Below are 68,689 nucleotides of genomic sequence, written 5' to 3'. Positions count from 1 at the left end.
CTGCTTTAGAAACGTTTCCCCGTGCAGGGAGTCCCGCCTCCCCAAAGTGGAAACAGGAGACTTGTTTTCCGGCTCTGCTGGGGGGTGTGACCTAGGGCCACAGGGTGGGGCTATTGGGCCACAGGTGGGAAGTGGAATTTTTCCCTGAGAGCACCTCACAGTAGGCTCAGTGGGACCTGAGCCTGTCTTATATTCATACCTGCTGTCTGCTCTCCGCCAAGGCGTTGTTTCAGGCCTTGGATCATGTCAGTGAACGGAACAAATACCCCTGCCCTAAACATTCTAGTGGGAGAAACAGGCAAGAAACAACAGACAGAATAAGTAATTTCTTTGAAAAGTTAGAAGCTGAAAACTGATGGAGTTGGAAAGGAAAGCAGAGTAAAGTGATTAGGGAAGACAGGATGATGAGCAGAAGGGTTCTCCATTTTTAAATAGATCATGAGAATATGAGATTTGAGCAAACATTTAAAGAGCTTAAAAGAGCATTCCAGGCAGATGGAACAGCCAGGTACCAAGACCTGGAGGCAGGAAAGGATCTGCTGTGTTTAAGGAACAGCAACGGAGGCAGAGGTGGCTGGAGCAGAGTGAGTGAGCCAGGGAATGGGAGCACAAAGACTGAGTGAGTGGCAGGTGGGGGCGGCAGGTGAGATTGCATGAGACCTGGAAGACTGTTTTTGACTTTGACTCAAAGCCACTGGAGAGTTTTGAACAGGTGGCAATCCAACACACATTTTACCGGATCACTATGACTGCTGAATTGATTGTAGAAGGAGAGAGACCAGTTGGAGAGGTTTTTTGCAATAATCCAGGCAAGAGAATATGGTAGCTTGCCACAGGGGGATAACAATAAAGGTATAAGAGGCAGCTGGATTCCAGGTGTATTTTCAAGGTAGAACCAGCAGATTCCGCTGATGTGTTTGATGTGTGTATGGTGTGATAGATGGACAAGAGACAGGAATGACTGCAAATTTTGGTCAAACACCCAGAGGAATGGAGTTTCCACCAAATGAGAGCGGAAAGGCCACGAGCAGGGCAGGTTGGGTGGGAAATGTCAGAAGTTCAATTTTAGACCTATGAGAGATGTATGTGTATGACACCAAGTAGAGATGTGAGTAGGCAACTGAATACATGAGGATGCAGTTTTAAAAAAAGGTCTGCTCCGGAGATACAAGTTTGGGGATTTTCAGCCTATAGGTGCCATGAGACTGGATGGGATCACCGAGGACAGTGTGGGGGAGAGGAAGGAAGAGGAACAGGGCTGAGCCCTTGGCTCCTCCAACACTAAGACGGAGGAAGAAGAGGAGGAACCTGTCAGGGACCCTGAGAAGGAACGAGTGAGGCAGGAGGAAAGGGACAGGGCCGTCTGGAAGGCAAGTGGGCAAAGGCTATGGGAGCGAGCGATGACCTATCACCCACGCTGCTCACTGGCCAAGTCGGGTGAGGACTGGAAACTGACCACTCACTGTAGCCATGAGGGTCATTGGTGAACCTAACAGTGGGGTTTGGGGGAGTGGAGAAGAAGCAAAACCAGACCACATTGGGCAGCTAAGAAAACAGGAGAAGAGCTGGAGGAGTATAGATAACGCATTCGACTAGTTTTGCTAAAAAAGGGAGCAAAGGATGGAGGTAGTATGTTGGTAGGCCGTGTGGAATCCAGAGAATGAATTTTTTTAGGTGGGACAAGTAGCAGCATTTTTTTATGTTGATGAGAATGTATCAGGAAAGACACAAAAACTGATGAAGCAGAAAAAAGAGTATGAACGCAGGAGCAGTGCCCTTGAATGGGGGGATGAAGGCAGTACACACGTGGAAGAATTAGCTTCCGATAAGAGCGTGAATAATGTCTCCATGGTTACACGTGGGAAGGCAGCATACAGACATTTCTGCAGTAACATGATAAATGCGCTCCTGAAAAATTTTTGCTCTCAAATGTAGGCACTGAAAATAACCATTTACGGGAAAAAATAAAGTTGGGGCCAGCCATTCCAAAACCATCAAACTTTGTAACCTGCGCACAAACAAAAACACCAATTAACATAGTTTTTTTTGACATAGATATAATAAATGAATACATCAGTAAATAAAGAATTTCACCTTTGCAAGAAAAGGGCAAAGACAGCTCGATAGAATCTGAAAGAAGGAAGGGTAGAAGCTGTTGAGCTTTGTCCTATAAGCCCTTCCAAGACAGAATCTGTGGCCACCCTGAACCAAGAAGAGGCCAGTGTGGCCAACGGGCAGCATATAAAGTACCTTGTTCTCCTGCAATGACTCATTTAGATTATTCCACTACTGCCCTTTGCATTCAGCTGCTCTTGTCTGCCGGCATGAAATATTAACGTGCTGGGGAAAATCGCTTGTGAACCCACCCAATCCCCACAAGATAGTGACGTCATCTGCCGACTGAGCCCTAATAGTGGCGCTAATGCCCGTCACCCACACGTGCGTTGTACAACAGACCCCTAGTGGGAGACGCCAGAGGGTGGGCAGATGTGGTGGAGGCAGGCCGAGGAAGCCCTCTGCTGACTGCCTCCGTTTTCCATGAGAAAGTGTGTGGGAACTCCTCCAGTTCTGAGACTGGAGACGCAGACTACTTGTGTCCCACTGGAACAGTCACGAGTCCCCACTGTGGAGGAGGTCTGTGCCATCCTGGTGTCTTCCTCTGTCCCCAGCCCCCCTTGCTCAGTGGCTTCACGGACAAAGTGGCCCGGGTTTCAGGCGTAGAGAGAGTGCATTGGCCCAGTAAGGACTTCTGAGCAGTGCCAGTTAACTTTCAGCAGGAGTAACTAACTCGGAGACTTGTTGTCTTGCCACACCCAGGAGGGGATTATAGTGAAGGCCCTTCCCATGTGGAGAGGGCAACAATTTATCCTCACTGGAAAAAGCTTTCAGGATTGGATTCTCCAGGCCAGCAGCACCTTTACCAAATTGCATTATCCACTGTCATTTATTTCCATGCAACCATGCCTCCCACCAGAGTTGACGTACAGTGATGTGAGACAATAGACAGACCTGTAGGATTTCTAGTCTTACCATGTACCCCATCACCGGAAACAGAAGGCCTTATGGGACGGTGGAACAGCCCTTTAAACACTCCATTGTGCCAGCAGACAGGGAATTCCTCCCTACAGGATGCTGGGTGTACTATGAACCAGTGACCGATAGATGGCGTGCTTTCTCCCAAATTCAGAATGAAGTGAGAGCCGTGAGCGTGGGAGGGGTACCTGTTACCAGATCCTATCACCAGATCACCTCTAATGAAGTGGGTACCATAATGGAATCCACTTTCCGAAAGGGTGGCAGCCGAAGCATCTGACCTTAGGGGGCAGCAGGAGCAGAGGGCAGCACTCAGGGCCCAATGTCAATGGTGCAAGCTGCGGAGTGGGTGCCCAGTAGAGGCTGCGTTGGGTCCCTGGGGCAATAGCCCCATCACAGGGTTTGGAAGGTGCTCCTGGTTGGATGGCCACCCAAACTAATTTTCTGGCCCTCTTGAACATCTTACTATATTTGCAAATAACCCCCTTTATGGCTGAACTACCTGGTGGCCATTCTGTTGGTTGTACCTGGGCACCCTGTCCCACAAAGCAAGGGCACAAAATGCACTTCTTTCGCGCAGGCCTGCGTTTTACACTTTCCCTGTGGCCTTATTTCCCAGGTGTCAATTTTATGTTCTTTGCTGCACACCCCCTCCCCAAAGTACTTTTAATGTTTTGGCCCTTGGAGACTTTGAACAATATAGTTTTTTCCCCCATCAAGTGTCTAAGCCTTACTTACATTTTTAGGAGGAAAAAATATATGTGGGGGTGGATATCTTTGTGTACGTAACCAAGAGGCAGCGAAGGGCAGGTAGGAAAATGTGTTTCCTCATTGACTTCGATGACCGTGGAGGTCATAAGGGGCAGTGGTAAGAATTATCTTAGATACCTCGCAGGATCAAATCATGGTTTCAGTTTCTGCTGGAATCACTTTATTATCAAAGACATGAGACAAAAAAAAAAACCTTGTGGAGAATTTTCCAAAATTTGAAGATGTCTCATAGTTGGAGTACTTTACAATAATACGTTCCTTTGGCACAGAGTGTGGCATATAAGAACAGTGAACATGCCTCAAACTAAACTAAATGGGCTCTGTCAGAAGGGAGCAAATGCCTGCAGACCTAAGGACAGTGAGTCAAAGGGACACTTAGAAGGAAGCCATGCAAGAGACGGCCGTCAGGGGAGACACCTCCTGTCCACATAACCTAGAAAGGTAAGTCTCGTCAGGGATTCAAAATACATTGATTTTAAAGAGGAATCCCTCCCTTGGATTCTAGATAAATGAGATTGTTCAAGGAGCTATGCAGCAAGCCTTTGGGCTGAAACCATAAAATCAGGTGAAGTGCAAGTTCTTCCCGGAAGCTATCCTGATACCTGAGAAATCTCAGGTTAGTAATTTTAAAAAAAAATTTTAAAGATTTTATTCACTTATTGAGAAAGGGGAAGGGAGGGGAAAAGAAAAGGAGAGAAACATCAGTGTGAGAGAGACACATCAATCCATTGCTCTCACACACACCCCAACCCGTGACCAAACTTGCAACCCAGGCATACGTCTGGACCAGGAATTGAACCAGTGACATTTCTTCACCTTGAGGAACCATGCCCAGCCCACTGAACCACACAGGTCAGGGCTCAGGTGAGTATTCTTATACGTATTACACAAACACTATTTTACCCTGGTATTTGTAGCCTTTTCAGTTCTCTCATTCTTCCGCTCATTCATTCACTCCTTCACTCATTCGGCCATCAAGCATTTACTGAGTGCTTGCTATGCATCAGGCTTTGGGGCTGCTCCTTGGTAATCTGGTCTCATGGGAAATGCTGCCAGGACAGCTTTCTAGAAAGAGAGGAAGCCAGGGGTGGGAGGGTGCCAGCCAGAAGTCCACGTTTCTGAGAGACGGGATCATTTCCGGCCTCTGGAAATCAAGAGCTGAAACCACTCTAAGGGAGCTTGACTGAGGAAGAGGGACAGAACCCAGAAAAATATTTGAGAGTAAAAACTAAGGAACTTGTTGGGAATTTAAAGAAAAACTGAGAACTTACCCAGGTACATGGAGACCTCAACTTTAAATCAGATGAGCTCATTTAAGAGAATCAGGAGACTGGAAGTATAATTTTGCCATTGGAATGACACAGTCATTTAATAGTGTCAGTTTTCATCAAGTTCCTTCAGCAAGAACTGCTTCCCCAAGGGTGTGACAAATGAGAGCAATTACTCTGGGTCCCCTTCCTGTCTGGCCCCCTGTCTCATACACATTATTTCTACTATTTAGTGGTCATCCCTCTAGCTGCCCTTTTGTGACTCCCGCCCTTGAGATGTCTGCACTGTGTGAGATTGAGTTCACCTTGGAAGAGTGTCCATTTTCACCATATATTCTGTCAATGGGGCCTGTGGGCCCCAAATGCCCAGTACCGGCCTTAGTATTAGCAAGGGAACCAAGGGAAAGGAATTCACTGGGCCAGACGTTTTTGATTATTGTCTTTCTGTTTGTCGTATCACTGTCCTGCTGAAAACCTTCCAATAACTTTCTATTTTACTCAAAATAAAACTCGAAGTCTTGATCTGGCCCTCTATCACCGTCTAGGTTCATCTCTGACACCCTCCCTTTCGTTCCACCCCTTCGCTGGCCCTGGAATATGCAGAGCTCAGTCCCATCTCAGGCCTCTGTCCTCCCTGCTCGACATTTTTCCACGTCTGCATTGCTCGGGCTCTCTGTGCAGATGCGCCCGAATTGGCCAGGCCTCCCTGGTCTCCCTTTCTAGGTGAGCCACGCCCGCGCCCTTCCCACCCTTCTCTCCGAGTGCTCTTCATTTCTCTTTACAGCCCCTATCACCACCCAGTTCTTTGCTTATTGTCTATCTTTTTGCATTGCAATGGTAGCTCTTGGGGGGACTGGCTTTGTTGGTTTGCTCACAATTACCCCCTGCACTGAAGAAGTCTATGTCTGGCTCATGCTAGGTGCTCAGTGCAGATCAGATAAACAAAGGACCGAATGCAGGTTACTGCTCACGGTCACCTGCCAACCAAGTGAACAGGGTCAGAACAGGCTCAGGATGCTAGAGCGAGTCCCCTCGCACTTTGACCAAATCCATGGATTCCAGTGTCACAGAGGGAAAAAGAAAACATTTTCAACCATTACTCCCTGAAGGAAGATTTTCTCTTCCTTTTTCCCGGGGTGACATTGGAATGCCCGGAGTTGTGCAGCACAGAACCAGTTGCTCAGTCGTTACTAAGTAAAAGTGTGACATTTCCTGTGACCCCGTTCCTGACTATGCAGGAACTAAATCACATCTTAACCCATTGTGGTCTTCACTTATCTGGCTTCCTGCAGTAATTATGTGTTGTGTTGTGACAAGTTTGTGACAAGGGAGTCCACGAGTCCCACTCCACGTGGCTCCACGTGGCTCTCCGCCTAAGCTGCCTCTCCCCAGCTCGCCCTCTTTCTTCTCACACCTTCACTTCAATCTCTTGAAAACCATTCCCCATTCCTGCAAACACCCTTTAAATTGTTACTTTATTTGGAAAATGCTTTGCTTAAGAACTGGCTCATTCTTTAAATCAATGCTGCACTGATCACCTGTTTTATCTCCCCCACTTTACCTTTCACAGTCAGTTTAGTTTCAATTCCCAAGTCCATCTGATGTGAGAAACACACTGGCATGGTGGTGATTTACAGCAGTCACAACAGAGGCATACAGAGCAGAGGCTGCAGGAATACAGATGCCTACTCAGGTCTGTCAGCCTCCAACTCGAGTTAGCTCACTTGCTGGGGAGATGGACACCTTGCTAGAGACGGGCCGAGAGACCCTGGGTTAATGCGCAGCCTCGGCATCCTCCATTGTCCACAGGGATGACAATCAGAACCTTCACAGACCTCCCCATCCTGAGCTTTTGTTTTGTTTTGGTCTTAACCCACTGCATAGCAACCCACCTCTCGGAGAAAAAATATGAAACGAAGTACTCTCCTCGATGCATAATTAAAAAACCAGGAAGATGCCCTTGATCGACTCAACATCAGATAGCTTTATTACATTGTTTGTGTGATTTACCTGCTACGTTTTACAAGTGAGTTCACGTTCAATTTGGAGAAAGAAAACAGTTTATGGAGATGTGCAAAGTATTTGTGGACTCCTTAAATGGAAGGTGGTTGCCCACGCCCCCGGAAAACACATCAGCTTGTGGACAGCCCCAGAGGTCGAGAAGAGATGGATGACTTTCACAGCCACACATCCAGACGGTCACAGAATGAGGACTAAAATTCATGAGTCTCTGAGTTCTTGTCCTCTCTCTAACCACAAAGTTATCTAGTCTCTTTTTCTGAGTAATTGCTTTCATCTAATAATTTTTTTAAAAGCCATAGGGAATGCTCTTACAGGACAAAGGAGGACCTACCCACTTAAATATTAATCTTTGAACCACCCTGGTGACATGGGAATTTGTTCAAACGCTCTGGTGGGGGAGTGCCAAGAAGTTAATTAAAATTGCTGTCATACCTTTAGGCTACTGCGAGTTCAGGGTCTCCTGAAGGCCAGTCTCGTAAGGAGAGGTTCTGTGCGGATAAAAATAGGTCTGGCATTCTTTACAGAATCACAAAGGACAGTGTGTTCTCTGGTTTAGAAATATAGCAGCTCGATTAAAAACTGCAGAGTGGTAACTTCCAAGGGGAAGAATGAAAAGCGAAGAGGAATGTGAACCTACCCAGATGTACAAAATTCTGAGAAATAAGCTCAGTATTGTTTTAAAATGCACCATTGGCATTTCTCCTGGGTGTCAGGTAAGTGATCCATGTCTTTAACCTGAGAAAGTGGACAGAGTATCAACTTGGGAGTAAACAAAGGCCAGAATCAAAACCTTGGCTCTGCCACTCAGTTCCTTAGAGAGGTTCACTTAACCGCTATGAGCCTCAGTTCTCCGTCCATAAAGCAGGGGTACTCGTGAAGAGCATGGCTTGGAGCAGACACAGAGGAGAGCCCAAGTCAGTGCCTTTGGTTTCCCATCAATGGAGAGGACTTAAGAATCAGAGCTTTCTTTTCCACTTATTTATATCTAACCTTTCCAAGAACGAAGGAGACCCGGGAATTGACAGGGAAGGGACTCGAGCATCACCCTCTTAGAATCAAGTGCTTTAGGAGAGAGAGGGGGTGCGTGTGTGTTTGTTTTGCGCACCCAGTAGGATCTAGAACTAACAAATGCAAAACCAAGGCTCAGGGAGTGATGAAAAGCTCAAAAATGATTGCAGGTCTCTAGATTTCTTTTGCATTCTGTGTCTAACAGCTTCAACAGGTGTGATAAGTAATGTGATGTGAATTACCTATGAGGAATGAAGCCACAGCTGAGTGAGGTTTAGTTCAGGCCAAGTTTCCAGAACAAGTATTTGTGTGCGCCTCACAGTCAACCTGACAGGCAAAGCCTTAGGAATAAAAATAAAAGGTGTTTTATGATTCAAGAACTAAAGGTCATGAGCTTAACATCTGGCTGCGATTGTGCAGGCCCTATCGTGTTCTGGGAGCACAATGAGTCCCAGCCTCCTCTTGTCAGGATCTATCAAAGCCCCCATGATCCCTTGCTATAGCAAGGCTTCTGTAGACTCACCAGAATTCCCAGAGGTTGTCACCCCACATCTGTGCAGATAGTGAGGGGATGTACCTCTAGGGTCCTGAGTAGATTTAGAACATCCCCTGATGAGCTTGAGAGTACAGTTCCTGCATCCCCAGAAGCCACACTCACCATGGTGGCCTCATCAGAGCCTTGGCCATCCAAGGTCAGCAGGTCATGAAGGGAGTGGTCTGTGCATTTTGTGGATGCTGACAATGCCAGCCCTAAAGCATGCTGGGGTTTAAAGGAGAGCGGGCCAGTAGTCCAGCCAGTGGGATTTAAGCTGGGGTGGCCAGTGTGTGACATCTGCCCTTCCCACTCACTCACAATCACTATGTTCTTTCCCCGCGCCTGGGCTGAAGTCTTCCCAGTCTCCAGTAACTGACCAAGTTCACATTCAAACTGAATCCTATTTGCCATCCCCAGTAGAGGCAGCGTCTGGAGAATGACTAGAAACCAAAGAGGGGGAGTCAGCAGTTGGAAAATTAGAGAGAAGGAGCACTGGGGTTATTGGCCATATTCTCAGTGACAGCTTTTCAATCTTGGGCTCCACTCAGTAAAGCATAAATGCTATCCTATGTGACACTGGACTTACCATGAAACTTAGTGAGATTTTTTTTCATTTTTTAGGTTACTTTATCCCCTCTTTTCTACAAGAACCACAATTGCCTTAGTAAATAACCTAACTCTAAAAATTGCTTAGTTGTCATCCTTAATAATAGCCCTTCCCTTCCCCCATCTCTCCATCTAATTTATCAGCAGGTCTTGTCAATTCCATCTCAAAAATATATCCGCCCACTTCTCTCCAGCTTCCTCTCCCCCTTCTCGGTCCAGGCACAGTCGTGTTGCCTGGATTCCTGTAACATCCTCTTTCTAACTGGTTTCCTCGCCTCCTCTCTTGGCTCCCTCCAGTCCATTCTCTATCCAGTCCAACCCTGACATCCTTAAAGGGGAAATCAGGCCACGTGACTGTTCTTTCTTCCTTAAAGACTTTCTTCCCTAGACACTTTCCCTGCTTTCCATCGCCAGAACAAAACCCCACTTTCCCACGGCCGTCAGCAAGCTGGCTGTCTTGTCCATCTCACCTGCTCCGCTGCCCCTGCTCTCTCCACTCTGGCCCCTCAGTCTCCTCAGTTCCTGTTGGCAGAGGGACCCCAGGAGAGGGCCTGAGGGAGACCCACAAGCAGCCCGAGTCCTTACACACAGCAGGAAGTATTTCACAATACTTAGACGCTGATGGGAAAAAATAGGCAATAAAAACAGAAAATGATTTTATTTGATAGCCAACCAATTAGTTTTCCTCCATGGAAGCCTCAATAAGGCACGAGCTAACAGATTTTAGAGCAGTTGACTATGGAGAGGAACTATATTGGCTAGCCATGTTCCCAGTATGCAATGGGGCACCCTGAGCATCTTTAAGCCTTGGTGATTGCCCTGCAGCGAGAACGTCCTCTCTTTCTGGTCAAAGGACAAGGCCCGGAGAAATTCAAATAATTCAGTTTTAATACGTTCTTGGTCAGCAGAGCTATTTGCATTTAAAGGAAGTCATTTTTGAAGCAGCCCTTTCGGAATTTCAGTTAGAGATTTAAAATATACTTGAACATAAATGGGAAAGCTTTCAGTCGAGGTGTAAACCCACACTGGGGTTACTAACTTAATGCTGTGCAAGCCGCCAAATAAATACTCCGTGGTGCTCAGTTCACAGCACATTTCAAGTGAGATCTGGGTTAGTTTGGGCTATAGCCCCTTTAATTATTCTAATGAGGCTCACTTGCTCACCAAGCCGTATTCACATTCCGTTTAGCCTATTTTACTACTGCATATTTTTTATGAGCTCCCTAAAATTGGTGCTCAGAGAGTGAGTTCTGTCCAAGGAAGTTGAATTTATCTTTGTGACTCTGAACTCACCTATTTGTCCCACAGCGTTATGAGCACCCACTGTTTTCCAGGGCCAAGCACTGGGGACAATACATGAAAACAACAGAGCTTCCACCTTACGAGGCTCTTTGATCCAGTTAGGGGTGAAGGGGTGACTCGGATGCAGTGTAACCAGTCAGGAAAGGGGTTAAAGCCGTGTGGCATGTTCAAGGCAGGCTTCCAGGAGGGTTGTGTTGTCGCTGAGTCACAAAGGAAAGTCAGGATGAGCCAGGTGGAGGAGGAGGGGAGGGCCCCAGCAGAGGAGACAGCCGGAGCAGAGCCCTGGGGGCAGTGACGGAGCAGTGACTGGGCAGCATCAGCACCCCACCGCCTTCCATTGGGTCATGGACTTTGACCTTGTAGCCTCCTGAGTCTTCAGGATCCCAGGTTCCTCTTCATCTTTAGCTCAGACGGCTGAGGCTTTCCTGTGCAGCATATCGTTGTCACTCTTGGATGTAAGTTTCAAATGGGAAGCCTCTCAAAGGCAACAGCAACAACTACAAGTTAATGTACTTTTTATGTTGCTGGAGATAAATTCAAATCAGAATGATATGAAGTAAAATGTACAGCCAGTGTGATTCAAATGAAACGTATTTTAATAGCTATATCAAATTACTTTAATCCTGGATTTATAAAAACATTAAGAGCTTGAAAGAGTGTCTAATTTTTTACTTGTGCTTTAGTACATTTTATTAGAATAAGCTTCACAAGGGCACAAACTCTGGTCTGTTTTGTTTCTTTGATGTTTCCCAAGCGCCTACAATTGTGTGGGGCACACAGTAGGCATTCAGTAAATATTTGTTGAAAGATGGAGAAATGGCATTCTATGTAAGTTTCCCACATCTTGGACTCTTGACTACCAAGGGTCCACAGTGCTCCAAAGAAGGAGGGTAGGGCGGCCTAGCAGGTGGAGGCAATACTTCTAACATGGCAAACAAAATAAAAACCAGGTTGTTACAATCATGGGCCTGTGGAGCCTATTGTAAAATTCTCTTTTTTTGTAAATGCTGTCATATATGGCAGATGGACATGATTTTTAGTGTGCAATCCCAGCTGTTGTGCAAATTCACTTTCTATTCAAAGCTCTGTCTTGTAGGACTGGGGGCATTTGCCCTCGTTTATTATTCAGAACACAGACACGGGGTGTGCCAATGTCCCTGGGCCTCCCAAGGGTCAGACTAGCTGTCACTGAGAAGCTCTGTATTCCAAGGCCTGGTCCCTCCCAGCCCACTGGTCTGCTACTCCAGGTTGGGACATGAGAGCCACTGTACCAAAAGCCCCAGGGTCCCTGGATGCCCCATACAGCCATCCTCTGAGGTCCTGATGTCACCAGAATGGGACCGGGCCTGAAGTGGGTCTGCCTTGGGCCGACCTATAGTGTATGGGTTCTTTGTGCAGGAAAGACTTCACAACATAAGTCCCGGTGATTTTGAGGGTACATTTATTAAAACTGGGGACAGGGAAACAAAGGAAGGGCTTAGGATAAAAAAAAAAAGCAGCAGGAGAGATCCTAGGTGGGACTGCTTTGGCTGCCTAAAAATGTCAGAGAGGGGACCTTGGAGACACGTTCAGGGGCTAAGCCCCAAGACAAGGTGCCACTCACTGCGTGCTCCTTCCCTGGTTGCAAGCNACCACGTTGTTACAATCATGGGCCTGTGGAGCCTATTGTAAAATTCTCTTTTTTTGTAAATGCTGTCATATATGGCAGATGGACATGATTTTTAGTGTGCAATCCCAGCTGTTGTGTAAATTCACTTTCTATTCAAAGCTCTGTCTTGTAGGACTGGGGGCATTTGCCCTCGTTTATTATTCAGAACACAGACACGGGTGTGCCAATGTCCCTGGGCCTCCCAAGGGTCAGACTAGCTGTCACTGAGAAGCTCTGTATTCCAAGGCCTGGTCCCTCCCAGCCCACTGGTCTGCTACTCCAGGTTGGGACATGAGAGCCACTGTACCAAAAGCCCCAGGGTCCCTGGATGCCCCATACAGCCATCCTCTGAGGTCCTAATGTCACCAGAATGGGACCGGGCCTGAAGTGGGTCTGCCTTGGGCCGACCTATAGTGTATGGGTTCTTTGTGCAGGAAAGACTTCACAACATAAGTCCTGGTGATTTTGAGGGTACATTTATTAAAACTGGGGACAGGGAAACAAAGGAAGGGCTTAGGATAAAAAAAAAAGCAGCAGGAGAGATCCTAGGTGGGCCTGCTTTGGCTGCCTAAAAATGTCAGAGAGGGGACCTTGGAGACACGTTCAGGGGCTAAGCCCCAAGACAAGCTGCCACTCACTGCGTGCTCCTTCCCTGGTTGCAAGCCTGGCAGGGGTGGGGGCTGGGGGGTGGGGGGGGCTCAGTTTAGGAGAAAGGCCATGCAAAGAAAGAGAAGGTGCGGGCACGCTCCAGAGACCGCCTGCACTGTCCTGAAAGCTTCTTGTCTCTTCTGCGGTCAGGAGCCCTAGGGGAGGTACCAGGGGAGAGTGTCAATTTTCATCAGTTTTCCAGGTGTGCTTTTAACAACCTGTGGATGGAGCAAACGACTGCACATAGGGACCAGCCTCACGCTCTGGTCAGCTTTGCCTCTATCTTGGATTTGTTAGGTTATGATTGTTTTTTATTGTTGTTGTTGCCTATTCTGCTGACTTCCTCTGTCCCTGGGTTTGCCTGGTACACATGGCAATAATGGGTCTCTTTTCTACCTCCCTGACCAAGGTAATTTTAAGCTATTTACTCGCTGGTTAGAGAAGAAAGGAACAAACCGTTTGCTCTCCACCTGTCCTTGGTTTAAAAAAGAGAAGATGTTGCAATTTACTAGCTGGCTATAAATTTTCTCTCATCATTTTCTCTCTCTAGTCTCTGGCTACAGGCATGCGGCTAAAGGTGGGACAGAGAGAACAGGAAGAGAAAAAACAAATTGTCTCAATAAATTATTCTGCCCCACGTAGGAGTGGTGCGGCCATTCCAATCGCTTCATTCACAAGCCGATTAAGGAAATAACCTTAAGAGAAGCCCAAGGAAATTTTTTAAAATACATTTTTTTAGAAAAGAGAGAAACCGAAGGACTGGGGGCTAAGCGCTCAAATTTGGCAACATTGGATCGCCCTTCCCTGGCGGTAAATAGAAGGCAGGGAATCTTGGGCAGCCAGCTCCTGCTCTGAGCTTGCTTTGGCTGGAAGGCGGCGAGGCTTTGTTCTGGCCAGAACACGTCTGATTCCTAACTAAACTTTTCCCCCTTCTGGGCAAATTTTTCTGGTGCGTGAACCCTTCAACCTTCTGTCAGTCTGAGGCTTTTTTCCATTCTCACTCCAAACCCCTAGGAAGCTTTTCAGAAACTTCAAAAGTCAGGCACTCAGACACTGCTTTGGTGGTTGGAATATAAATGTTCAAGAGTCTCGACACCTTCGACGGGGATCTTTAAAGAAGACTTCAAAGAAACAGCTCTCCTGCTTTGAGATTTTCCCACATAAGTAATAAATAAAAATAATTGCCCCTTTCTATATAGCTCTGATCTTACCCAGAGGGACGGACGGGTTTATAAAACAGGCCTGAGAGATTGCCAGGGAGTGTACGCACAGGTGTCATTCCACAGGCGCGGCAGGAGCCGAAAGGCGTGCGTCACATTATATGAGCCCCGCCACTGGGAAGTCAGGCTTCACGGGCAGGGGAGGAGGGTAGGTTACCATGATCCTTTTATGAGTCCCAAATGAGTTGGCATCTTCCTCTACTTTAAAGAGCGTCTTTATCCCACAGTGTGTATAGAGGATCGTGTTGGAGTTAAAAGGACAAACTTAGAAGTGAGCTGGTTCCCACCCTTCCATTTAAGATGAGGAAACCCAACAGAAGACTGAAACTGTTGTACTCTCTCCTCACCCAGGGAAGGAAGCAAGCATCCGGAGTCTGAAACCATACCTGGAAAAAACGCACTCCCGTTACTGGCCCGTAGGAAGAGCTAAATAAATGTTAGCTGCTCGGGCACCGACTGCAGCTTCCGCCCGGAACAGTGGCCCTCTATCCCAGCTGCAAGTCAGGATCCTCTGGGATGTTTTTTCAAGACACTCAAGCTCAGGCCCACCTGCAGATATTCTGGGTCAGCTGCTCGGGGGTGGGGTCCAGTTTCGGATGGCTGGAGCAAGCAGGTGCAGATGATTCTGACGGGCAGCCAAGGTTGAAACCTACTGGCCTAGTTGTCTGGGGAGAAAGTCGGAGACCTTGAATCCTCATTACTGGCTAAGTGTCGGGCAGATGGTAAAGGAAAAGAGAGAGAGAGGGCAGTGGAGAATTTAAAATACTACGGTAAGGTTTTTTTTTAAATTTTTTTAAATGACACCTGTTTTGCATAGCAAGTGTGTGGTGGCTACATACAAAAGACAAATAACAACAACCAACCTAATTGACCTTGAGAGCTTGTTTGGAGGTTCTAGCAGGGGAGTGCAGCTACTCGTATACCCTTGACCGAAGACCGGTCCTCTCCTCTAGTTGGGAAGGTCGTCCTCTTCGACCGAGCGCGCAGCTTCGGGAGGGACGCACATGGATCGGTGAGGGAGGAAGGGGACACCCGCCTAGCCAGCCAGATCAGCCGAATCAACCCTGGCGATCAATGGGGTGACAGATGTCGCAGCCAGATCGCCCTCACATCCACAACCAACCTAATTGAGATGGAGCAATCAGTAAGGCTTCATTGTCGTCTTATTAAAACAAGGTTCTCATCTGTCTGTGTGGCTGGAAAACCTGTTGCCACAGCTGGAAGACAGGAAAGCACACGCAGATGAACAAGGGGCCAGTCGTTTAATGGGGAAATCCAGTTAACATAAAGAGACAGCGGGGGGACAACAGATAGGACTTCAAACAATACTGCATAGTGTCACGGATTAGCTCTTACACGGTTGGTCTGTGTCCCTTGTGATTTTGGTTCCAGTACAAAGACGGAGAAGAGACTTCAGTTAAAAAAATAAATAAGGCAACAGAAGAAGAATCTTCCTGTGACACGGAACGGCCACAAAAACAAACAGTGGGTGCTGACAGGAGACACCAGTAGGACAAGTTCTGAAGATGCTGTATTGAAATATAACATGGTGCATGACAAGAAAATTATACTTGCTTTGTTAGGAATCCTTTTGCAACTAGAAATGACTCTCAGGTAGGCGTGATACACAAACTTGCTGAAATAAATGGCAACCATACCAAGCTTCCCATTGCAATTTCCTCTTTGTTTCTAAACCTAGAAATGTTCCATGGCACTGCTCCCTATTTCTCACAGTCAAAGCACAAATAGTCATTAAAGCACTTGAATCCACAGTCGTCTTGTCCTAAGAAAGGTATGGAGGTTTTGCATGATTTTCTGTCAGTCATCCAGAAAGGGCTGGCAGGCAACAGGTTGGAATGTAAAAGACCGCTTTGTGCTTGGGATCCTGATGCAAACTCCGCTCTGTTCCCCTCAGGAGTTGTCCGCACTGTGGTCGGGCCACTGAGCAGTGAACTTGAGTGTGGACAGTCATACCGTGGAGTCCCTGCCAGACTTTAGATGTGCAATACTGGTCCGGCTAATAAATGGATAGGCGATGCAGAGACCTCCAGCTGCCACAATAAAGCCTAAACTGCACCAGGCACAAAAGATAGACCAGCTGTAGCCGTGTTCCACGTCACTGGGCAGGCTATAAATTAGCTTCGGGAGGCGGTTCAAATCATAGGAGATGCTGGCAGCGTAAGTGCAGAGGGAAATGGTGCAAAATATCCCTGTAAACAATACAAAGATAGCAGAACCATCAGTTACAGTGTTGCCTGCTACAAGGCAAATGCCACAGAGGCCTCTGCGAAAATCACATCAACCAACGAAGCGATCACTTCAAATTAATAAAGGATCTACAACTTTCTGACTTGAATTACTTCATTCAACAAAGATTGGCAAGTCCAGGCCGTAGGCTAGGCGCTGGAGATACAGGAGCGAAGAACCCAGGGGAAAATTCTAATAACTTGACTTACTCAGAATTATTTTGCTTGAATAGTACGTATATTTAAATTTGTATTCGCTTTTCATTATTAAAAACAACTTAATATCGATTCTATTTGCTTTCAAGGACAAAACACTTCTATAAGCACTCAAAGCTAATATAAAAGTCCTCACTTCCCCTTGCTCTCTACCTGATCTGCCACATTTTTATATATTGCAATCCTCATACAAAATCTGCTTTCCTTTTCAGTTACCATGAGCATAAGTCATCATATTGCCAATAAATAATATTTTAAATGAAGTTTTACAAATTCTAAATCATTTTTTAAGCCACAGAGTCTGGCACTTACTGAAGCCTCAACAAATCATGTGGGGGTTTTTTTAAAGATTTTATTTATTTTAGAGAGAGGGGGAAAGAGGGAGAAAGAGATGGAGAAAAACCTCAATGTGAGAGAGAAACACTGATTGGTTGCCTCTCATACACACCCCGACTGGGGACAGAACTCACAACCAAGGCATCTGCTCTGACGGGGAATTGAACCGACAACCTTTTGCTCTGTAGAATGATGCCCAACCAGCTGAGACACACTGGTCAGGGCTGCTGGGGGGTTTTGTTTTTGTTTTTTCTTAATGAATGAATAAAAGGTTTTAAATAATATAAACTAAATCCAGGAAGTTGGAGACGATGTAAAAATAGCTGAATAAGGAGATCATATACGTCAGCCATTCAGAATGTAGGCATTTGGGGGTAATATAAAAGGACAGACCCCAAATTTTACTTGTTTATATCAACATATGTATGTATAATTGTCCTTCCACTAAAATCGGACTCTAATACAAATGCCCCGAACACAGGCTTTCTAGTACCTAAGTGATGCTCCAAGGATGGAGATGCTTCTGGTCCATTACAATGGACCCCCAAGGATGTTCCTAATGGATGGGCAGGGGATCCGAAAGAGGCCCTTGCTGAGCTGAAGATGGGTAAAGAAACTGACCCCAGTGACTTATGGGAATGCCCAGTTCCAGTCCAACACAACGAGTCCTACACAACTCTTCCTCCTCCTTTGGTTTACCCCCTGTGCACAGTGGGGGTTGCACCCATCTGCTGGAGAACTGTTTCGGTAACCTTAGGGATCCATGCAACCTCACCACAGGAAATAGAGACGCAGATTTGGGAACTGAAAAGAAAGAGCTACAACTAAGATACTGCTCCTTTCTAAATAGAGCTTTGGGGGATCGGAAACACAATCAGAGAAACGAACTCAGAGCAGGCGGCAACTGGGAAGAAATCAAGATCTGAATGCAATTTTTTAGACGCTGGAATTCTGCCTCCACGTAAAAGCACATAGGCTGAATCCTTTTCCAAATGTTCATTTAGAAAAGAAATGTTTTCAATGAAAAGAATGCTTGATCTGAGATCATTTGATATTTCCTACTCTGCCTAATTGTTTTTAAACTCTAAAGTGATTGCTTTTCTACAAAGGATAAAAGCTTGTCTTCCAATTCCTTGCTCCAGAATATAATGGCAAACATATCACTTTGAGTTCTCCAAAGAAAGATTGTGATAGGAAGAATTCTTTCATAAAGGAATGAACCAGGCAAAAAGGAATACTCTGCTCTTTTCAAATCTTGTCAAGAGCAAATGGTCTTACAGCTACATGAATGTTTTCACTGGCACCAAAACAAAGACAGTGTTTATACATAAGGAGGACCTTCTAACAAATTCTGGAAAGAGAACAATAAGGGAATTAGAAAATAATTGATCTTTGGAGTATCAACAGGTACAATACAATAATAGAAAAGGAACACCATTCTGCTTTTAACTGTCTGCACCCGGCTGAATGCCTAAAAGCAAGGCTTTTTACAAGTACCGTGGTTTTAATGACCTCTGAAAGCTTGGGTTCAAACTCAGACTTTTAAGCATCCTTTGATGTCCAAAGGCATTAGGCTGAGGTGCAGGAAATGCGATTCTGGTCCCCAGATCTACTACTAATCACTGTGCGACCTTGAAATTACCTAGCTTTGCTGAGCCTTTGTTTCTTCATCTAGGAAAAAAAGCACAGGACTTGGTTACTAAAGTCCCTTACGGTGTCAATTTTCTGTGATTCAGTTACTCCAAAATATGGCATAAAGCAAGAACACGTCCCAAAACGTCCTAGTGAACCCAGTACCTGGTAATTTGCAACTAAGTCAAAAAATAGATTGTCATGGATTTTTCTTTATATACTCCCTTTGATTTTGATACTAAATGTTGATTTTATTAGCACCGCTCCCCTGCCAACTCCATAAAATTGCTTTTGGTGAAATGAAGTTCAGTATAACACCTCCAGTTCACCTGGAAGAGATAAGAATGATCAGAAACAATCTAACCTGAGGATTTAACCGGAGGCTAATTTTCTCCGCCCTCGGTGTTGTGAGCGGCTGTGCTTTCTTTGGGCACTTGGCCTGTGCTTGCTTCAGGGACACTGTGAATAATGTCGCTAATGAAATGCCTTTCTTGGACCAAGGGGCCTGGAAGCTGAAACCCCCTAAAACTGAATCAGCAGCCCACCAGGAGCAAAAGTCAGGAACTTTATGGCATGTTTTTTTGCTGCTAAGCTTACGCCTGGATCCATCTCACCTTGCAAACCTGATTGCTTATCTGATTTTTATGACTTGCATTTATTTTATCATGAGATAATATATGCCCATCTGCGCCACTTAAGTTCTTTCTGGAATAGGGCATTCACCAAACCTTGATGAAAACCTGCTTTTCTTTCTGAGGTTTTTTACACCCTCGGCTGGAAGTGGCAGAAAGGGTTACTATGAACCCACAAATACACCCCTGTCTGCCCTTCTCCCAACCCCCAAACGCCCCCACTGGCTACTAATGGCATTTTTTTCTCTTTCCAAGATGTCCTTGAAGTTGTTCGGAGAGGAAAGCCAGGATTAACAAAAGAGCATATCTAAGAGTCCCTCCTTTTCAGAGGCTCACATCTCTAAAAAGGTCGCAAATACACAGCTGCCACCACTATTATTTGTGGGACAGGCAGGACTGCTTCTCGTTATTACGAGGAAGTGCACTGAGAGTAGAAAAGACATTGTTTCCAAAGCTTTTGCAAAAGAGGCCTGACCTATGAAAGATATTTCTTATAGGTGAAAATAAAACCACCTAGCTGCAAAGACACTACAAACAAGTGCTGTTTAAATGATGAAAACATTCCGGCTGTGCCTGGATTATTAGTCTTAGGTCAGTTTTCATGTTGCGGAATCCATTTTGGTTCGATATGAGCATCTTACAGTGCTCACAAGTCTTGGTTTGCTAGGGCTGCCATAACAAAGCACCACAGACGCGGGAAAGGAAGCTAAAACAACAGAAATTTATCCTCTAACAACCTGGAGGGGAGGAGTCTGAGACTGAGGCGTGGACAGGGCTGGTTCCTTCAAGGCCTCTCTGCTGGGCTCTGGTTGGGCCGTCTTCTCCCTGTGCCGCCCGCAGCCATTCCTGTGTAACTGGGTCCAAACCGCCTGTTACAAGGACCCAGCCCCATTGGATTAGGGCCCACCCTAGGACCTCATTTTAACTTGATTACCTTTTTAAAGACCCTCTCTCCAAATAGTCACATTCTGAAGTACTACAGGTTAGAACTTCAACATACGAGTTTTGAGGACACACAATTCAGCCCGTAACATTGTGTGTACAGGTGCACATGCACGTGTGTGTGGGGTCACGTATGAAGTGTACAAGGTCCAGAAGAAGTAATGTCTGCTTGGGTGTGGTTGGTAGGTTAATGATATGGGTGTAATAATTTAAAGTTTTAATTTGAATATTTCACCTACAATGTCATATGGTGTGCTTGAATGTGATACTATGTTACAGAATTGTATGCATGATTTTATAATAATAAAAGATTTTATAATAAAAAGGGGGTGCTATTTGTGTGGGGCCCTGTACAAATAACCCTTTTATGGGCCTAAGCAAGATTTTGCTATTTAAAATGTTACTTAATCAATTATTCAAGAATTATTGATCAATCATCTACTATGTCCAAGATCAGTTCTGGTCATCTTAGAGGTAGTTTAGTTGGATGAGTTCCTGTGGTCACAGCCATACCTGGTACGGGTCGATGTGATCAGGAACCCCGAGGGTCCTGTCCATTCCACTTTCTAGCACGCATCTCAGGGAAAAGTGCGGAGACCTCCCAGACGCCCCGTGCGTTCACCACGGAGTCTAACGCCGCTGAGCGCATGGAACCAACAAAACCAGCTGAACAAAACTGAGTTCTGCAAGGCACTGAGTGCTTCCAGCCTAAGCACCAGTTCACCCCCAATTGCCTGTGTAGTCTTACCTATACAGCAAATGATTTTAAACAATGCTGCATTTTTGTCAGTGGCAATCTAGTTAATGCTGGGTATGGGATGGGGGTATGAAAAGAGAAGGTATCACTGCTTCATTCAAAAGTTCCAAATCCAGCCCTGGCTGGTGTAGCTCAGTGGATTGAGCACGGGCCTGTGAAGCAGAGGGCCGCTGGTTCGATTCCCAGTCAGGGCACATGCCTGGGGTGCAGGCCAGGTCCTCAGTGGGAGCCACATGAGAGGCAACCATACACTGGTGTTTCTCTCCCACTCTTTCTCCTTCCCTTCCCCTCTCTCTAAAAAATAAATAAGTAAAATATTTTTTCAAAAACACACAAAAGTTCCAAATCCAATAGTCCTTCCTGAAAATCCATGAGGAGAGAGGTCACCTCTCCGTTCTTCTAGTAGGCTTCTCCTTCCCTTGCTTCCCCCTGACCAGCTGGGAGTTACCCGTGGCTGCCACTCACACCCTGCAGCCCAGCTGGTGGTGCCCAGGGAGACGGTTCTTGAGTTCCGAGCTCAGTCTGGCACTGAGGGCTATTGCTGGTACCATCTCCAAAAACACAAATAATTACTGGTTCTGAAAAGCCCTGCATGCAGCTACTTTTCTAATAAAATATTAAAAGGTTTTCCGCTAATATTCTTCATTAGAAAATACCATGATTATCACAAAATTACAGGGCTGCAAGGGATATTTTTGGGTCAAGACAGATGAAAAATTATACTGCCATCCCAGATCATCAACCTAATTTTCCTCCCTCAAATCTTCCTGGTGCCTGTGGCCAGCTGGTGAGATGGGACTAGGGTAACTGGGCCCACTGTGTGGACCACCCTCCTCGGCTGTGCCTACAAGGTGGAAGGAAGTAGAAGTTGCTTCACCCTGGCTAGCCTGCTTGGTACATAACATAACTGCAGCACCCAAAGGCCCAGACATTGACCTCTTTTCCCCTTTCAAAGGATGATCTGCCCATCATTCTGGTCTCTTTGCAATTCCACAAAAAAAGTGCCTTATCCTACCTTATACAGATTGCTCAAAAAGCCATTCCTAAGTTATCTTAACTAAATGGCTGAGCAGGAGGGATAGAGACAAACAAAAGGCTATTTAAAAAAAGAGAAGTAAATAACAGATTCACAATCTGCAATCATTAAATCTCCTGAACATCCACTCTTTCCCTGCAAGATTGCAGGAATCTCACAAAAAGGCCAAGCCTGACCTGGTGGAACATAAAGCTATTTATAGTCCTTATTGATCCGACTGAGCATATGTTTTGCTGCAGACATGTTAATGCGTTTGATCTCAGACCTCACTGAAAGTCGTGGATAATGTATGCACCCTGTTCCCTTTCTAAAAGAAAGCTTTACAGTCCTGAATTCCAAAACGTACCTGGCCCCAAGGGCTTCAGATAAGGCATTACGGACCTGTGGTTTTAAGTCATAATCAGTGGATAAACTAGCCTGGGCTCGGTCTCTGCTTCATCTGCTGTCAAAACACAGGCTGGGTAAGCCCTGCCTAGCGAGCAGGGTCAGGCAGCCCAGGACACAAGCCGGTGAGGGTGAGCAGAGCCAGTGGGCAGTGAGACCAAGGGAGGACCAAGCTTTATCCAGCATTGAAACTCCCACTATATTAAAAGACAGTAAAGACCCTACAACAGGACACAAAACTGGAATTTAAAAATGTTTGCATTGAAACTGAAATGGACTCACATACAAAGAACAGACTGTTGGTTGCCAAGGGGAAGGAGGGTTGGGGGACTGGGTGAGAAAGGCGAGAGGATTGAGGAGTACAGGTTGGACGGCAGACAATAGTCATGGGGACGTAAAGTACAGCAGAGGGAACATTGTCAGTAATAGTGTAATGGCCACGTGGGGTGCCAGGTCGGTCCTGGAAATATCGGGGGGTCACTTTGTAAAGTATGATTTTCTAACCACTACACTATACACTTGAAAATAATACAAAAGAATGCCGAATGTAAACTGTAGTTTGAAAATTTTTAAATGTTTGCATCGAGTAAATTCAGCCTTTAAAATACTGATGACAAATTATTATCATAATGACATGACCATGGCTATCAAATGGAACGCATCATTTAATTTGGTGGAAATATTCACTCACAGCACCCTGAAAGCTGAGTGTCCTCCTAAGGGGCAGCAGTTTACAGCGGAAGATAAGCGTCTTATTCCCTCTGTCCTCTGAGGCCACCGTGACCGCTGGTGGAACCTCAGGGGACAGGAAGTCAAGGGCTACATTTGAAACCCCTGAGGGATGTGACACCTGGCCCTGGTCCTTCTGGAGGACCCCCTGAGAAGCCCCAGGAAAGAGAAAGGGGGCAGACATGGGGAGGGAACCTGCCTCCCTGACAAGAACTGACAGCCGGCAGCACGGCTGCCCCACCCGTGTGTAATCAAGAACTGTCTGTGTGCAATAAGGCAGAAGGAGAAGCTCTCAGACTGTCACTGCCCTGATGTTCTTCATCGAAGGTTCGGCTAATAACTTCAGGTGGAGAATGAAGACGCCAGCACATTAGAACAGGCTAAGTTTAGCATCAAAAATCTGCGGGAGCGACGCCGACAAGGGCTGCTGGAGAGATGTCCGATTCATTAAAACGAATTCTTTTAACCCTGATGGCTCTCCTTCCCGGCTACTGCATTTGCACACCCTACAGCTAATTTATCTCATGCAGTGTATTAACATAGTTATCTCGGTGTTTACGAAGGTAATAAAGAGGCATCTGTAGTGGAAAAATCAAACAAGCCTCCTTAAATCCCACAGTAAGGGAACAGATGAATACAGCCCAGCCTATCCACTCCGTGGAAGAACAGGCAGCTGTTAAAAACCAAGCACAGAACTATGCAGCGACATCAGGAAAGGTGATGGTGTGATGTTAAGTGGAAATCCACAGACTAAATATGTTCCATGTGATGGTGGCTGCAAATCTCTCTTTCTTTCTTTCTTTCTTTCTTTCTTTTCTTTTCTTTTCTTTTTCTTTCTCTCTCTCTCTCTCTTTTTCTTTTTTAACAATCAAGCACATGGGCAAGAAAAATAATTCAACAATCTAATTTTCCAGGTGGTAGGATCTATAAGTGAATTTTCCCTTTATTTAAAAAATGTTGTTTGGATAACCAAAAGCACAAGAAGAAAAACAACATGTGTGTCTCTTAGTCCTTCAGGACCGGTCATCAAACTTGAAGTTCATAAGTCTTGGCTGAGTATTTTTTTGGGGGGGGGGGTGGCCTTATGGATTTTTATTATTATGGCTATTGTTTCCTTTGTGTTATTTTTGTGTAACGATTGCACAGGGGCTTTCGATGATAAAGCTGGAGGACCCCTGAGCTGGCCTGGCTCCAAGTTACAGTCCACGTGTGGCTCAGAAATAAGGGCTGAGCAGGAAGAGGTGGAACTTGCTGAGGAAACTCGGCTTCGATCTCGCCTCTGAGTCAGCCCAACCTGAGCCCCCACATGTCTTCCATGTAGAACCAAACGAGCCCCTCAGCCTCCCAAGGAAACCTCACTGGGCCTGGCTTTTATGGCCCTGTGATTTATGTTATTGCTAACAGTTGTTTTATAGGCTAAGCGCATCCTAAATTATCTGTGTATCACCCATATTAAAAGTGTCCTTTGAAAGCTGTGGGCATACCTGGGAGGCACTGCCGGGCAGTTCCAAACCACCACAATAAAGTGAGTGTCACAAGAAAGCAAGTGCTCATCTTTGCTGATGGAGGGTCTTGCCTTCCATTTGTGAGGAAAGCAGCATCTGTGATGGGCAATACAACAAGGTAGGTCCTACTGAGGCTTCTGTGGTCCTCAGTGTCTCTCATGTTCCTGACCAGCTGCTGTGATGTGGGGCCTTCCCAGGGTTGGGGGTGAGGGAGTGGAGTCACCTTCTTTCAGTATATGGGGACAAGAGTCAGGCCAATGAGGATTCAGTTAACAAAGGGAGGGAAGACAACAAGGAGATTTTTAACAAGCCCATCAGAAGCATAAAGGGATAATATGGGCTGATTCTTTGCTGTCCTAGTCCACTTATTCTATACTTTGGGTTTTAAATGAGCACCTTAGGCATGCACCCGATGGTCTGGAGGCTTCGATTCCTCCTTCCAAACCTCAGGGACTAGAATTTTAGCCTCCCTGTGCCATGGTCCTGGCAGCCACCGAGTATTCGCCAGAATCTGGAGCATCTAAGCTGGTTTCCTGCTCACAGCTATTCACAGGCCGTGGGACGTCAGACTGCTCTGTCGGGATGTTGACGATGATGGCCCACAGTACTCACGAGGTGGAAAAGGGGCAGATGGGAGTTTCTTAGGCTGGTTGGAAGACCACGCCAGAAAGCAAAGAGCCAGCTCCCTGCCAGCCCTGAGAGGCAGCTGGAAAATGGGGTCTGCCACAGAGGGGCGCTGCTACCTCCGTTAACAAGGTAGGTGCACTGGGAGGTGCCAGAAAAGGCACTTGTGGTCGCCTGAGTAACAGAACTCCAACTCCAGGTTAGTAGAAATAAGCTTATTTGAACTGGCTACATATCCAGAGTAACATTGGTTCTGGAAACAAATCTACTTCAGGAAACCGTGTCTCTGGCATTCACTAGCCCATGGATACCCTAATATGTTGTGAAGGAACAGGAGGAAAGATTTAGTCCCCGCTGTCAGTGCTAGCTGTCAAATCAGACCCTGACTCCTTTTGGGACCAAAAGATGTCCCTCCCCTGCTAATCACAAAGGCCGAAGTCAGGTCTCCGGCTCACCCGCCACTCCATCCCCTTCCCCCAGGGCCACCCCGCCCTCTCACTGTTCCCCTCTGCTGTAAGGTCAAGTCACTCCTCCGCTTAAAAATCTTCCGGTGGCTTCCATCACCCATACATTGAAATCCGAGCTGCTGCCTGCTTCCCATGTGACCTCGCCTTTCCTTCCCTGCCCCCAGGCACTCCTGTCATCTTTCTATGGTGAAAAATTCACCAACCCCCCCACCCATCCCCACCTTCGGGCTCAGCACTTCCCACTCCTCAGCCTGCAGCACATCCCAGCCACTGGCTGACTGCTTCTCGAGGTTTCCCTGGGTCCCCCATTCCACCCTGTTCCTTTTTTTCATCGCCTTTATTACTCTCATGAATTGTTTACACCTCCCCACAACAGAAATGGAGGATTTTGTCTGCCCAGTTCATTGCATATCTTTGGTACCTAGAGCAGCATCCGGTACAGAGAAAGTCCTCAGAAACTATACGTGGAGTGAAATGAATGAATGGGGTGTGTATAAAAATGACTCCAATGACACCATCACTGAGAGATGTAGTTGGAGTTGACTTTCAGCTTGGGGGGCTGGGCTGGGCTGATCTATTGCCCTCTCCCTCCTCAGGGCTCCCTGTTTGCCAGACTCTGGGCCAGGGCTAGGGGTGCAGTTCGAAAGAATGGGAAAGAAAAATAAGAGCCAACTCACAGAGATAAAACCCAAGACAATTCCACCTGACCTTCAAACGGGCCACAAGGAAGAAATGGGGAATGTAGTTTTTAATACTGTTGTTTCTTTAAATTCTGTGTTACCCACCAAAACCAAATGACCTTTTGTCAATTTCTCACACGTGGGAACAAAGTAAGTGGACAGGAACCGAGTGCAGCTAGCTGCTTGCCCAGCAGGCTTCACTTTGGCGGGAGGGACACCCGAGGGGTGCACGTACCTGTCATGAGGAACAGGAGGCCGGCCACGTGCTGGGTCAGGCTTTCCTCCCAGAAGAAACTGACCGTGGCCACAATGCAGCCACAGAGCATCACGGCCACCGCCATGCCCAGGAAGCCAGCAGTGATTCTTCTCAAATCTAGTCTCGAAACACAGAGAAACATCCAACACAAAAGCAGAAGAAGGAAAATCATGGGAAATCAGAGCACAGCAAGCTTTGTGAATGTTATGAAAACCAATACGCTGCATGGACAGGCTTAGGGCCTACAAGGCCGAGGTGATGGTCCTGCTATCTTTATGTCTTCATTTTCTTTTTCCCTCTTTTTTTTTTAAAAACAAAGCCAGTTTTTAAAATTGTTAGCTAAATTTCTATGACCGTTCTTTTTTTTTTTTAATAAATTTATTTATTTATCTTTAGAGGGGAAGAAGAGAGGCAGAGAAACATCAATGTACGGTTGCCTTTTGTGTGTCCCCTGCTGGGAACTGGCCTGCAGGGAACCGGCCTGCAGCCCAGGCATGTGCCCTGACTGGGAATCGAACTGCGATCCTTTGCTTTGCAGGCCCGTGCTCAATCCACTGAGCTACACCAGCCAGGGCTCTATGACCGTTCTTAAAACAACAGATCCCATAGACAGGTCTGTAGCCCCTGAGTACCTGGGGGCCCAGGCGAGGGCTCGCCCACTGCTTGATGTGGGGCTGCTCTGCAGAGGTGCAGGTGTCCAGGCGGCTGCCACCTGCTTACACGTCCACATGGCTGCCGCCCATCTAGGGGTGCCCCCGAGAGGGTGGTTCCTGGTCACACTCCTAGTCACCCATGGATAAACCATCTCTGCCCTTTAAAGAAACTGTTCATTTCCAATTTAGAGCATCTAAACTAAAGCAGGACATCGCTGCCTAAAGCATCATAGGCACCACACAGCAAGGGGCAGGACGGTGATCAATTAAAGGGACTGAGGTTCACGGGAAGGGTGAAAGTAGTTTTAAGACATCCACACTCTAGCCCTGGCTGGTGTAGCTCAGTGGATTGAGCATGGGCCTGCAAACCAGACGATCGCGGTTCGATTCCCAGTCAGGGCACATGCTTGGGTTACAGGCCAGTTTCCGGCAGGAGCCAGTTCCCTGCAGGGGATGCACGAGAAGCAACCATACATTGATGTTTCCTTCCTCTCTCCTTCCCTTCCCCTCTAAAGATAAATAAATAAAATATTTTTAAAAAAAAAGAAATCCACATTCTGAGCAGGGAAATGTAATAATAGTTCAGCCACTAGTTTCTGACAGCCTCCTTAACTCCCTGCGGTTCAAGTTTTATTTTCTGTGACCATTGAAAGACGTCAGGTTCAGATATAATCCACATGGGATTCGCATTAGCATCAGACTTGTTAAGCCTCTCTGGTAAACATGGTGCAAATCCCCAAGTGTGATTTTCTTAGGAGGAGCCATGCATGAGACTAAAGGCATCTTTCCATGCAAACTTCAAAGAGGGTTAAGAGAGAACGCTCGGACGATCTTGCTGGGCAACGACAGAGCACAGCCTGTTAGAGCGGAGATGAGATTCTTTGTCAGGATCCTGTGATTATTTTTCTGATCTAAAACCAAAGACTATGTGGCTTTCCAGGCAGATGTGGAGAACTCCAAATATGCTCATAAAGAATTAAGACATAAAAAGGCTTAGATTAATGTGTAACTCAGATCTGCTGAGAAGTGAATGTTAAGATCAGCCAGAAAGAAAGAACGTTCAGGATGTCCTCCTATCCAGAAATAAACCACATTTTAGCCAATGACTTTCCCAGTCCTAAATCTGCCAATCATGTTTACATATTAAACCGTGGCAACAGAGCTTCTGTGTATGCATTTGAGAATCAAAACAGAGTCTTTTTTGATCTACCAAAGAGATTTATTCAGAAAATGAGACCCTGCTTGGTTTTCCGCCATGGTTTTGGTCACCAGACAAGATCATCAAAGTCGCTGCCACTTATGTCACTGCAAAATGACAATGTCCACCTCTGATGTGGGTAAACACTGAAAAGAGTTCAATCTAGTTTTTGCTTTCCTAAGTTATCCATCACCAGGCCGTAGAAACCAACAGTTTTCGAGTAAATATCAGCCCTGTCAAGCATCACATTGCATGATCCTTCTGGAGTTTCACCTTTGCCTCACAGTGAAAAAGGGTAGCGTCTGCCTTCGAAATGTAGAGGTAACAGACATCCTCAGAGAAAATGATGGCGTGCACCCATAAGAATATTTTTGCAGAGATACCAAGGTCTGAGATAGACATGGTAGATAAAATGAATATCGTATAAACAACAAAAAAAATAGGACTACCTAAGGTACAATCTCCTTAGTTTGCTAAGACGAGTGGCAGAGGCCACCCTTAGACCGGCAGGTCCTTGCACCTGGTGGCTTGGTAAAGGGAAGACTCGGGAAGCCACTTGTGTACTGATGCCACCAGGGTGGACGCGCACACCACGCTGTCTCACAAAGCCTTGTGCCTGGTTGTCACTCGTTGGATGTGCAGAAGAGCTGCGGCCACAGCACAGGGAGACACCTCCCCGAGTCTCCCTCCAAGTTGAATTGGGCTCTGAGGCCCGTGCATGGTCAACACAGTGTCTTTCGGGCCAGACCTGCGAAGGCAGGTGGGAATACTTTTGTTTGGAAAGACACCATTTCCTCTCCGCCCCATTCTCAGAAATACTCACGGAGCAGGTGCCATTCATCTTGCTGTATTGTCTTGGTTAAATTGAAAGGAATGTTTCGTAAGCGGATTGGCTGAGAGAAGTGGTACTTGATAGCTGTGCATCGTTGTGCAATACCTTGAAGGAAATAAGAAATACAATTTACTAGTCTGCATTTGTAATGGAATTCTGGAGACCTGAGGCCATAGAATGTATTGTAAACTGGGTGGACTGGGGAGGGGATAGGAATCTCTTGATTATTCTCACTTATAAAGGCCAGCCAGAGCAGCGAAAACCTAAACATGAAATAACTTTTTAAAATTCCATTTCATTTTTTAATGTATTAATTAATTAATTTTTTTAGAGAGAGTGGGGGGAAGTGGTAGAGAAAGAGAGGTAGAGAAACATCAATGTGTGGTTGCCTCTCACGTGACCCCCACTAGGGATCTGGCCTGCAACCCAGGCATCTGCCCTAGATTGGGAATCAAACTGGTGACCCTTTGGTTTGCAGCCGGGGCTCAATCCACTGAGCTGCACCAGCCAGGGCTGAATGTATTAAATTTGATAAGGATCTGAACTCTCCTAATTGTGTTACAACACTGAGTTTATATTAACTAAACGCAAAACTCCTCAAGGAGAAATGGCCTAGAAGTATACAGATGGTTGGGAGAAATCAGCCTGAAATATTGTTAACACAGATAAATTGCACGTGTCTGAATCTGATCCAATCTCTGACTCTCAAATGGGTTGCATCAAAAAGTTCATTAGGAAGTGTGTTTTCTGCAAACCAGAAGACATTTTTCCAGAAAGACAACCTTCTACTTGGTGGTTTAGGTGGTGATTAAGTCTCCAGACAACCCAGGAGAGTCTGTTTAACCCCAGGCTAGCTGATGTAATTCCTCAATAGAAGCTTCACGGACCTGAATTCTGGGTCCTGAGAGTAATGGTGTTACTGAAAACTTGCCTCCCTTTCCTGGTTGCAAATTTTGAAACGGACATGTGTGCTCACTGCTTTATTTAATACTTTCTCCTACCCTCCCTCCCAATCTATATTTTTATTGCATAAATTAATACCAGCCTTTTTCTCCTCTAAAGTCTTCTGAATCCCATAGAAGTATCTACCCTCCTTTCAAATTAAAATACAATGGTACATGCTTCTTTCATTGTAAATCATCTTGGTCAGTTGTTTGGATAAATGCAATTTGATTAAATTAATTTTGAAGAGATGTGAGTGGATATTAATTCTTTAATCCTGGCAGCTGTTCTTATACCCAAGTTGGTATGGTTCAGTGGATTGAGTGCCAGCCTGTGAACCAAAGGGTCGCTGGTTTGATTCCCAGTCAGGGCATATGCTTGGGTTGCAGGCCAGGTCCTTAGCTGGGGTACATGAGACAACCACACATTGCTGTTTCTCTCCCTTTCTTTCTCCCTCCCTTTCCCTCTCTCTAAAAATAAATAAATAAAATTTAAAAAAAGCCTTATAGATGCAAATAATCTCTAATCAGTGACATTTCTGTAAGTATAATTTTTAATGTTGGAGATAGGGTGTGGACTAGGGAGAAATTGTTCTCCCAGACTCAAAGGGAACCAGAACAACCTGGCCCCGGAACACCTGCAGTGCTAGGGAAGTGTGTGGGCCCTTTTTACATCATGGCAAATATTCTCAGGGCCCATTTCCTCCTCTGCCCCTTGCTGGGAGCAGTCACAATCCCAGTGGGCAGGAAGGCTAACAGATAGGAGGTGGGCAGTCTACGCCATGCTCTCCCCTTCCCCAGGGGAGCCTGGCTGGTGCCAGCAATGAGGTAAGCGGTACACATATCACCACATTGCCTTTCCTTCCCCACCAGGCTCCCAGGCTAAATTTAAACTTCCAGGATCCCTGAAATGAGAAGAGAAAGGAGGTGGGGAGAGTGATAGGTCTTCCCCGCACAGTAGTAACAAGCTGTCCTCAAAGATCACTAAGATGAGGAGACTGATAGTGAGCCCAGAGCTCCTCCGCTGAGTCTATAAGAAAATGTGCTCCGACCCTGGTGCTCGACTCCCTTGGAGATGATTAGAGACCTCAGGCAGAATGAGAAGAGAAAGTGGGAGTGAAGGACAGATCAGCAGCGGTGGCAGAGGCCTGCCTTTCGCCGTTTGATTTCCTCGTTGCAAACACTCGTCCGCCTGTCACAGCAGAAGTTCTAATAGATTCAAAGAGGAAAGTATATTATTAAGGTTGGGCTTCCTACATCATACACGGATGACTGACACGATGCAACTCGACACCAATCACGCAGGAAAAGACCAGTAGTTTCTTGATGGCTTACCAGAGCCAAGTTAGGTCCTTTGGATAAAAAGATGAGCACATGCATGCACATGGATGGTGTAAAGACAGAAGGTCCACGCAGTTACGGCGAAGAGTGATACTGTGAAAATCCACAAGGAGGCATTAGATTCAAATTTTTTCAGAGCCATGCTTGCAAACTTTGAAATTAACTGGCTTTCAGGGTTTAGAGAGCAATGAATCTGGCTGGCTCTCTGAAAAGGAACACACGAAGCATGATCTCATAGCGCCAGATGGCATCACACAATGGGGGGAAGAAACATGCAGAGGGCTGAAAGGAACAAGTTGTGGTCTATATATAGTGATTAATGAGCTTCTTCAAGGGCCGAGTAGAGCCACTTAAATGATGATATAAGCTGTAGAATAAGATCTATTAATATGTTGCATGGGGTTACAAATAGGGTTTATGGGCTGGTGAATTGCTGCTGCTGTTGGTGCTTAAAGACATGAATCAAATTCCAAGCTTCGTCATAGAAACCTTATTCTAGGTTAAATGAGGGCCAAATGTGAGAAACAGCAGAACATGCTGTAAAGTGTCATTAGTGCTAATCAACAATGAGGCAGTATACAAGGAGGTCCGTCCAGAAAGTATCCAGCCATGCCCGATGACAACTAGAGACATTTATTGAAGAAGATACAAGATACAAGAACATTGTGCATAAGACAATGACACCTCAGTCCCCTTCAGAGTAGGCACCTTGGGACCTCACACAGTTCTCCCAGCATCTCTTCCACTGTTCAAAACTCTGCAGAATCCTTTGTTGGAATCGCCATCAGCTGCCCTGCCGTATTTTCCTGAATCTCGTCAACGGTTAAAATCTCTTCCCTTTCAAAGCTGATTTTAGTTTGGGGAAAAGTCAGATGTCTTGGGGCACCAAATCTGGGCTGCAGAGGGTCTGAGTCACCTGGATGATTTGATGTTTCACAAAAAACCCTGCACGAAACAAGCTGCATGAGTGGGCACGTTGTCATAAGGAAGCTGCCAGTCACCAGTTGCCCATCGCTGCGGCCTTCTGAATTGTGCACATGGTTTCCACAGAGGAATGCTCAAGCTTAATGCAAAATCTGATGCCCTATTTGCTTAGTCATTTTGAATGTGACAGACTCACAGTGCACATGCTCACTCAACAGCCCCCACTGACTAGTACAGTGAAGTCACATTGTTCACACATGTGAATTCCAGTCCCCTCTCCTTGGCTGCCAGGTCACGTCGATGTTGCACAGACCATTCTTGTTATATTAACGATGGCTGGACTTTTTTCCGTCCAGACCTCACATGTGGTAGCGAAAGTCCTTGCAGTCAGACAGCCTTGGGTTTAAATCCCAGCTGTGCGACTTTTGGCAAATTACTTAGCCTCTCGGAGCCTTGGTTCCCTCATCTGGAAAAGAAGGGGAATAATGGCAGACACCATCTGAGGTTACTGTGCAGAATGAAGGACTTGGTGTAGAGGACGCGGCCCACTCTCAGCACTCGGTGAATGTCCGCATTCAGTCCCGAGGCCTCTCTTGGTACCCGCCCACATGCACTGCACAGAACCACTGCCCCACTAGGAGTCCGTACCCAAAATGGGCATCACAGAGGAGCCCAGGTAGACACATGAAACAGCTGCCTGAACAACGGCCCAACCAACGGCTCTCCTGTTTCCCCTCCATTCTCACCCCTACAAGCCGCTCACTGGCTCCTTGCCACTGTTCCCTCTCCCCTCCAGCCCATCCTGCGTGCCTCTGCTTCACAAATCCATGGTCTGAGGACTCGGGGCCTCTGGAGCCTCAGTCGCCCCTCTGTGATGTACAACTTGAAAACCTTGAGGATTTTACTATATCCACCTGCCTTTTACGGTATCGTTAACTTAGTATGTTTCTTGAAAGTGATTACTCTAAGTGGGAAATGGTTTCCTTGCCACGATGTAATTATGTATTTATTTAAAAATAAAGTGCCACAGAGTAAGTGCTACATGATGGTTCATTAAAGAGTTCAGCGCGGTGCCAATGTGCCACTTCCACACTTCGGCAAACAGAAGATGAGAACGTCTCTGGTGGTCCCTGACAGCAGTAAGCCGGGGCTTCCGTCATCCAGCTCTGTCTTGGCCCTTTCCAAGAACACTCCATGGGCTTCCCCCTGAATCAAACAGGCACTGGGTAGTGAGCGTCCATCATTACCCTCCCCATTACTTCCACTTTCCCATGACTGGCCTTGTGGCGCCCATTTCTTCCTCTACCGACACCCCCACCTGAGGACAATCCCGAACCCACGAACCATCCAGGCCCGCTGCCTTCATTCAAGAAGCCTTCCCCAAGCACAGCAGCCCAAGCCACTCACTCCCTCCTCTGGCTTTCTTTCGACCTTAGAGGCTGAGCCACACAATCTGCCTCTTGATTACTCGGTCTTTGTCATTTCCTAATTGATCAAAAAGCGTTGCCCAAGTTCCTTCAGAGTTGCGACCATGACCTTTCTCTGGGTTTGTGACAGCTAAGAGACGAGCCAACAACCGTTGAATGGCACTGTAACTGAGGCTTCAGGCTCTCTAGCAAATGAAAGGGTCAGGGAACAGGCTGCACTGTTCCCTAAAACATTTCAGAGGCCCTTGGAATTCCATATCTGACCCGTGGGCAGAAAAGCCAAGGGCTCTTCCCCCCAGCTCTGTCCACACACCGCCCAATTTAAAGGGAAAGATCAATCATGGGGTCACAGGGCAGAGTTGCTGCCATGTTCCTGTCAGAGGCATTTAATTCCGGAGGAATCGGGTGCTAAGCAGACAAAAGAAAATGTTTTCATCACCTGCTTTCATGAGCACAAACAGCCCTCACGTCAATAAATAAACCAGTACAGACAGTCTAGCGGCTCAGTGCGGCCTTTTAAGCCTCAGATAACCAAAAGGAGTCCTGAAAGTGAAGCCCCCTGAGGGCAAACCCATCATCAAGTCTCCAGAATTGAAGGGGGGAGCACAATGTGAGCAAGTCTGGACCCGTCCCGCCCAGCAGAAACATGGTGCGAATCACAAGGCCCATATACAATGCTGAATACTCTGAATGTCACACTGAAAAAACAAGTCAGACTAAGTTTCATACAGTTTCATTTAACATGCAACCAATATTATTGAAAATTATTGAGATATTCTATGTTCTCTTCTTTCTCATTCTAAGTTTTTGAAATCGAGTGTGTGTTTTCCTCTTCTAGAACATCTCCTTTTGGGCATGTCTAATAATTTCAAGTGCTCAACAGTCTCATGCAGCCGGTGGCTATTGTACTAAGGAGAAGAGATTTCCAGGTGAAGGTGAATAACACCCCAATTATGGTGAAAGCAATGGAAGGCAAGAATGTTTGTTATAGGAAGTGCCTGAAAGGTGGGAAAGTTATTCTTTATTGTCTCTCTCCACAATATACTATGCTGCTCTGCTAAAATTGTCTCTTTTTTTATTCTTCCCTGTCTAACCAGGGCAGAATCAGCTTCTTGTAACGTAGAGCGTTTGTATCTGCATTCACTCTGCACTCTCTTTGGAGCAAGACAGCCTGGATTTGTATTCTGGCCTCCACTCAGTGGCATTGTGCCCCTGGCAAGTTACTTGACCTCTCTGAGCATCAGTTTCTGCAGCTCTAATACATGGACAGTGATGGTTCACCTGCCTCAGAGGAGGATTAAGTGAGACACTCATATAACACTATAGTTAGTGTATTATTAGTATTAGTGCCTATTGTTATTACTGCTACTACTATTCTTAGTTTATTTGCCTGAACAAACCCAGATAACTGAATTATTTTTTACAAGATTTTATTTATTTACTTTTAGAGCGAGGCGAAGGGCAGGAGGAAGAGAGGGAGAGAAACACCAATGTGTGGTTGCCTCTCATGCGCCCCCTACTGGGGACCTGGTCTGCAACCCAGGCATGTGCCCTGACTGAGAATCAGACTTGGCGACCCTTTGGTTCTCAGGCCTGTGCTCACTCCGCTGAGCCACACCAGCCAGGGCTGGACTACTTCTTAAAGGTAAGACTAAGGTGAGTTTCTTGAACTATAAACCCATGATCTCTAGGGTTCAATGACAAGTCTGACTGATTCAACCTATTGCAGAAATAGTAAACATTAGGACAGGACATTTCTTTTTTTAAGGGGCAGTGGAGTACACCAGGAATAATGGCCCTCAAACAGGCACGGTCTTGTACAAAGTGGAAATTGTCAATCGTTTAGGGTAATGAATGACCCCTGGTGTCCCTGAATTAAGTTTTGTTCCGTTGTTTTTAATCTTCACCTGAGGACATGCTTATTCACTTGAGGAGAGAGAAGGGAGGGAGAGAGAGGAGGAGAGAAACATGCATGTGAGGAAGAAACATTGATTTGTTGCCTTTTGCACGTGCCCTGGCTGGAGATGGAGCCCGTAGACTAGGCATGTGCCCTGACCTGGAATCCAACCTGCTACCTTACGGTTCATGGGAGGATACCCCAATCAACTGAGCCACACTACCCAGGGCACCCTGAATTAAGTTTTAGATTTCCTTCAATATGGTTATTTTTTAATCTACAATAACACACAGTAAAATATTTAAACCTTTAAAACCAGAGGCCTTTAAGGCCTTCTCAGCTTCTCAGAACCATCATGGCATATACGGTTGGTGACTTAGCTGATGGGATGGGAATTCATGATTGGAGAGGATGTGATTTTTGGCAGCTTGTGGGGGATTTCAGCCCAGCTGAGTGCTCTCTGCTTCTTTCCCCTTCCCCATTCTTTCTGCCCCCTCCCCTCTACCTTCCCTCTCTAGCAGGAGACTGGAGAACCACAGTGTGGAAACAGTTCCTATTATTTTTTTCTCCATCTCAGAGTCCAGGGTGGGAAAGGGGGTATAATCATGCCATTGGATTATGCCAGTCCTTCTGTGGAAGGTAGATAGGGGCGGGAACAGGCCCTCAGCCTATACCTTGCGCCCTGAGCCCCGACCCACGTGAAGGTGAATACAGCCATTGACTCGGCGGCTGCTCAAGCGCAGCCCACTGGGGGATTTCTTTCACACGGGGGACACCCAGTTACAGGGACAGACTGACAGTTGTTGTGGTTAATCCCTGCTTGGGTCACAACAGGATGACCTCGGAGACAGCAACACAGTCTGAACAAAAGCTGTCTTAATTGTACATGGGTCTAAAGCTGTTGTTAACACACACCTGAAGTTAAAATCTCCTGTGCTCAGAGAGGCATCCAGTCAGTATGGGAAGCAATTCTAAGCTTTCTTCTCTCTCCAGCATGACTTTTTCAATTATTGTGAACATCAGTGACTGACTCTACAGTGGGCCCTTCACATCCCCAATTCATCCTAGGACCCAATGGAAAACAGTATTTTCCACCTGCGGTTGGGAAGCCACATTCGGAAACACTGTTTTCCATCCAAGGTTGGTTGAATTCGCAGGAGGGAAACCCATGGATTGTGGGACTAAGTGAACTTATTGCATACGAGTGGACCTGAGCGGTTCAAACCTGTGTGTTCGAGGACCAACTGTACTCATCATTTCATCCTCATCTCCATCCAGCATTTGGGAGGAGGGAAGATGCCAAGCCTCGATCACTACCTTTTTGCCATCAGAAGTCAATCATGTGTTCTTGCTTTCACTCATTCATTCATTTTTTAAACAAACATTTATTTAGCAAGTGCCTTTTAGACAGAGGACCTACTTTCCAAATCTAGACACCACAAAAACAAAAAGAAACAAGGTGAAACCAAACTGTAACTCTGAAATGGAGAGCGGGGAGGAAGAGAGGTTGGGGGGTCTCCCACCTGTCACATGATGACCTATGGACAGGGAGGGCAATTTCCCAAATACTCAAAAAAAACAACCTGACTTACTGGAAAAAGGTGGTCTATTTCAGAATGGGCTGGCAGTGGTCCAGGCAAATTATCCTTCAAAACAATGCACTGATGGCCCTTCTAGGAACCTTCATAGAATCCTTCTGATGAAGCCGCACTTTCAGAAGTTTGTTTCCTTTCTGAAAATGAGCCCTGGATGAAGCTGAATTGACTGATTGCTACTGTATATAGAGACGAGGAAAGCGCTGTTTGGTGGAGCTAATCTATGAAAATATAGGCAAGGGCAATAGCTCCGCTCAGACTGTGAAAAAAAAATTAAACGTATTTGCCACTGTGAACAATGTTCTCTTGTCCTCTCACCAGATGGGCTGCTGGATTTATAAGGGGCTATGTCACAGATACATATGAAGATAAATGGAAGCTAGGAGCCCCTGAAAGCAGCCGGCAGGGTCTAAAAAGACAGCCTTTTCTGTGGCTGATGGAGTTGTACTTCTGGGCTTCGACGGGTTAGGGAAATCAGTTTTGAAAAAAACAATATATACTGACTTGAAACAGTATTTCCTGCTTTTTCTAAGTCGTGATAAAGGCTAAGCAATCATCCAGCAGAACTGACAAGTCAGAAGTTCATTTCCTTTAACTTCTTTAGCCCACCTTCTCGTGGTTAGGTGGCCTGGTAGGTACCAGAGACAAGGAGTCAAATCTCTAAATCAGATGGATGAATCCTCCTCGAATCTCTAAATTCGAGGATTCATTCCAACAAGGGCAGAGGATGGCATTCACCACCTTCCAGTGGCAAAAACCTTATGGCAGGAGGAAGCCGAATCCCAAAGCCATTTCACAGCAGCCGCAAAAGATTCCGGGGCAGGACCCCTGGTCTTTGGCAGCCTTTATCACCACTTCCCACGCGTTTGGGTTCCTCCGACAGCCCCACAGGCATCACTAAACCAGGGCAGAAATCGGCAGCAGATAAACGCACCTCTGAGACCACCAGAATTGCGTTAGTGCAGTTATAGGAAAAGATCATCACACTCTTATTTATGACACGGCCTCTTAGGCTGCATTCCAAGTGCCTTCTCACACATCTCTGTAAGTTACACAAGGCAGGCCTTCTCCTCGTCTTACAAATAAGGAGAACAAGGCAGGACACGTCAGTCATCTAAATAGTAATGATAATTTCCGGAGGCGTCCCACAAACTGGGCTCTGTGCTGAGAGCTCTACTCACGTTTCCCCCAGGGGACGGGTTCTGTTGTTACCTCTGTTTTCACAGGGAACACTGAGTCTCAGAGAGGTTTAGCTGATCTCTCTGCCCGAAGCACCACAGCAGACAAGCGACAGAGCTGGCACTGAATGAGCCTCTGCCTCCCCCAAACCAATCTGCAGATATCTGAACAGACTTTCTCAGATGAACATCACTATGACTATATCTGATCACGACTAATCAGTTTCCTTAGATGGACACGGACAAAGCGGGCAGGCAGGGACAGACCCGTGGCACTGCTTCGGTCATAATATTAATCTCTGTATTTCCAGTGCTCTCACACCGCCCTCCACCCAGCAGGAGGCAGAGACAATGACTCCAGAATGCAAACGCCCGAAGCTCCAAACACAGCATGAAGATTTCCTTCCCTGCTTGATGAGCAGGGTTTCAGGTGCCTGACTCCCTGACAGAGGCCAAGGAAAACTAGAAGGGTCAGCAGGATGGCTCTGGAAAGAGAAGAAGGTGCTGGAAGAATGGGAGGGGAAAAGGCCCACAGCAGGGAAAGAGTCTACCCCTCCGCACGCCCAGAGCCCTGGGGAACAGCTGAGCCCCAGGCAGAAGGTTGGGGCTGAGGGTGTGGGAGTGGTTAAACACCTGGAGGGAGGACCAGGAGGGAAAAGCTCCCCCTTGACCGAGTGGAGCTGCCTCCTCCTGACGGGCACCTCTCTGTGTGCAGGAAAGAGCTGCCGCAACCACCCCAACTGCACACTGAAGTCTCCCCATCCTTCCTCCTACCAGAACTCGCGCACCCAACCAGAGTTCAAACTGTCCGAATCACCATCCCGTGCTGGAGCCTGGAATATAAATGGACTCTGGGCCGGTTCCAATGACAGTGTGAAGGAGAGCTGTAATTCTCTTTCTGTTTACCACCTGGGCTTATTGCATCAATTACTAACAAGTCCTTGCTGGAGGACAAAGAGGACGAGACGACTTGCATGGAGTTCACAGCTATCCTGTAGCACCATTCTCACTGCATCTTAGGACACACACACACACACACACACGCCACCACCACCACCCATTTCAGCCACATCTCACCAGAACGTGCCCACGAACTGTGCCCAGCCCTCATTTTACGTCAAGCAGCATGAATGACATAAGACAAATGGACAGAAAAGAGAAAAAGTGCCAATAAGCAGTTTTAATCGGCATCACTTAAATCAGCTCTTGGGGGATACAGCAAGGAAAAAACTGGAGGGCAGGCAGAGTTTAGCAGAATCACAAAAAATTAAAGGTTCCCCCAGCCCCCACTCACCCTGTGGGTCAGCAGCCCCGCCCCAGCTGCCACTCTGAGCCTCCCATCTGCTCCCCACCCTGCCCCCAGGCCCTCTGCCACCAGCTCAGCCCAGCACAGCACATTAGCATTCTTATCACTCCCCTCAACCAGAGAGGAAAAACTTCCAGCTGCCTGGTACTTAAGCATCACCCTTGGCACTGCAAACCCATAAGCCGGAGCCTGTGCATAATTGACAAGGAATATGTTGATAAGAAATGGGACTGTTCCAAGTTTCTGAAGGATAACTAGGTAATTAAAAGAAAAATCTAATTTAAGAAACTTCTGAAGAAATTCTTTTAAACTCTCCGGCAACATCCTTTATGGATTACTCTCTTTTACTAGTGACTTCAGCTTTGTTTGGTTTTCAAAGCCTGGGGTTAGAGATCTGACATTCTAGGTCATCCCACAGTCCCTCAGCCAACTCTGGATAACTTGAAAAGCCCTAGACTAGATGCAGAAAAGTACATCCATTTCCTTGCATGGCTCAAGCAGCCGAGCTTTCTGAAGCCTGAGCGCCTGGTGACTTCCTGCTCTGGACTTACGCAGTGCCTTCTCAGGGCCTGGGCACTCTGGCCAGCAGCTGTCCCCACTTGTGCAGAGCAACGCAAGTCTCAGAGAGCACTGTTCATCACCAGGAGCGCAAATGGGCAGAGATAGAATCAGCCTATGTAGTGCTCTCTGCTCGTGGCCACCTCACTTGGCTGCCTGGCTGGTTTATGGCCATGTAATGAGCCAACCAGCTGCCAAAACACCCAGACACACACACATGAATATGTGGGGGTCTATAATCCACATACCAGGCGGTCTGTAACTTCCTAACCAACAGCCTGGGCCAGCATGTTCTTCACACCACCTCCCTCTCCTGAAGGCTGGCTTAACATCAATTTATGACCGACTCCCTGCTGCCTTTATGAAATTCTCTGAGCCCTAATTGATCTGTAAAATGGGGCTGGTAATATTAATTTCATACCTTACTCCAAGGCCCCTAACAGACCAGGCACGCGTTATACACAATTGCCTTTAATCCAGGCTCTCTGCATCACCCCACTTGTACTAACGGGTCTTATCCAGCCCGATCTGTTGAAGAGCTTGTCCAACCTCAGTTATTGGGCCTCGTGATTTTCCTCCAATTCCATCCCACCTGCAGACAAAATGAAAACAAACACGGGCCCTGCCCTCAGAGAGTTTAGAATCTAGTGAAGGACAGAGACAACACTGAAATAATGGTGCTAATATTGTAGGTATAAAATTACGGCTCTGCTCTAAAGGACCCCCCAAAGCAGGAGGTGGCCCAAGAAGGCTGAGGTCCCGAAGGGGCACAGGACCACCCTTGTGGGGCAGAAGGGAGAGCAGGTGCAGGGCTTTGAAGAAGAGGAAGGCCTGCGGAACCGGCGTCCAGAGTATGAGGGGGTGTCAGGGAAGATGATGCTGGAGAGGAAAGTGAGGCCTGGACCACAGAGGGAGGGCCTGAAGGCAGGTTGAGACACGATCTCTATTGTAAGCCCCAACGGAAGTCACCACAGATTGCAAACTAGGAAGAAGACATGATCAAAATCCATTTTTAAAAAACAAACAAGCATAAAACACTTCGCTCTTGCTCCAGTGTGGAGAACAGATTGGAGAGGGCCAGAAGTCATTGGGGTGATGGAGATCCAAGCAGAGAGAGACAGGTTCTTGTAGAGCGCAGGTCAGAGGAGGCCTCTGGGAGTGGGTTTGAGAGCTGAGTCCATAGCCAGGTGGGGGGGCAGGAGGTGGGTGGCATTAGAGGCTGCTCTAGACAGAAGAACAGTGGAATCGCAGGTATAGAAGTCAGGAGCATTTACAGGAACTGGAGGGTTGGTGTCCCTGGGCTGTGAGGGGTGAGAGGGAAAGTGCTGAGGAATAAAGCTCTGAGGGGGGGCGGGCAGAGAGGGGGCAGGAAGAGCGCCTTCCCCACATTGTGCGGCCTCATCATCCTGTTATCAGGAGCCACAGAAGGGTTTAAGCAGAGAAGTGATAGGATCGAGTTTCATTTTAGATAGATGATTCTGTCTGTTGGGCAAAAGAGGTTTATGAGGAGCCGGGCCAGGGGCGGGGTGGGGGGGGCTGGAAAGGCTGGTTCTAGGAGGCTACACACCCACGGTTAAAATATTATGCAGATATTAAAAGTGATTAAAATTGGAGAATTCTCGTGGCTTAATCCTAGGTGCAGAGCAGCATATATTGTATTTTCCCATAGAGGTACTTGTGTAAATATATGCATAAAGACTGGATGAAAATAAATCACATTTTTAACAGAGTTCTATAACTAAGTTGCAGTATTATCGATGAGTTTTCTTCTTTGCAATTTTCTTCATTTTCTTACAATGTGCATGTGTTTATGAAAGTTCATAATTAGAAAAAAGGAAAAATTTGAACTACATAAAATCAGCATGGACAGTCCTATCCAACTGATAGCAACTATTTACATTTTGCTGGTGCCTGATATTTAGTGACCCTAAATCTTAAGCCCCAAGATAAATATCATTCTTTCTGTGTTCACAGAGAGGAGAATGGAAAACAGGGAAGCAAAATGATTCATTTAACGTGACACAAAGGGCCAGAGAGAGAAGCAGATGAGGACTAGGTGGACGCATGCACTCTTCAGCTCATTCGATCCTTTCTGCTGAGAAATTATTTGAACAGAACAGATCATGCACAATCCAATAATTAAGATAGCCAAAATAATTAGAGAGACAGCCCAGCAGACTGCATGATTATCAGGCTCGATCAATAAAAAAGAAGTCAATCCACAGCCTTGAATAAACAAGGCCGCAGGCTACAGTGTGCTACAGGGACTGTATTTCCAGAATCCTGAGCTCAGTTACAACACTGTTTTTCTAGAAGTGAGGAGGCGCCAGCATGAGAAGGGGGGGAAGCCCAAGCGGCTTCCCCCCTGGGCCTGCCCACCCTCACCCATGCTGACTGTGTGAAAAGAGAGGACAAAGCTAAACAGCCATACACAATCGCGGCACACTTCACTCCCACGCCGAAAGTGGTAGTTTATGCAGTCCTGCTTCTTTAATTACTGATCATTCCCCGACTCTTCCCACCACTCTGAAGAGCTGCGTGAGCACAATCCTGGATGAAGCGACAGCTACAGATATCAGACCCTCGTGGCTCCCTCGTGGCTCCCTCCTTCCCAGGATGAGTACCCATCCCAGTCCTGGGAAGGGGAGCCAGGGTCCCCAGGGAGCACCAGGCCTGACTGCTTCTCTTCTCTGCGTACCCAGAAAACACAGCAAAGACTGCCCCACGGAAACTGGCCTCTGTGACACTTATTTTTATTTCTTCATATTAAAACTTCAGAAAAGCCTAGAGAAACCCAGTGGTATTTTTCTAGCCTGAAATACGATTCTTGGTTCTGTTGGAAGGGCAAGGTGAGACAATGCAGAGGGAGAAAGGAGGAGGTGGGAGGCTTCCCAAAATTGCCAAGCTTGCGGATTAAACAAGTGCAAATTAGTCAGTGTCCAAATTTATGCGGAAATGGACAATACTGTATTTTGCAAGCCAATAAAGTGGCATTTACATGTAAATATACTGAAAATGAATAACCAATTTAGATTTTCTTAATCCACCGCAAGTGGCCCTGAGGATCAATAGGATGACAATTAACTGAAAGTTCAGCATCCATGGGTTCTAATTCAACCTCCCTAGATCCAATCCCCCTGTATTTGCTTTTTCTAGAGGTCGTAGTAACAGCCCTCAGAGGAGAGACTGGAGGGCAGGCCAAGTGTGAACAAGATGACTGAGTGGAATGCCTGCCAATGAGACCTGACTGTGCCTGTCAATCATCTGGACACTCTCAGAGAATCGCCCATCTGCCCCCCCCCCGCCCCCGTGACCCCTCTCTATTTCTGAGCCCTCAGAGTAAGTCCCTCAGGTTTACCCTGCTCTCACTCTCATTTTCTCCTCCAGAAAGGATGGTCACAAACTTTACATTGTTCCCCAAACAGGAAGCACCAAACACCTTAATACTGTGCTTATCTAAGACCCACTTACTGCAACACAGAACGCCCAAAGGCCTCAGTCAATAACAAAAAGTCCCCAAATCTCACCCGCAGGAGCACCTCCTGAAACCTCATCTCAAGACTCTTTGCCCTAATTTCAGACTTAATTCCAATTTGCTTCATCTATGGACCCCTGTTCCTAGACCATTAGAAGCAGCAAAGCAGAGTGGGGAAAGGAACAGCTGGAGGAAGACAAAAGAGGCAGAAGGAAGTGATATTTAGAAAGGCAGCAAGCATTAAAAAGTCAGAACAAGCTCGGTCATTTTGTTCAAAGGACAGTAGACGTCCAAGAGTTTCGAAGCAAATAGTTCTACATACCTCTGTATTCCCTAAGGACCTCAGTATTCCATCACACTGACAGTTCATAATGATAACCTTGCATCTTGAAGCCAAATTTAAACCTAGTGCTCTGGGTCTCAGAAAGCAGAAATGTGCATGAATGCTTTTGAATAAATATATTATTCAGTTAAATAAAAGCAAGTTTTAATGCACAGAAAGTAGGTTCTAGCTATCTGGAAAACTTGCCCTTTATTTCCTGATGTTTTAACTAAATCATAAAATGTAATAATTTGGAAAACTCTTAGAAATCATGAAGGGTGATGTGACCTTTCCCTTCCCTTTTACAATGAGAAACTGAGACCTAGAGAGATTTCAATGATGGGGCAAGCTCCCATCTGTAGCAGGAAGAGCCAGGACCACACCTGTAGCTCCTGGTGCCCAGGGTCCCTCATCTCCCACCACCCCCCACATGGACACGTGACCCTCTGTAAACAAACAGCGACCACCAGCAGTCCCAGTGTTATTCTCCTCCATCCTATATGCTAAATCAGGGAGCACAATTTCTCCTGTTTCTGCAAACTGGTTTGAGTTATGTGGAAGAAACATGCTGTGTGCACTTACGGTGCTTTTTCTTATGTTTTTCTTATATTCCGTGAGTATAGCACTCTTGGTCATACAGCTACTCCAGAGTAATTTCGCTTCCCTAGTTCATAATCTCCCGCAGATTTTGTAAGGCTCTTCCTATTATTACTGTTTGTAGAAGGAAGTAAACAAACAAAATCCCTAGAGGATGCAGAAACTTTCTAAGAGATATATTCCGGATCAAGAGACCAAAATTAAGACTACTCCGTGACGGCTCTCCTCTCATTCTCCTTGGAGTTGCCTCCCCCGCAACTTCTCCATCACTGTTCAGGGTAGGTTGGTTAACCCTCTTTGAACAGGCTGATTTTCCTTCTCTTTCACAATCTTCTAAGGAAGTCTTCCAAATGACCCAAATGCTTGTGACGGGCAAAGGTGAGGAGATACGCTCTATACCTTGACCCTACGTGGCCTGTCTTGCTCTCTCAGGAAGAACCAGCCTGACCCTGATGGGGATGACGCACGTGATGGGCATGTCTGCCTCATCTCTGCTTCACGTGGAAGGGTTTGAGTAAATGCAACTGGCCCTAACAAGTGTGAGTAGTTGAGCAACATATCTACCATTTCATAACAGATCTACCATTATAATCACTACCAGGGATGACTGACAAGACTACCTTTCTTTTGCATAAAGGAGGAAATTCAGGGTCAAAAAAGTTGTAACGTGTTCAAATTTTTGGAGTAGGGCTTTCAATGAAGTTAACTATTATGCCCATTGCACTGTGTAGCCAGCCATCATTTGAGAAGGAAAAAGAAGGAAGTAAAATGAGTAATCAACATTCATAATACAAATTAAAGTGATCAAATATAACTTCTAGTAGATTATTAAATTCTGAAAGCACATCTCTAAAACTTTTGAACAAAATGAAGCATAACACAACTGTTGAATTCTCATTTACTTCAATAGATTATGAGTATTAAATACCCTTATGAAGAAAAGAAGGATTAATAAGCCCAGAATGTTTTTCCTGTTGTAATAAAAAAGTATATGATGTCTTTCTTTTATTATGCTCTTTTCAAAACTTCTTCAAAGAAATTTAAAATGAGCAACTAAGGCAAAATTTAATTATACCATACAATTTTCTAAAGGGTACTTACTCCTTTCTGCTATTATTAACTCTAACTCCAGTTCCTAAAAGCAAACGCTCCTATAATGCTTGTCAATGTAAGACATTTGAATGTGTCAGACACATTCAAACCTGTCGAGAACTTTTTGTGAGTTTATTTGAGCCAAGCTGATGACAACCGCCAGGAAGCAAAATCTCAACAGAACGAGGAATGCTCCAGAGACTGGCAGCTTAGCACCTTATTTTATATATTATAGGCAAAGGAGGATGTGTAAGGGGGTTACATGAAATCCATTGGTGATAAGAGGAAGGCAGGAGAAAGCAAAGCAGGGTGGGGGTCCAACTGGGATTGGATAAAAAGTAAAATGATACTCACTTTTACAAAGGTGAGTACAGGATAGTGTACATTCAATTAACACACACCAGTGCCAGCGGGGACTTGTGGTCTCCCCCAGGTGAGGTGCCTATGCTCTGAGGGCTCTGGAGAAAGGAAATTGGACATTCCAAAGGTATGCCGTCACCGTCACTGGTGCAAAGAGAAAACAGACCGGCTCGGTTAAAGCAAAGCTTGACCTTTGTTAGGGAAAAATACCAGCCTAGGACTTGCTCCCCACCAGGAACTGCTTCTAGTTAGAAAGTTTTAATTTCCCTGAGTTTGTAAGGCTGCCACACAGGCCTCCCTTGGGCTTGTTAGGTTGTGCACATGGTCCCTTTTCTCCCACACTTATTATTACCAGTTCCCTGTGAAATCATCAGAGAGGAAAAAAAATTGTACAGTTGAGACCTTCCAGCCAAATATTCCCACAGAAGAGAATTCCTGGAATAATGTAGAAAGTCCTGCTTTCTCCTTTTTGAAACCCTCGGGAAATGAAAAAGAACATTAGCAATAAGAAAGCATGTCACATTTAAAAGGGCAAGGGAAAGACCTGTGAGTGAACAATCTGAAAACAGGAAAAGACTCTCAGACGGGGGTTGTGCTAACGCTTACCTGCTTCTAGAGGGAACTGACCTTTTCCTCTCCGTGTACACTTTGCTGAGTTAATTAAGCTGCTGTTTTGTGGGCATCCTATAATTACCGCCCGTTAATGCTGCCAGAGACCCGGCAGGTCACACAGATCCAACCTCCATATTTACAAATGAGAAAATGAGGATCTGAAGGGGAGAGGCGACCTGCCCAAGGCCACACAACTGGTTAAGAGCAGAGGGAAGAAGATGCTCCAAGTCTGCCGACTTCTGTCACCTCAATAAACTGCAAAATAAACTTACTGGGAGGGGAAGCACTTCAGAACGCCAGCCATGTCAGCAAAGCCACCGGTCTCTTGGAGAGCTAGCTGTCCCTGCTGGGAGAGTCTGAAGGGAACTATTGCTCTCCCTGCGATTCTCGAGGCTTTGAGGCTTTTTCAGCACGCAAGAGCCTCCCTAGAAACGAGGCTGACACAGCAGAATCGCTCCGTGAGAGCCGGAGGAAGGGCAGCAACCTAGAGGCTTCTAGCAAATCATCCCAGTGGCTCTGCTTTCTGGACAAAGGAAGTAAGTATGCCACTGGAATTGCAAAAACTTTACTGAAAATAAGAAATACTGACTATGCCAAAACTGCACATGGAAATGCTTGGACTGAACTCGACAGACACCACCTATGTGTTGAGTTCTCAGTATTTGAAAACCACCCCACTAGGGCTTGTGAGCGAACAGAGACAAAGGAACTTGGAGGCAGGGACTTCCTATGGGGATGAGCAGAAAGACGAAAAAACGTCACTGACAAACAAGGTAATCTTTCAGTTAAGGATTCGGAACACCATATGGGGAAAATCCCCCTGTAGGAAGCACTCCGTTAATTTTACAGTGATTTCTTTGGAATACTGCAAAACTAAAAAGCATAACATATTTTTTTTACTTCTGCTATTATTGCTACTTTTTTCAAATGACAAGTACTTTGTCTTCTTTGAATTAATTATTAGTGTCCTAGTCTCTGAAAATGAAATGCTTCTTCCTTCTCCTTGCCCTTGAATTGAACCCAAAACTCAGCTGCTTCATTCTTCTCACAATGAAGCGGGTGAGAAGAAAATGGACCAGGTACAACAGTGAGTTGAATCAACCCAGCGTAATTTTTGCAACAGCCATTCTATAAACAGATGCTGGCATCTGTCCCTGGCCTTCAGGTAGGGAGGAAAATAGACGGGAAACAAACTGCAAGGCAATGTAGGAAGCACTATAATAGAAGTATGTACGAGGTACACTGGGGTCCCAGCTAATAAAGCAATTTTTTCTTTATTAGGGAATGAAGGACTAAGGAGGGAGTCAAGGAAATTTAGAGAGAAAATAATAATGGAACTAAGCTTTCCAGAAAGAGGGCATGGATGGGCAAGGAGGGACGGTGTCCCAAGCAGAGGAACCAGGACACACAATGACACAGAGGCTGAAGGGCAGGTGTTTTGAGAGAATGGCCGCTGGGCTGGTGGAGCCCGATCCTTGAAGTCGTGGAGCAGAGGCTGGGGTCTCTAACCAGAGAGGTGGCCACGCAGTGAAGGCTGACGTAGGACCTGCTGAGAAGTTTAGACGTGTAGCTGTGGGCAGTGGGAAACCATTAGAGACTCCCCCCCCCATTTTAAAATGTACAATTTAATTTTATTTAGTGCACTGTCTAGCCATTCCCACTTTCTACTTCCAGAACCTTTTTACCAGCCCCAAAGAAAACCCTGTACCCATTAAGCAGCCACTTCCCATTCCTCCCTCCTTGTTTTCAGTCTCTTAAGGATTGGCCCATTCTGGATATTTCTATAAACGGTATCTTACACTAGATTGCCTTTCGTGTCTGGCTTCTTCCATTCAGTGTAATGTTTTCAAAGTCCATGCGCGTTGAAGCATGAACCAGCACATCATGCCTTGTTACGGCTGAATAAAATTGCATTACATCGGTCCAGCACGTTGGGTTTATCCATCCACCTGTTGGTGGACATCTGGGTGGCATCCACCTTCCGGCTAGTGTGAATACTGCTGCCGTGAACATCCGGGTGGATATCGTCGAGTTTCCGTTTTTACTTCTTCTGGGGGTATATTCCTAGGGGTGGAGTTGCTGGATCATTTGGTAGTTCTTCGTTTAACATATTGAGGAAACCATCAGAGAGATTTGTAATAGAAGGAAAGACACCATTATATTTTAGAAAGATAAGTGTACCTGGTAGATATTTAAAGAAAGAAGGTCCCAGAGAGATGGCACCCCAAAGAATCACCAAATAGCTGCTTATTTGCTCTTTCTGCTTTCCCTTTTCTCCTGTCTGCTCTCTTGGTTTTCAATATTTTTTTCCTTTTGCCTTTTTTTTTCTTTTTGAACCTTCAAATTGGCATGCAATCTGGTGGCCCAAATATATGTCCACCCACATACCTTGTGGCTCTACACCATCTTCCGAGGCTTCTATGCTAAAACCCTGCTTCCTCAGCCTATCTGCAGCAATTCAGACTGTTCTTGATCCGATATTCCTGCTCTAAAGCGGTATCAAACTCTAACAGACAGGACTGTGGCTTCAAACGAAAGGTCCAAGCGGGGCACAGCAATTCCAGCCGGAAATGTGAGGTTGCCCTGGGGATGGTCTGACATGAAGAGGCCTCATCGTAATGCCCTCTCCCTCCACCTCACGCCTCCACACACAGAATCATACACTGCTGTGCAACCACTTTCTCAGGGGGCCTTCCAGGTTTTTAATGTCGAAAGCGAACAATTCTTTATAGAAGTTTCAAATATTGTTCAAGCCCAATACAGAACGCAAGTAAAGCGTCATTTCTTCAAACCAGAGTGGGTCAGTTTCTCACATATTGAATAGGGAGGGACCTCTGTCCACACGTCAGGACACCAGCAACAGCAAAGAGTGATTTGCTAATTTTCTTTCTCGAAGTTGTTACAGTCAGAGGTGCACTTGGCAGTTGTAATAATGGTGGCTCAGTTACCAGTCAAGGGATGGGAATGAAACGCGGCATTTCCACTGTTGTTTTTCTACAAAAAAATTAAAACGAGTCATATTGTAGGGTAAACAGATTTTCATAAATTGGCTTGGGGGCGGGGTGGAGGGGGCAAGGCACGGTCAGCGCCCCGCCCTCCGTGCGTAAGGGGGTGGGAGGGGCGGAGGAGGGGCCAGGAGGCTGTGCGGCTGGGAAGCAGTGAAAGCCCAGCTCCCCAAACCAGAGTGTGTTAAATCTACAGCAACTGCACGATCAAATCTTAGAGGATGCTGACAGCCCTGAAAATGCACAATTTGTACACTTTACATTCCATTGAAATGTAAAAGTACAATTATAAATAAGCCTCCTTAGAAACAACCATGCAGTTTCTGAGTCACTAGAGATTGAAGAGTCGTAAAAGTAAAGCACAGGGCTTTCAGGGAACTTCCACGTGCCGTGAAGGGTAGGAGAATATGCCACCCCCAAATAGGCCTCTTCGACATGGGGATTATCGTCCGATGAAGGCAGCTGAGGAGTAAATACAAAAAGCTCTGCGCCACACTCCTAGTTGGCTAAAAGCAGGACATGAATTTATAAAGGTTCTCCACCTCCCTTCTCTAACAGGAGAGAGAGAGAAGTTAATCATTGCAGACAACTCTAGACCCTTATCAGCCCAGACACAGTACCAGAGGAATGTACATAAAAAACATTCCTAAAATGAACCCTTATCTACCATTCGTTTTCCCCATATATTGCCTTCCCACAATCTGCCAGCCTTAGAAACTCAAAGACCCTTTCTGTTGTCTTGCCACTTCTCTAAAAATGTATTGTTCTTCTGTTCCCATGGCACGTAAGCCCAAGCTTTAACCACCTCTTTGAGTTACTCTCCTCCCAGTGCTCCCGTGTACATGGTTTTGTTTTGCTCTTGTTAATCTGCCTTTCGTCAGGCTAATGTGTAGGGTCCCAGCCCGGGAACCTAGGAGTATAGAGGGAAAGAGATGTTTTTTCTTCCCCGCGTCAGGTCAGGGTGTGGAGAGAGAGCGTAGAAAATCTGGAACGGCTAGGAGAAGATCCGGGGGCTCCTCTCAGTCCCGTTTGGCAGGCGGGACAGGCCCGCCCTGCGGACTTCCCTGCCCTGGCAGGCACCAGGGTCCTGTCCACAACAGCCATGCTTCCTGCGCTAACAGAAACCAGACCCTGTTCAGGTGTCAGGCAGCCAGGTGCTTCTTGGGGAGGGCAGGGCCCTTCCCCCGCAGCAGGGAAGAAGCTTGATTGATCTGAGGGAGTTGCGAGGATTGCATGCCACTCGTCAGGGGCTGGTTTAGGAATGGTCGGTCATGTAACATACTTCTGACCAATGATACCTGTGGGACATCTGCGGGGAGGCTTCTAGGAAATTAACACGTAGTGTAAAACGAGGACCGAGAAAGGGGCGTGGCCTCCCTGGCTTCCTAGCCTTCCAACTGTTGCTGTGTGAGGTGGTGATTCAGGCCACTGCTGCGAGCAGAAAGAGACACGCCTGAAGGCAAATCTTCCATGTCAGGACTCCTGAAGCTCAACCGCGCTGAGTGTTTAATCAGCCCGGGTACAGGCTTCCTCCAAACGTCTTGTTATGGGAGACGACAGACGCATTTTCCTTGTAGATTAGGCCACTTTTATTTGGGTTTTCTGTTATTTGGCATTAAAAGACCCTTAACTGGTGAACTTACATGATTGGATAAATGTTTATCAAACACCTTTATTAACTGCATCTAAAAATTTAGCCCTACCACCGAAATTATGATGTTTCATACCTAATCAGAAATGCTGCTGTACCTGACCTTTCCAGAAATAATAACTCCGGAAAACTACATATATAGAACACTTGGCTGGGGGGGGGGGGGGTGGGAAGGTGGGAACATGTCTGCCATTATAACCGGCAAAGACTAGAAGAGGGCTAAAAGAAGAACTCTGTGATAATTTAGAAATAAACACATGCTGTAAAAGAACAACCCTGCCACAAATTTCCGAAATGAAAACCTGGGGCCTATTAGTAAGAAGCATTCGATTTTCCCCTGTGGCATAATCAAAATGTTACTGCTAAGTCACCTGTACCTGCGGTTGAAAGCTCGGGGAACGCTCTGCCTTTCCGGGGCTCCCAGACACAATTCCAACAGCTCTGTCACATTTGGAAGGCATACAAGACTGTGACATTGTATGATTTCTCGTATCATCTAAATTTTTTTTCCTAAATCAGGTGTGTTGGGATCAGAAGACTAACAGGTAGTGAGTTATTTATAGAACTCCCAATTTTTCATATCAATGGGACAGGTTGCTGTCCCATTGGTCACTAAAGCACCCATGCTCACAATACCCATCGGCTACCCTTACAACTCCCACCCCTAAAAAAATACACAATCTGGATTAAAGTCCCCATCCACACTGCCACTCAGATTGCTGTCCCTAAGCCTCTTCTGTACAAGAGTACAGGGCCACCCCTGTCCAAGCGATAGACTCTGTTTTATAAATTAAAAGTAACTTGAGATTATGCTGATAACATCCCCTCCTACACAGGCATTCTGACAATATGCTTTCAGAAAGAAAACGGTGAGGGTTAGAGCTGGCACGCTGGAAATTCCATGTATCTGATGAGCATTTATAGAGCAAGTGAAACTTTCAAGGGCGTCACGGTTAAAAAAAAAACAACAAACAACTGGGTAAGGATCAGGCTGAACGTTCTTTCTACTTCATGAATTTTGATTCTACACGTGCTTACCCATTTTCCTCCTACCAATTTGACTTTCTCTCAGAAAGGAAAAGTAACCAACCCTTGAGGGGAAAAAAGGAAAGAAATACAATTCGATTTTGATGCTTCTTTGGCGGACATCTTCTGGCTGGATTTTACCTTTTCCTGATGAATAGTAAACAGTTTCCTTGTGTCTTTGCACCTAAACAAAAGCCAGCATGTTGCAGAAACATTTACGTTAGTAGTTATTGGTTTTCCGTCACTCTTTAGTTCAGCTTCTCTTTTATTTTCTAGGTCTTAGGTTCCTTCAATTCATGCTCCCACTGACTGAACACCAAACGGAAGTTTCCCTACAATATGTTAGTCACTAAGGATTAAATCACCTGGTATGGGTAGTTCTTAAATATCAATGACATAAAACAAATACTGAGCTCCATTTTGGCCTGGACTCAGTTATTCTCATTGGCCACTGTATTTTTGGTTTCATCCCCCCTCCAGTCTATCTTTTATGTCAAATTGTCACTCTGATGATCTGTTTCATAATGTTCTAATCACACAACGGGTGATCCATGGAGTACTATTTGACAGACTGCACATACTTAAAATTCCATGACAACGGTACACGTTACTAAAAGCAACTTTCCAAATTGTGAGAACTTAAGCAATGGCATTCAAACTCAAATTAACCAAGAGCCCTCTGCCCACCAGCTCCAACCCCCTTCCTCGCTGCTCTGGGTGTGCTTCGGGGAAGCACGACCCCACGGGGTAAGGAGAACTGAGCACCCATGTCTTCCACCAAGTGGCCTCTTATCTTCAAAGCATTTCTTTTCCAACACTCAGTAATGACATCTGCTGGCTGACTGTCAGAGGGAAGTGAATGCTCACATCCCCTACACCAAATAAACATTCCTTAAAATGTAGCCCAAAGAGATCCAAGCCCAGTATAGCTTCCCATACCCCATGCCCCCTACCGTGCCCCTTCCACTGTTATAGACCCTAGGTCTACAAATCAGAGCTTATTGGCAAGGCAGATGGAAACATCAGCATTAATTTGCAGTGGAGCAACCTGTTGAAAAGGGGCAATTAAGGCTTCTGGAATTATCTAAACACTTGTATTTCTGGAACCTCTTCCCTGTCTATGTGCATAGCATCGAATAACTTGGAGAACCAAAAGGGAGTATATTACATACTCCAGCTCCTTAGAGGAGCAATGAGCTGATTGATTTTTTTACCAATGAACAAAATATTAAAAAGTCTAAACACTGGGGGACATCCAGCAAATTACAGAGAGTAATTCAGTGTGTCCTCAGTAATTCAAATAATGGGAACTAAAACATGGTTTGCTCTGTTCCCCTTTTTTCACTTGCTAATGAATTCCCTGATGGGTGTCCCCATGACACCGCTGTTTGGTCTGCACTCAGCTTAGCTGGCTGAGTTACAAGAAAGATGGAGAGTGGCATGTAGTTTCCCCGTTACTCTGCAGCAAACGAAGGCTGGCGGCTTCCTGCTGGCCCTCCCCTGCACCAAGTCCAGTTACTTCCTTTTAGTTAAAACTTGCAATAAAACAGATTAATCACTGCAATCACTTTTCACCACAGGGAAACACTATAAGAGAGCAGATAAAAATAAACTGTCATGAATTTTACCAGGTTTTGAAGATAAAGTCCATTTTCTATTTACAAATCCCTTTATTTTGATAACAATCTTTACAACCAGTGGTGCACAGCTTTAGACAATATCAATGGTGTGGTGTTTCTTTTTTTAAAGTAACTGTAGAAAAAACAATTTTTTATCTTAAAGCAAGTCTACATGGTTAAAATGATCTTATCTGAACTGCCTCCAAAATATTGAACTGAGGTTTTCCTTCAGAATAGGCGTATTTGCTATTTGTATTATTTGCCAGTCCTCCAGTTTGGTTGTCTTCAGCTATTTCCTTTCATTTCACCAGTTGTTTTGCAGGGGGGAGAGAACTGAGGATGACCGGGTCTGATTAGTTTTATTCTTTTTAACCAGCAAAAAATACAAGAAAAACAGCCCCAGACAGTTGAAAGACAATTGAAGGACAGTGGGATCTCCCCAAAAGAAAGGTGGGCATAGAAAGGTGGGCACAGGGAATAAGACGGCAGCCCATCCGCAGTCACAGTTTGCCTGGTAGGGTCCCAGATCAGTAATCAGGGGTATACTGCAAATGTACTCAAAGATGAAGGAGAATTCATTCTTAGTAACTGTTGGGAAACCTCTGTGACCAGCCTGCATTCCTTCAGTGTTCCCAGGCCTCATGGGCTCCCACTTGGCATTGACATTGGGAGGCTCGGTTACTCCCTCAATGAAATGTAACGTCCAGATGCTCCGTAACACAAGCTTATCTTCTGTGGCAATCAAGAGCACTTGCAATTATGAGCAGTCTGCCTGATGGGGTTTGAGAGCTCTTTCTGAGCTTTAAAGAAGAAAAATCAGTAGCTAAGGGAAAAAAACCCCACAGCAACTTGGGTATATAATTGGATGTGAACTTTCTATGACATAGCAAAAATTCTTCTTTCTTTCCCCTCAAGACCATTGCTAAATGTTATCCATGGAACGCAGTGGATACAAATGTCATTTCTTCTGGCCATTTTGATTACAAACCACTTAAAGCACCATCTAGTTTTGTGTTTATAAATTACTTTTAAAAGATAATTCTTGTATTCAGATGGACAGGACGGAAGCAAGTATCTATTTTGGAGGGCAGAGTGGCAAGGAAGAATCTCATTTCTGTTCAACGTAACCTTCAGGAGGGTAGCCATAGAGTGTGCTGAAACAGAGTATCACACTCAGGTGTGGTGGGCCTCGAAGCACCGTGGGACACAACTACAAATCTCCTCATCCAGAGCTGTGGAGTAGGAGTCGGCAGTTGTTCAACTGAACAGGGTCCATTCAATCCTGGGTCTAACAGCAGAAATGATACGGAAACAAAACGCACCTTCTTCTCTCCCCTGTGTGAAGTAACAGCGCCTGGGAAACCCACTCTAAAGTGTACCATGGTGGGAAAAACCACTCCTTCCTCCACTCAGATGAGAAACTTGACTCTTCCACTGAGCAGCGACAGCAGTCTGAAGAGTGGAGTGTGTACATGCGGGGGGTACACAAGCAGCCCTCTGGAATGTGGGGTGAAATAGTTGAACTTTCACTGATTTCTATTTATAATCACATCCCTTCAACATTGGCTTTTGTCTGTGTTTTATGACATCCATGTTAGCATGATCCATGCACATGATTTAAAAATGATTGCATACAAATTATTAAGGTGATGCTCAGAATAATTCTGGAGACCACTTGCCTCAATACATAAAGAGAAAAAGGAAGCCTCAAAGATACCCCCAGAGCCCCCCAAACTGAAGAGCCCTTCGGCCTGCAGCATCTTGTGGTCCAAGAGAAGGCCAGAGAACAGGGGTGAACTATGGGGTCAGAGAGGAGAGACAGTGCTAGCCTCTCAGTTTCTCTAGATAATCTGCTCTTGGAAGAGAATTTTTCCAACACAAATGATACCCTGGTCTACAAATGTGCTGAAGAAAATCACCAATCCATTTCTATGTCAGGTAGAACGTGGTGGGTCTTGTAAAGACTATTAATTTCATGGAAAACAAGCAACAGGGGAAACAAATAAATCATTAGCAGAGTGAAGAGCAGACCCAATGAACTGCTACCAATTCCTGCTTTCCTGTTCTTGCAGAGAGCAAAATGACAAAGTATTTATGTCCCACTGTCTTTGATATCTCTGTTTATCTCATTAGAGAAGAAATGCTTCTGAGACCACAAGGACACGTTTTATTTCAAGTTTCAAGAATCCAATCCCAAATGATTTAAACAAGGTAACTTTTGGCATAGAGAATTATCATCTTCATAGTTCTTAAATTCTATAATTTCAAATTTCATCAAAACAAAACACTACAGTATTAACTTTCCTTTTGTTTATTACAGGTAATATATAATATTAAATTTGAGTTACATAAACAGGATACATATATTTGAAAAGTTGAAAAGTAAATTGTTTTAATGAAAATTTTTAATTAAAAAATTTTAATAAGTCAAGGTTAGCAAGAACAGTTGGAACTTTTGAAATAATTGCAATCACAAATTCCTATTTAGAATTAATTTCTCCAAAGTTATACATAATGTATTTGCCAGTCTCATCAATGTTTATTTATTAAAGTCAGTGTTTTTAGTAACTGAAAGAAGCATTATATAATGCTTCTGAGTCTCTTTCCATCTGTCCTCTCATTTTACTATTTATCCAGTAGTTTCAACATAAGAATTACACTTGGAACAGAATGGCTAACTGTCCCCCAAAGGGCACAGTGCTCCACCATTTGCACTCTGTTTTCCGTCATTCATTTACCAATTCCGGCAGCCCTCCTAAAGTGCTTGTCCCACAACCTACAAGAGCAGTTACTGTGTAGTCCACTAGAAAACAACTCCACTACTTATGAGGGCAGGTATATTTTTACCCACTTTTTCACTCCTGTATCTTCTTATGCCTAGAGCAATTCCTGACACACAATATATATGTGTTGAGTAAGTAAAGAGGGTGCACAAATGAATGAAATAACTGTTATCTGTTCCATGTACAGATCAACTAAGACTCAGGAATTCTGTAAAGGAAGCGGTGGTAGGGCCATACCTTAATGGTGAGCCAACCTCCAGGACAGGGAGATGAGGTGGAATAAAGAACCTATCTTTTGGTCTCCTCCCACCTCCTGGGGTCCTTATACAATCCATGCTGCCTTCCTACCTTTCTGACTTTCTGTAGCTTTTACATACAAAAGCTTCTTTCAAACCCCTGACAGCCCCAGCTGCCCCCAGGAGCCTGAGGCTCCAAAGCTCTCAGTCTGTTCTCTCAAGTTCCTACCACCAGGCCCCCTCAACGTTTCTGCTTTGGTATTGCTGAGTGAAGGATGACTCCATCTGCATACTTGTCAGAGACAGTTCTTACTTTGACCAGCAAGCTTCCTGAGCCTGGTAGCAGAGAGCTCTAGTCTTGGTTCTTAATGGGTTTATCAGTAACTTCACCTCCATTCTCATTGAAGGTCCTTGGGTTGAAGGTTCAGTGTAGACCTTCAAGGGTCACTCTGGGCCAGAAGTGAACAAGAACCATGATGAAAGGCTAAAGGTCAGAACTGGATGATTTTTCCCAACTACTTTCCCCTTTGAGATCAATCCTTTTCTGGCCAATGTGATTCCTCTTAAGTAGATTAAGACTCTAGAATCTATACACTTTTCATTTCTAACTGACCTCTCCCTGTCCACATTCACTATTTGTCTTCTACATCTCTCAAAAATACTTGCTTCCAGTTGCAGGAAATGCAATCAATTCCAATTGTGAGAATGTTTTCCATACTATCAATTCTTCAACCCTCCATTTTCCTCTGTTAACTTTCACCCACCTCCTCCTTCCTGGCTTTGACCTCTAAGTCCGAATGAGGAAAGGCAGACCTCTTTTCCTCTCAAAGCTCACCGAATATGCCAGGTGGGTCTTGTAGTCCTTTCCCACCCCACCCCCTCCACACACCGCCCATCTGAGTCTACTTTTCCCCCCATTTCCTATTATTCACATTTGTAAATGTCAGCACTCATAAGCAAGGTAATTCAGAGAGGGAAGTGAGAACGGAACTTGGGACCCTAGTTATCCAACTTTTAAAGTTGGATATGATGTGAATTTCTAATTCTATAGGACTCATTTGAGATAGTCATACCATAGCTACTAAAGTCAAATGTCAAAACAAAGGTAATAACATTTACCTAATACTAGTGCCAAAATCATCTGTTTGAGAAAGGAAAATGTCAGCAGCATTTTCCTTCCTCAAATTATTCATAGAATTTTAAAGCTGTTCATTTTAGCCATTCACCTCCCAGATGAAACTGCGACCCAGAAGACTTAGCTAACTAGCCCAAGGTAGGTTAGTAACAACGTTGCAAGTAGTTGAGGCATTTTGGGCCATCTCCCAAAGAACAAGGTATGATTGTATAAGGCACCCCTGTCATTTTTTCCAAACTCCTGTCTTACTAATGCCAGCTTATTAACTTCCCAGGAAGCTACATTTCCATGGTTATTATTACAACAATGATAGATTTCAAAACTAGAAAATTCCCTAAAGAATAGTGAGCCTTCCTAAGAGTACGGACAAGAAGCTGAAGGCCAAAGGGGCCTAGCCACCTGTTAGAGGCTCTGCGGCTGGATTACAGCAGAGCCAGCAATGGAACCCGTGCCTTCTGATTATAGCCTCAGATTTTGAAGTGTTCTGCACAAAGGATTAGCTAAACGCCGTCAGTATTATAAACCAGAGATTGTCCTAATCTAAAACAATCGTATCTAGAAAAACAGAATGTTTTTCAACATTCTGTCCTATGAAAGTACTAGGCTAGATAACCACTTGTCAGAAAGATGGTAGAGGAAGGGAGTTCAAAAATGGGCAGGAGGTTGGATTCAGTAACCTCTAAAGTCCCTCTGTCTCTAGGATTATTTGCCCCTGGACTGACCAGGAGCCAGCACCTCAGCTAGCCAGAGCACCTGCAGAGGCGAGGAATGTGCCCTGTCCCATAGAGGTCCCTCTCCTGTGCTTGGGTTGGACTCTGCCCTTCTATTACAGGAATTACTCTATATCCACTTTACATGCAATGAAATACTCGAGGCACAGAAAAAGTGTAAGGAAATGCAGCTCTGTCATTTCCAAAGACAGACTACACTGTTTAGCTTTCAAAATTGCCTTGCTTAAATGAGCATCCCATAACCGAGCCTCCAAAGTCAGCCTTTACAGTTTGTTCATGTGCTATGCTGCTATCAGAATTAATTACGTAGCATCTTCCTAAGGAGAAATCAGATTTGGATGCAAGTTAAGAGAGGAACGAAAAAAGGTGCACTTCCCAAAGGCAGCTGTGTATGATACTGTGTATGATTCCCCCAGAAGCTCTGGAGTCCTTCCAGGAACAGGCAGGTTTCAGATGGCAGTCCCCAGCTGAGCTAGCCATGGGAAAGAGGAAGTTGTCACATTTGAGAAATGAAGAGTATGCCAACAAGATTCTGAAGGCCAAAATATTATTAACCCCCTCTTTTCTAAGCAATTCCATTCCAACCTGGAATTCAACACAAGTCTGTTCCTTTGTCTTCCTGAATGGCTACTATAAACTAAGATGTACTGATTTTAGACTTTCTTTTTTGTTTTTGATAGTTCAAGGGAAAGAAGGTTTATTTTTTTTATCTCAAAAAATTATATGAAGGGTGGTGCTCTGAAAGTTAGAAAGGCGCTTCCTCAATGGGACTGTCACATGGAATATTTTTACATCAATGAAGTTATTTTTTAAAAAAATCAAACTATCTGGTCCCAGACAGGGGGCCCAGGTGTTGCACAGATTTCAGAAGAGCAAACGGATGCTCTACAACTCAGTGCTAAATTACCAAACCACCACCAAAGCAGCCTTACGAGACAGCACAAAAGTAAAAGGATGTGATTCTGTAGAGAGTCCATGAGCAAATCCAAAAGCTCTGCTTTCCAGGGTTGGGGCAGGTTATCCCCTCCCCTCACCCTGGCGTGCCTAGGCCCTGAGGACGGTGTGCCCGCCCAGTCATCACCACGGATGAAAAAAGCTCGATGTCCGATCTGCGTCCAGCTGCTGCCACCAAAGCACTGAGAGTATATGGGAGGTCTATCTAACCCATAGGAACCCTGCACTTGGAGGTTTGGAGAAAGGTTCCCAGGCCTTCTTAGCTTCCCATTAACCTGCCAGCCACAGTATCAGCTCCGCCTGCTACCAACATTAGCTCAATACAAGAAAAAGCCCCTTTCCCCCTCTTCCTAGTTTTGCGGCACTTTTCTTCCAAAGGTATTTCTAAAAGGAAAGCCCAACTCGAGGAAAGGAGCCTACTGGGAACCCCATGGGCAGCAGCTTCAGGGAAACCGACACAGGCATTCCAAGTGAGGCAGGTGTACAAAGACAGGGAGGGAAAGAAAAGGGAAACACGGAGGCAAAGAAAGACTTGCGAGAAGGGGAAAAAGAAGAACAGGGTGAGGAGATAAGAAGAGAGTCATGGGAAGATGCGTGAGAGGGAAAAGAAAGGAGGACCCGGGAAGAAAGAAAGGGAGAAGGATAAAGAAGGGAGGCGGCGGGGAAGAATGAAAGAATGTGCCGGGGAGCGCAGCACGGGACTCGGCGGGGAGGTGGCCGCGGGGACCGGCGCACCCACGGGGAGCCTCGGGCTGCGCTCCACGCGCCGGCGCCCAGGACGCAGGGCGCGCCCGCCGCTCACCTTTCAGTATGAGGGTGTCGATGTCCCGGTCGATGCCCAGGAAGTAGCACTTCCTCCAGAGGCCCGAGTAGGTGGCGAAGAGCGGCCGGCCGCACTCGGCGTCCAGCCCGCCAAGCCCCAGCAGCGAGCGCCAGGACTCGGGGTCCGTGCGCCCGGGGCCGCCCGGGAGCAGCCGGCGCCCCAGGGGGGGCGAGTCCCGCAGCGGCAGGTGCGACAGCGGCATCAGGCGGTTCTTCTGGTCCGGCGGGTCGGCGCCGGTGCGGCTGCGCTCGCAGCTCTCCTTGTGGCGCCGGGGGTCGGTCTCGTACCAGTGGTCGGTGAAGATGGCCGTGACCAGCAGCCCCAGGGAGCAGAGGCTGAGGCCGAGGCTGAGCGCCGTGACGAGCGCCCGCGGCTCCATGGCTTCCCGCCCCGCCGCAGCCGCCGGTGGGGATCGCGCGCCGCCGCCAGACACAATGCACTTGGCCTCGGCTCTCCTCCGAGCTCCCCACCCCCCGCGTGCCCCACCGGCCCCCCACCTCCCTCCCGCGGCCTCCCCGCCCCCGGCTGCTGGCCCGCGGGCTCCCTCTTCCCCTTCCTCGTCTCTCCTTCCCACCTCCTCCGGCCCCCTCTCCGGCCCCGTCTCCTCGCCCACCCCCCGCGCGATCGCACTTTCCTGCCCTCCTCCTCCAGCCCCCTCGGCTCACTCTCCGCGCCCCCTTGGCGCTCACTCCCTTCCACCCTCTCCGCTCCTCTGGTTCTAACTGTCGGCCCTGCTCTCCAGCGATCTCCCTTCCCTTTTTAATCCCTCCTCGCCGCCCTCACTTTTCACTCTCTCATCCTGCTCTCTCCCCTTAACCCTGTCTCCACTTTCCCCTTACTTTTCTTCAGCTCTTCCACTCTCTTTTCGCCTGCTCATTTGTCCCTGCTTCCTGGCTCCGTGTCCCTTTATGTCCCTTCCCTGGGCTCAGTGCTTCTCTCCAGCTACCCCCGAGCACACTTGTCTCCGGTCCTCTGCCCTCCTACGGACGTTAAAAGACATCCACCAACATCAGACTCAGCCTTGTCACTTGTCCAACTTGATTTTGATCAGCGTTGCGTTGTGTACCCAGAAGCAAATCCCATCAGGTCGGGCTGCATGGTGGGATTTAACTCTTGGGAATCTGGGTCCCGAGCTAAAGACCCTTTCCCCGGCCCTTTCCTCCGTCGCCTTCCTCTTTCCCTCTCACTTGACCATCACAAGCTCAGCGTGTCCTCTCTGCTCCTAACCCTTTTCTGAAAGAAAAGAGTCCGCGTGTCCCTGGAGCGATAGACCGGAGGCTGGAGAGTTTTCCCACTTCAACTCCACTAGCTCAGAGATGGACTTCTCTTTCTCTGACCTTCTCCATCTCCTGCCAGAGTGATGTCGTCCTGAAATTTCTAGAAGGGCATAGGATCAATAAACCCCCGCAACGGGCACCTGCACTGTGAGGTGATCATTGCCTTTGAATAAAGGCGGCCCTGGTAATAAATCAAAGTAATGATTTCTCTCCCGCGCAACTTTCTTGAATGGCCCCGAAGGTCAACAACAAAGCAATGCCAGGCACCAAAGGCAACGGGGTAGCTCCGCTCTGTTCTTCCGGGGCACCCAGTAGTCACAGATGTTACTTCTGAGAATGGCAAGCAGATTCACACCGGGTTACTGGAAGAGTTAATCATTTATGTTGTATATTCTCACAGCAGAGGAGCAATGCCCTTGGGCCACTCAGCGCCCAGGGACAAGAAACCATGCTGCCTGAACCAAGGGATGCCCATTCTTCTGTTCTTATGCCATGAAATATTAATGATCAAGAGATCACGAGGCATTCATTAGATGCTAAATGTCATTACTCCACGATTTAATGGGCCTTATTAATTAGTGACCCACATCAATTGGTATTAATGTGATTTATGTATTTCCTCTGGAATGACATCTCTAAAGGTGGTATAAGAATCTTGCTTGAATTGATCTCCATTGCTGTTTGTGCTCAGTGTCTTCAGAAGGTATATTTCCAATGAAGACTTGTATCCCTTCTGAGCCATTCAGTTCACACATAGATCGAGTAAGTAAACCTTTCAGTCATAAAGGACCCCCATGCCCCTCTCTGCTGATCTGACAATGTGAATTATTGCTTGGATTTTCTCACACCTTCAGCAAGAGCTATGGTGAGCGCCAGTCTAATTAAGGAAAAGAAAGAATTATAATTTTAGTGTTTCTCTCACCTACAAGCTTTCCCTAAAAAGGAAATGCTAAGCTCATCAAAGGAGTCTTATCTGGACTTACACAAAAATGATGGGATTTAGAAGCTCTCTTTTATTTATACTCTATTGTGTGTCTAAAAAATCCTAGATCTTTATGGATACGCAGAGAGAATACCTTTAACTGCAAGGTGACAGTGACATCTGAAAATCACTTGAGTTGTCATGTGCCCTTTTATTTTTTTTAATGCCTCTTGAGATAAAGTGATTACAAACCTTCAGCAAGTCTCCACTCCCTTTCCAAACACTGATGTTCTACAGGAAAAAAAAATTCCACCGCATTTCAGAATCACCTGATTATCGTCACACACTACCCCCGTCCCCAGCTGGAGTAGACAGAAACAAACATCTTTTTCAGGCACATCTGATGAACTTAAAAGGACATAACGTTCTGCTTCATTTTTTTCCAGCCAGAACCCTTGGATCATACCCTTTTTAGAAAATAGCATTATCCTCGAAGTTCAATATGTCTATGTTCAAGACCAGTCTCAGCATATAATCCAAAAGTTATGGTATGATGAATTACCCTTGACAGTATTTCATTAAAAAATGTCACACATTACAAATATGGGCCAGCAGCATGTAATGAGCACACTGCCTCTGCTGGTGCAGCAATAACACCATCAGCAGGGATGTGACATATGATGCGTACCCAGGCTTGGCTACGGCAACTGCACTTGCTCCGTCCGTGTTCTTAACATTTCTCTTTTGGGTATTTCCAACAACGAAATACCACCCTCTAACCCCCACTCGGATAGGGGAGTGGGGGGATACAAAGAGACGTAAAAAGTTCCCATCTTCAAGGTGCTCCCAGCTGAGTGGCGACAGACACATAGTCTGTCCTACCTGCTCTACTAGAAATAAGAACAAAGCGCTGTGGGAACGTGGACAGTGAAATAAACGACTGCCTCCAGGAGTCAAGTGGCTGCTTAGAGATGGTAACTTTTGAGTTAGTTATCGATGGATGAATTGAACTTGACCAAGAGGATTCAGTCAGGCATATTGTCATCACAGTCAGAGTCTTCACACTCTGATTTACGCGACCACTTCGCAAATTCGGAGGCTGCAATCGTTTGGACCGCTGTAACCTAAGAACTGTTTCTATGTTCTTTAAACGATAAAGTCATCATGTTCTAATGTCTGACTACAAGCTAAATACTTGTAGATGAGCAGGAAGCAGAAATCTAAGCCAGAATACAGTCACCGTTTGAGGACATTTAGCCTGGCAGGGAGTCAGCATGCTGTGAGATCAAATATCCAGCCGGAGCACTGTAGCGTGTCTCAGCTGCGGCTGAGCTCTGACCTCAGCACTTTCAAACTTAGCTGGTTCTTTACTTGTCTTAAATATCTCTTTGCTGTCTCCAGATCTGCTATCCCCAGTGCGTCCCTCAGAGGACAACAATGTCCTAAAACGGCAGGGATGGAGTCAGAGAATTTCTACTGGGCTGTCTCACTGTGTGACTGAACTCAGTGTATCCAAAAGTAAACTCTTCTATCCCCCTGTGGTTCAGCTGCTCCTCCCCACTTCTTTCTCTCTGTATTGGCAAGTCATTCAAGTCACCTAGACCCAATCTTTTAGAATTATCTATCACATTCACAAAGTCATAGGGATTTTCCCTCTGACGTGTCTTTTATGACCATTTTTTCCTCTACACGTCTACCACTTGCTGTCACTATGTCTCTCTGAGCTCACATCTGGATTGTCATTACAGCTGCCTCCTTGGGCCCCACCACTCCAGGAGCAGCCCCGCCTGCCGTTAGCCTGTATACTCTTGCCAAATGCATCTTCCCGAATTGGTACTTGGATTGTGCAACCCTCATCTTCCAAGTCTCCTTTCTAGGCTAGAGACAGTCATCTACTCTACGACCTAGAGTCCTTTTTGTTTCTGTCAGGATTCCCATAGCATTCTAACGCCCCAACGGATGTGCTGGCCACGTTCAAATATTTAGAAAACAAAATACTTCGCCTGCTCTAAACACACTGTCATAATACATGGGTGCTTTATGACATTCATTGTATTTCTCTTTACAGTCAGGAAGTTTGTAAATAAATATTTCCCTATAACAATGTTCAGAGAGAGAGAGAGAGAGAGAGATCTCTAGTTACCACAGAGCCATGGCAATGATTTATTGACACACCTATGCTAAGCTAACCATGAATATTCTAACAGGCTTTCACCTTTTGCTCCAGTGCCAAGACCAAAAGCAATATTCTTCTTTGTTTCAAACATTTGGATTCCACAGAATTTACACAATGCAATTTAACCTAAACCATGCACTGGTTTTCATAAAGAGTGGGGATTTTTTTTTCTTGGTAATTGTTTTAGCATTTACTCTAAGGATATAGTCCATTATGTTATTGATCTACAATATGTCATGTCTGCAAATAATTGAGGTATCTTGTGTTAAAGTCATGATTCTAAATTGTTTTTCTAAAACAATTCTGTTTCAATTCAACACCCTATATCGAGCACCTCTAAAGTAAGTTACTGTGCAGGTAGGCCCCATTGGATTACGCAAAGATGAAGCAACCGTGGCCCGTGTCCACAGGAGCTATAGGTTAGTGGAGGAGGAAGATAGAAATGCAAGAGGCTGGAAGGGGGATTCTAGCATGCCTGGGAGCAGTGCTATCACAGAGGCGTACACACATGCAACAGGAACACCTAAGACAGAGAGGTTCCTATCCCTTGGGAAAAATATGTATAAGCCAAGCAGATTAGATGTCATTTCCAATAGGCCTTGGAGGGAGAGGGGTATTTTCTGTATGCGTGTCAACTTAGTCTAAGGCAAAGCCAAAGTAACTCTCAGAAGTAGCACCTACCATGGTGCTCTTCTCTACCCCCTGTGCGGTAAGTCATCTTGGCAGTGCCATTTTGTCACTAACTAGAAGCCTGGAACCATAAAATACCACAAACTCCCAGAAATAGACAGTGCCTGATAAGTTTCTCATTCCACTGACACACTACAGAATGTCACCATTCTTTTACACATTCCCGTTTCCTTTTTAGAGTCTTTAAGCACATATGGTGAAGAAAAAAAAAAGTTCAAAGAAACCCATAACCATATTAAGTCCCACTTAGTATGTGATGTTTTAGCAGATGGCGGCTTACTAATTGTCATACCTAACTGTACTCCCACCTTGTCTGTGGGTGTGGGCACCGGGTTCTGAAGCTGGGGCCCAGTTCAGCTCCTGCAGGCTGTGTGTGACCACCGAGGCAGAACTGGATATCACTAAGATGCCCAGACTCTCCAACTCACAGAGGCCAGTGACGCTTCCCATGTGAACAAAAAAGCCAGTGTTCCAGGTGTATCCCCCTTTTCTTATCCTCAAACCTCATCTCCCAGCTGCACCTGCTCCAAGGCACCGGGACCTGGGGACCACTCCTGGGTGCTGGTGTCAGACCACCTGTAAATTCCAGAGCCACCGCTTCCTTCCTGCTCTCTCCGAGCCAGTTACCTGACCTCTGCAAATCACCTACATTCTGAAAAACAGGGATATTAACATCTACTGCACAGGAATGAAGACTCATTCATTCACGTGATCAATATGTTTTCTCCCTCTCCCACCACTGCTCCCTTTTCCTCCCTACCCCATCCATGTAAACACGCTTTAGATAACCCGTAGCCTAATTGTAGAATTTAAGTGTCATAAATACAAATGGCTAAATAAGTTATTAAAAACATAATTTTTCGTATTATTTATTATTTCTATTACTCGTGTAGGAGAGGCAGTCCACTATTTTCATTTGTTCAGTTAACATTTATTGAGCCCCTATGGGCCAGGGAGCGAGTATTCCAGGCAAAGGAAACACCGGGTGCAAAGGTCCTGAGGCATGAAAGCTTTGCACCACTGAGGAACTGAAGCGAGGCCACTGTCGGTGGAGTAGAGAATGGGACGGCAAGTAGCGTGTGATTCAGCTGCAGAGTTAGCCAACAGTCAGATCATACACAGTTTTGAAGATCTCCTGTGGAATGTGGACTTTGGTCAAAAGTATATTTGAAGAGTTTTAAGCAGTGAAGGGGAATGGGTTGATTCATGGTTGGCATGACGCTCAGAAGGCCATGTGAAAATGAGTAGAGGTGGGGGTGGAGAGCAGGGAAACCATTCAGGAGGCTATTGTAATAGTCCAGAAAGGGGTATCAGTCAGTTACACTAAAGGGCCCAAAGCAGAAACAGACAAGTAGGTGGAGAAGGAAGTCACAGGATTACTGTGAATCCACACCAGGGAAAGGAGAGATGGAGTCCCGTGCCTACACTTCTGGCCTGAGTGTTTGAACGGTGGTATCAAGCACTGAGATGTGGAACATTGTAGAGGCGACGTAGAAAAAAATAACAAACTTTTTTGGGCCTAAGCGTGAGATGCCAATTAGATATCACAATTGGATTTATGAAACTGAAAGTAAAGGAAGCAGTCTGGAATGAAGATTCAGGTTTTAGGGATGTCCACATATAGGTGTTACATGTATGTTGACATGGAAATTCACGGACTAAATGAGATTGCTTAGGGGAATGTGTAGCTAGAAAAACAAAGAGGTTTGGGGCACTCTAACACTTAGAGCTCCCTGGCAAGAAGGTGAGGTGCCACAGAGGAGACTGGGACAGAGAGTAGGAGGAAAACCAAGAAAATGCATGCAGCCACAGCCGAGACAGAGGAGTCTAACGATATGCCATGATGACACAGGGACAGGACAATACAGTGTCTGGCGTATGGAATCGATGAGAGTTTGGTTCAGATTCCAGTGTGAGTTTTTTGTGTCGGGGGGAGAAGAATTTACTCAGCCTCTCCAAGCCTCTCTTTCTTCATCTGCAACATGGGAATAAGAGTAATAGTATCCTTCTTAGGGTTGCTGTGAGAATCAAACATTGTGAATATAGAGCACTTAGCAACAGAGTGGACGAGAAGGCTGACACGTAAGCGCTCCATACCTAAATGGCAGCTGTGGCCGTTGTTGTTATTTATCATCGTCAACAATATCTGGTGACTGCTCACATTTGCAAGCCATGATCTTTGGTGCAGTACAGAACTTTATTCTCCCAAGAATGGCATCCTAATGAAAAGCATGGAAGCCTACCATAAGGCCCCTAAAAACCTAAATTGTCTGTAGTATTGGTGGAATGGTAGACATTCAAAAGTATGAGAAACCATTATACGCCATCAATAGGCTATTCTGTTATGAGCCCATAAAAGGGGTTTAACATCGCTTTGTGAATAGCCGAAATAAGCTGTCAGAGTACAATAAGGCATCTCCATTTCTCAGAAATTTTAAATGGGCTAGATAGAAAATCCTCTGCAGGAAATGATTGTTCGTAGCCACTACATTTTGGAGGTAAATATGATGCTTGGGGAATGTAGGGGGTGCTGGGACCTTTTCTTCCCCATGTAAGGGTCTAGGGAGGAAGCCCTGAGAATTCAAGGGGACATAAAACCAGCTGTGGATAGCATTTGGATTACAGAAAGAGATGGCTCCTCTCCTAGAAGGGTAGGGAGGAAAGGCTAAAGACTCGGGAAAGACCCAAGACTCAGCCAAGATGCAGCTACCGGAAGCCAGAAGGCAGCTCTCCACAAATGAGGAGAAATCCAAACTTTGCCCAGATAAGCTAGGTTAGCATTCCAGATTTACATTGGCAAGACCAGGAGACAAAGACTGAATCAGATACCCCCAAAGATTGAGTCAGATG

General features: G+C 45.9%; 1 protein-coding gene across 3 annotated transcripts; it reads right to left on the bottom strand.

Moving 5' to 3' along the window:
* Positions 1-15,306: 15,306 nt before the first annotated feature.
* TMEM178A (transmembrane protein 178A) lies at positions 15,307-61,234 on the bottom strand. 3 transcript variants are annotated; one of them, XM_037066770.1, is made up of 4 exons: positions 60,754-61,234; positions 29,178-29,291; positions 26,483-26,620; positions 15,307-16,271 (listed from the first exon to the last, which is right to left on the bottom strand). In XM_037066770.1, exons 1-4 carry the CDS (start codon positions 61,151-61,153, stop codon positions 16,030-16,032), a joined length of 894 nt encoding a protein of 297 aa, XP_036922665.1. In that variant the 5' UTR covers positions 61,154-61,234; the 3' UTR covers positions 15,307-16,029. The 3 variants fall into 3 exon arrangements, with proteins under 3 accessions (XP_036922665.1, XP_036922668.1, XP_036922667.1); XM_037066773.1 differs by lacking the exon at positions 60,754-61,234 and adding an exon at positions 46,806-46,942; XM_037066772.1 differs by lacking the exon at positions 26,483-26,620.
* Between the last annotated feature and the right edge of the window lie 7,455 nt (positions 61,235-68,689).

This window comes from Sturnira hondurensis, unplaced genomic scaffold (assembly GCF_014824575.4).
Source record: "Sturnira hondurensis isolate 20B ecotype Veracruz unplaced genomic scaffold, ASM1482457v3 Scaffold0016663, whole genome shotgun sequence".
NCBI classification, from domain to species: Eukaryota; Metazoa; Chordata; class Mammalia; order Chiroptera; family Phyllostomidae; genus Sturnira; species Sturnira hondurensis.
This window is presented reverse-complemented; position numbering and strand designations above follow the sequence as displayed.

Excerpts from the sequence above, each read along its gene's own strand:
- TMEM178A (XM_037066770.1), bottom strand. The coding sequence starts at position 61,153 with ATGGAGCCGCGGGCGCTCGTCACGGCGCTCAGCCTCGGCCTCAGCCTC. Across the intron at positions 26,621-29,177 it reads AGATGAATGGCACCTGCTCC|ATTTGAGAAGAATCACTGCT; the intron begins GTGAGTATTTCT and ends TTTCGAGACTAG. Across the intron at positions 16,272-26,482 it reads CCTCCTGTTCCTCATGACAG|GGATATTTTGCACCATTTCC; the intron begins GTACGTGCACCC and ends TATTGTTTACAG.